Source organism: Centroberyx gerrardi, chromosome 7, assembly GCF_048128805.1.
Source record: "Centroberyx gerrardi isolate f3 chromosome 7, fCenGer3.hap1.cur.20231027, whole genome shotgun sequence".
Lineage (NCBI taxonomy): Eukaryota > Metazoa > Chordata > Actinopteri > Beryciformes > Berycidae > Centroberyx > Centroberyx gerrardi.
In genome coordinates this window covers 23,640,545-23,695,343 of record NC_136003.1, presented here as the reverse complement: position 1 = coordinate 23,695,343, position 54,799 = coordinate 23,640,545, and the positions used below count along the sequence as shown (strand labels likewise).

Here is a 54,799-nt window from a genome sequence, read left to right as displayed (position 1 = left end):
GGAACCGTGAAACCAGATCAGAGGAGGAAACGTGTCCAAGGAGGAGACTATGACTCCATTTACAGTACAGAAGTTCTTGCCATGGATATGTGATGATTCTGCATACTGGAGTGAGGCCAAAGGCAGAAAAAAAAAAAAAGTCCTGAAAAAAAATATGAAAAAGAATGCTGGAATTTCAGTGGCTCACCCCACTCTTTTCTATAATCTACTTGAATCCACTGCGCTTGGTTTCTCTTCGCGTCTCGCATGTGATGGCGCTTGAATTGTATTCTTCGTCGTCCTCCTCCTCTTCCTCACTGGGAGCTGCGGGCGGAGAGGTCCTTAGGCGGAGCCTTGCTGCCACACTCCTTGTAGCTGTTGAGGCCGGAGCTCTCAAGGCTTCGACCGCTGGGCTTCCGACCCAGGGAGGAGAGGGTGAGGGAGCTCAGGGGGGTCGGGGGGGAGGGGGACGGGGAGGGAGTCGGGGTGGTGGAGGTGGGAGAAGTCGAAGAGGAGGAGGAGGAGGAGGAGGAGGTAGCAGCGGTAGTGGTGGAGGAGGAGCGGCCGCTGGGCAGGGGCAGGGAGGAGGCCCGCTGCTCGCGAAGCAGGCGGTGATGCCGGAAGGTGGAGGAGAGGAGCAGGGCCTCGGCGCTCAGGCTGGAGGCTGACAGGCTCGCCAGCAGGGCCTTCGCCTGGCTGGAGGAGGCCGTCAGGGAGGACAGCGCCCCCTCCTGGGGATACTTCCTCAGGCCAGGGGCGAACGGCGCCGAACCGGAGGGCACCCGGCCTGAGAAATTGCCAGCTCTGGTGCCAGAGAGGTATGGCTCAATACTGCCACTGGTGCTGTTGGTCCCCAAGGCCTTCAGGTACAGCAGGGTCCCAGGACAGACGAGGGGCAGGAAGAGGGGAGGGGGGGAGGGGAGGAACGTGAAGAGATGAGAGGTGTTCAGGGGATAAAGGGAGAATGATAGAAGAGAGTACAGTCTTATAGTTGGTAGTGGTAGTGGCTGGGGACTGTCCCCTGCAGCACCTTCCCATTCACTTAGCAGAACACACACACGCATGCACGCACGCATGCACACACTCGCACGCACACACACACACACACACACCTGCACACATACACCCGCACACATACACCCACACACACATACACACAGAGTGGGGAGCAGTGTAGACTTTGCAGTGTGAGTAATAGTTGGAGAAGTGAAGGTCCAAGAACAAGACCCTCAGAGGGACAGAACGGGGGCTGATTTATTAAGTAAGGGGGCGGATGGATGCGTGCAGCTCTGTAGTCGGGTGGTGCTGAATAGGAGGAGAAAGAGGTTGAGGAGGTCAGGCAAGGACAGGTCTCTCACTGCCGCAGGGTCACAGAGGCGCAGGTGGATGGGCAGGCCGGGAGGCGCAGGGTGGCACAGGTTCACACAGGGTGACAGGGTGGGTGAGGTTGCGCCGCAGGAACGAGTGTTGGGAGAAACAAGTAGGGTGGAGGGGTGAGAGGTGTGGGGGTGAGGGAGGGGTGAAATGAGAACAAGAGACAAACACAGGAGACCGTTATTCAGGTCGATATCAGCATGTGTGATGCTAGCCATGAGACAGACTGCCATCTACACATGATGACCAAACCACTGATAAACACACCTTCTGTAATATGGCAACAGTAAAAGTGAAAATGCAAATTACACTGTTGTTGTCCACTCTATTTTGACACTTGTTTTAATGATTGTCACTCATTAAAAAATGCAAAATATCCCGATGGACAGCATCACACCTTCGGCCTCTCCGTGTGATGCTGGAGTGAGTCAGTAGATGGCACTGTTCTAGCAGTGTGAGACTTCTGGATAACACATTCACAACGTGTATTTGTCTCTCTTTCATGGCTGGAGACAGGGTGAAGGCAGCTGAGAGACCCAGTAACGTGTATGGGCAGGAGACAGACAGTGCAAAACGCTCCGGAGTGATGACAGGGCGAGACAAGAGTGAGAATCTGTTATGTTGTGACCACATTTTTGTCACAATCACGTGTGACTCTGCCATGGTCAGGAATGATATAACCCTCTCAAGTCACATAGTTATTGAAGGAACCAAGCCTGGATAAGTAAATACAAGATATGTAAATACTGAAAAATCCCAAATACACCTCCAAATCTAATCCAAATAAAACAAATTTTCAATATACACAAGAATTGAAGAGTTTACACCTTGTGAAAGCTGTCAATCGCAGTTTTATAAATAGGCAACAGGAGTAAAGTTTTTGCTGTGGCACTGCAAGTTTTTAAAGGCATTTGTGAGGGGATTACAGGATTTAGCTCTGTATGGTAGGACAGCAGGTGTGTGCTGGTCGACTCTGGGCTGCTGGGAGGCTTTAACCTGCTCTGTTGCGGTTCCAGTGCCTGTGCTGCCAACCGTCCCCAGAGAGCGGGGCTGTTCCTTCTGCTTGAGGAAGTCCTCTCAAGCCTGGCCGACACATTTATTCTGGTCTGTTAGTGCGGCAAAGCAGCCTCCCTTCATCTCACGGACTCAGAGCCGCCTGCCAAAAGACAGCCTCGTGGGATAGGTCTTCACAACCCCAACCCCCACCTCATGCCCAGCACCTTTAACTGGCCTGTTTTACAGCCAGAAGTAATAAGAGGCCAAATGGGAAATGGAAATAGAGTTTTACGGCATGAAAGTGATTCACATTGTCATGCTCTCCTTGATCTGTGCCAAAGCAAACGGAGAGAAATTGTGGCTTTGAACTGTCTGTTCTTATCCAGCACATTGATTTGAAGGATCCTCATGCCTGGAATGCTCTAACGTCTCTGAGTAAAGCTTAGCTAACAGCCAGCCCAAGCACAATGGCGCAGAGCATCATCTAAAGAAAGGACCAGTTTATCTTAACACCCACAATCAACACACACACAGATAACATCATATAGCTGGACCCGGCCAGCAGCCCCAGGCTTGGTGCAAAACATTAACATGAATGTGACATCTTTGCACCTGTGATTTAAGTCTCTTCAGAAGACATCGTTTGGCCAGAGGAAAACAAGAGACAAAAAGAAGGAGAATGATCTAAAACACCAACAGGAGCTGGCAAGAGGGTCAAGAGTATGGGGGTCACGTTTAGGGGTTATTTTCCAGGAAGAGGGTTAGAGAAGAGACAACTTTACCTTCAGCTGTGGCCCAAGCAGAGAGGTCACCCATGGAGGGCATGTCTGATTGTCAGAACAACAACATCAGTCAAGAGTGGAATGAATGGGTGTGAGTTGGAGGGTGAACTGAAGGGTGCAGGGTATCAGTACAGTTCTGATGTGTGGGTCCTGGGAATTTAGATGCTATGCTGGATGGCACAATCCCCATGAATATATAGTTCAAAATACGGGTTACTGGTTAGTTTTTAGTCGTGAAAAAGTAGCAGAATGCATCACATTATTTTTTTAAGTCGTTATAATTAGGACTTCTCTTCGGATTGATCACAAGCCCCGTGTCAGTGATGGGTTAAACAACACAGGGTGGGATGAACATTGAGTAGGCAAAAGTCCTTAATTGGCTCTTAAAGGCTGTATGCAAATCAGCCAACCGCCTTTATAATTTGATGAGATGAGATGCAGATAATCAGCGTGTTTTTGAGAACGGCACAGTCCATGCTCAGCTGTTTCATTATGCTGAACTTAAAACGATTTAGTAGACAGATTTTTCTCCATCCTGTCTGTACACTGAAAATGTCAGGATGTTTCCTAAGTTTGACTGAGTACACATCAGATAATCCTGCCCACAATGTTCTTCACATGAGTGCTGTCAAAATTAACAACTTGTGGGAAACAACAACTCAATGCTAAATCGTCAGCACTTGGGCTTCACTATGGTTTGAATAGTATGTTGAAATTATCGTGTTGATATTTTCCACAAATGTCATGCTATGTTGCATTGCATTGCAGGCCAGTTTGCTTTATCAGAGATTTGAAATAAAACATACACACAAAACCACCCCAAAAAGCATCTAATACATTTAGAGCATCTAATATATATTAATACATGCGTCCATTTGGTCACTGAGAAATGGAACATACTGAGACTGATGTGACCGCACTGGCCCTGCTCAGCTGCAGATCTATATAGAGGTCCCGTCCCCACTGTGGTTCCAGGAAATGTTGTTACAGGTTATTTTTAGCGTATAGATTTCATAAACGCTAGTCTCAACCGCTTCCATACATTCGATTGGTTTACAAATCTACAAGTAGACCCAGGATGAAACCATTTAGAGTGCAATTTGCGCTCGGCAGTTTGTTTATTTAGGACAGTTTTGGAGGTATTTAATGTGATTTCCCTAAAGAGACCAGGGGTAAGGTCAATTATCAATAGTTTCATAAGTAGCATTTTTAGGAAATGCTTTGAATGATGTTTTTAAGGCTTCATTTATATTCACTTAACTTGATTTTGACACTCAGCAGAAAGAGCTGGAGCATCAAAATGTGTGCAGTTGAGAAATCTGCTTTCCAGAACAGATTCCCCGTGCCTGTTTATGGGCGACTGACACCTCCCCCAGCTCCCCACTAATCGACTACTTGACCTCTCACCCCCTAATTCACAATGCTGCAAGATTAGGTTAAGAGGAACTGTGAAGATCGACACAGTTGATTGTTAATTATCTTTGTTCAGCTCAACTGACTCTTTAATGGTTCTTAATTTCTTTTCGTTATTTGTTATTTGCAGTTGAGGTATGTTGCCATCCTAAATGGCTTGGCACCAACTGCCCATGCTGACAGTTTGTTTTGAATATCTTCTGTCCTTCTGAGGAAAGCGCTTTCACATATACTACTTCTTTTTTACGATAATTGTTTGGAACAGTTTGTGGATAAAGCGAGCGTGCTGCGTCTGAGTGTCATACTGAAATAATGGGATTAATTTTGCTTTCATTAGACAAGCAAGGGAAGCCACTCAGCTTCCACAGCACGAGGAATGAGAGTGAGGGTGAGCGACAGAGAGAGAGCGAGAAGGAGAAAGAAGGCAGAGGGCGTAAATTGGATGGTACAGAGAGCGGAAGAAGGAAAGAGAAATAAAGAGGAGGAAAAGTGGAAGACTAAATGGGGGGAAAGAGGGAGACAGGGAGAGTTGAAGAAATGTCCTCTTCATATTGAATAATCAGTGATTGCAAGTGACTCAACGGGCCCCTTATTAGGCGCCACTGAAGAGATTCCTCCCAATCTTCTCTCACTCTGAGGCGACCTAAGCTTCATTACTCTTCCCGTCTCTCCAGTCTCTCCCTCCCTCGCTCACTCATTCACTTCTCGGCAATCTTCAGAACTGAATTTGTCTCTGAACTCCCTGTCAAATTCTTCGGGGGCTACGGAGGTTTAGGTGCACTTCAGTGCTCCTGTTATTTTTCAAATTACAATGACATCAAGCTTTTTTTTTTTTCTCCCCCCGTGCCCATGCACAGGGTGAGAATAAAAAAACAGAACTTCTCTCTTGGCTTTACTGGACTGACATGCTTCAACAGTTCAATTTCCTAGCCTCCTGAGGCCATCTAGCATCCCTGAGTTGAGTCCCTACAAGTCCCTTCTCCAAAACACTGCAATGTTTGCCAATAAAAGCCCAAAAAAGAAATAGAATCAATAATCAGGGGACTCTATTACATCTCCTGGTAATACAATTTGTGAAAGTATGGGAAAAAAACAACAGCAACTGCCACTCCATGTCAGACAATGCATATTGTTCCTTGAATAGAAAGAGGCTTTAGCAGGGAGTCTTGAAGGTTCATAGAATTAAATTTAAAGACGTTTTAAGACCTTTTTAATGCCAGTTACAATGAAATATAAGACCAATTTCAGAACTGAAACAAAAATGAAGATTTATGAAGATCTGGGCTTACGCAGGTCTGCATGACTAGGCTGATTTCTTACTGAAAAACAAATACCAAAAAAACCTCAACATTTTTAAAGACCAATAAAATTGAATTTAAGACTTAAAATGCTACATTCAACACTATTCAAAACTTTTTAAGCCTTTGGGTTTAGCTAATATAATTTAAGACATCTGAAGACTTTTTTCCAGACCTGCAGACACTCTGTTTGGATAATTGTACCGCTAATCCTACACCGCCTAGGCTGTTTAAAGTAAAACTATCGACAGAATACGACACCGGAGTGTTGCAGTTTTACCCTGGGGATCTTCTGAGTGGGGTGTGATGGGGAGGTGAAGAAGTGCTGTGGGTGGGGGTAAAGAGAGGGCTGGGTGCGGGTGATGAGTGACGAGTGGCGGTAGTGATGATAAAGATAATACCTGCTGCTGGCCCTGGCTCTTCAGGAAGTCCTCCCTTTTGCCGCTCTTACTCTTGTCTGTGCTGTTCTGCTGCAGGTGCTTCAGTCTGGAGGCGGCCGAGGAGTGGAGAACCTTTCCCACGCTGGAAGTATTCCCTCCCTGGGAGAGGAGAAGAAAGAGGGAAGACGGAGGTGCGGATAGACGGGTCGATGGGGAGAGAGGAGGGAGAGGCGGAAAAGAGCGGAGCGGATGGGGAGAGAGAGGGAAAGAAGAGAGAGGAGAGCAAGTGTGAATCGCACCATGGACATGTCATACATTTCATTTCTCCTCTTCAGTGGCTCTAGTATATAAATCAGACAGACATCAACTCAATACAGACTCTGATTCCAGCAAGCGAGTCTGTCCCCTGAGACCAATGAGGTTTTTAAGACCAGCGCTCGTTGCTGATATTCTGCACTATCCACTCCGCAGAGTTTCACCATCTATCAGTAGAGATGACAAAGAGGAGAATATAGAAATGCAACATCAAAACTGACGTTGCGTAGCCTAGCTTCACGGCGGGATCCACGAGGCAGTGCGCTTAATGATCTTTCCTGTTGGGCGCCTCTGTCGAGTGCCTCTAATACGCACAAAAACAAACACGCATTCACTCATGTTTCCATCCGACTGTGCCTCTTTTGCACGCAGGGACATTAGCTGCGAGGAGAAGTGATAAAACATAAACTGTAATAGCCTCAAATAGCCAGTCTTTCATTGATATGCTAATGTGCAATGTGGAAAACAGCCTGGGAAGTGTTCTGGCCTGTGCATCCTCCAGCACTGACTCCCCAGCCCCCGATGTGAAGGGGAGTTTTGAAATATAGACATAAAATATACAGTATACTTGACGCTTGATGAATAAATCCTCATCCTAGCCTAATGATTGGAACTAAACTGTAATGGGGCTCCAAAGTAGATCATTTGTCAGCGTGAATTTGGTCAGTAAATTATGCAAACTTAGGACAAGGGTAGGAAATAGGATCATATTTGGAGTGATGAACGTGGTTGAAGTCGGAGTGATGAAATAATGTGTGAAGACTCTGTAATCCCCCTGCTTTGCCCACGGGAAATGCTCCCTGGCTCTACATCAGAGTGCTGAAACTCACCATGACAGTGTGACTGTCAAGTACCGCAGCCCTGCCCTGAGTGGGAGGCTACACGCAGAGCAACATGCAACACTTTCCTTTTCATTGTAAGCTGTCAAGACACTTCACTGAAATTGTTGTTGACGCAGGAACGTAAGAAGTCTTTTGATAATCGCTAATCTTTGTTGCGTTTTATGCGCGCTTTGAGGTATCATTACCCGAGGTCAGCTGGAGGTGAGCTGAAAAAATAAATAAATCTGGCTACTTGCAATGTCTGGTAATACAGTTCATTACATGATCCTTGGATAATAACAAGGGGTATATTAAAAGTAATATTTCACTTTGGTGAGGTGGTTTTCAATAATCCTGTCCTCATGGGAGTTCCTGAGCAGTCAACTACCAATACTGGGTCCCATATCAGTCATGATATTGCTTGCTAACTTTTGTTTTCCTCATAGCGGTCTGACAATCCTACCTCTAAGACGTAGACCAAGTTAATTGGATTGACTCGAATGATATTTCTCTCTGGCGTTCTGGGATCACGATTTCACCAGGTAATTTAACGAGTATGCAATTATGATGTGACACTAGGCAAGTGTATTAAAAAATGAAAATGTTACACCAGAGTGGAATATCGCCGTAAGTCTCTTTCAAATACAGATCGACATTGTAGTCAGTTTTCAATGAAAAGGCAAATGATTTCAAGGAGGAAAAAGTGCAGAACACAGACAAGAAGGCAAAAAACCTGATAAAGTTGAGGAGTAAAGAGAAGAGAAAGAAAAGGTGAAGAAATTAGAGCGTTTGTATTATGTATTTTTTTATTATCTGTTTATTGTAACAAGGAGTGAAATTGACCAGATTTACAGAGAGAAGACAGATGCCAGGGCAGGTCGATGAAAAGACAATTAACAACACTGGGCCCAGCAGGAGAGCAGCTCCAGCACTAATCACAGAACAGATAAGTAGGGACGGAGTCTGTTGTCTGTCCCCTTCAATACAGTTTAATAGGTGCTACACAGTTTCAATTTGAAATACAATTAGATGCCAATTCATCAGGGAGCAGACATCAGAACATTACGCTCGCTTGAAAGTGAAATTCCAACATTGAGTCACCCAGAGAAGAGGTAAAGAAAGAAAATAAGAGCATGCCCTTTGAGAATAGGAATCTACACAGCGGGTGGAAGTAATGAACCTGGATCGATGGAGGGATGAAAGAGGACGGCTTGGGTGGGACTGGTGGCTTCTTGGTCTCTGAGGCCGGAGCGCTAGTCATCTGTACAGGTGTGCTTTTGGAGGTTTCCTCAGAGAAGATGTCCTCTGTGGCGGGATGGCCACCGATCTCCATCAGGGTGTTCTCCAGCTCGCGGATGGTCTCCTCAAGGCTGTCCAGCCTCCTGTAGGTGCTTCTCCGGATATCCTCTCCCCTCTTCCAGGAGCTAGCTGGCCCATTGGGTTCAGGAACAGCGTCTACTTTGCGGTGCTGGACCTCAGGAATAATCTCAAATTCAGTGTTGCACTGAAGTGTTAATGTCCTGTCCCCCGTCTCTATTCCTCTCCTCAGAGCCTCCACCAGAAAGCCCTGCTGGCCGGGGTGGAGAGAGATCCTGGGCCCCCCGGGGCTGGAGCTGCTGGTGGAGGATCCTACCCTGGGTTTGGGCACCGGCTTGGACTCCAGAAGTGAGTGCAGCAGCCTGTAGGCCTCTGTGACTGTCACTTCCTCCCTGAAGAGCACCAGGAGAGGCCGGTCGCTCAGCTGCACCTCAGAGGGTTCCTCAGTCTGCGGTGGGATGATCAGAGTCTGCAGAACCTCTCCTCCCATCCTGCTGAGCTCCTGGGCCTCCATGGGAGACACCACCCTCACCTCCAGCTCAGTCAACACCAGGGCCAGCTCCTCCCTCCACTGCGTGTCCTCCTCAAAACACCGCTGGACCCTTAGCTCCCGCTGAGGAGGGCTTCTCCGGGACAGTCTAACCGGATCCCTCTCCTTGGAGACTTGACTCTGGGAGACCGTGGGATGACCGGTCCGATCTTGTGTTGGGTTCTCTTCTGTGGGGTCCTTTGCTAAATCTCTGACAGGATCCTCTGAGGGAGCGGGTGAAGCTGGCAAACACTCAGTCAACACGATGTGGGGGACGGGAGGGAGAGACGCACGCCTGCCCTGTAACACGAGGAGAGGGCTTGAAATTTAAATTCAAACACATTCAATTGGTCATAGCTTTGACACACTCCAACAACAGCCTGTGTGAGACTGATTACTGCATAAAGAGATAAACAAGCACCACTGAGAAATACAATAAGATTTAGTGATGTTTTCAGCATGTACTGTATCAATATTGACTTTAACGTCAATTACGTAGCACTGTGTAAAAGTGTGTCGGCCTCTTACCGTTGCATGTGATGCCAGAGTGCTGGCTGTGTGGCCCGCTCTGCGCTGCTCCCTCTCAAGGCCAGAGCAGTCGAGTAAAGCACAGCTGGACAACTGATTGATACAGTGTGTAAGGTTTCAATAGCTGGTCACACATGCTAACACACACACACACATCACTGCACTATCAACTGCAAACCCACTGCAGACAAACACTCACACAGAATTTTCTTCATGTGTTTGTGAAGGATTGATGCATATGAACAAAGGAACTCAAAATAATCTGAGTGAGTTTGTGTTCAAAGTGTAACACCTGTGTGCGAAGGATGGTTGGGAGAAAGGTTTTAGTTGTGTTATCTGAGGCAAAAGTGTTCATGTTCATGTTGTGTGTGTGAAAATGATGACAATAGTAACAGCGCTATCACATAATTACATTGTCATATGGTTGCACAACTCCATCTCCAAACCAGTCTAAACAACAAAGTAATGATGCGGTTGTTACGATGGTAATAACAGCAGTATGTGAAAATGAGACCTTGTTTTTTTTTTTCGAATTTCATGGTGTGTTTTATATCTTTTTGGTTGGGAGTCCATAAACACAGCATGCATGCACATCAACAACAACGAAGAGAGACGTTGGTGAGCAATAATGTCTGCAGAAGGGAGACACTCTGTTGTTTGTACTGTGGAGTGTGCTGTGGGTTATTTTCAGGGTGAGGAGAGGAGTGTGTGTGTCAACGTGGCTGGAGGCCAAGGAGCGGGTGGTGGCAGGTGTGCTGTAGAGGGGTGTTAAGGAGAAGCGGGACAGTGGCCTGAGAGGGCAGCAATCCACAGCAGGCTGGGTCAGCCAGCGTGTTACCTTGGTGCCTGGGGCCTCAGAGGGCCACAGGGCCAGGCTGCAGGGGGGCGCGCTGCTCCTGCTGCGAGGGCTACCAGGCAGGGAAAGGGGAGGGGGCAGAGCGAGCCTGAGAGGGGCTCTCTCAAACAGCTGGGGAGGGACAAGGGGGGTTCAAAAACAGGATCACAGTGATGGAATAATCAGAATTGGGTTGAACAAACTGAGAGACAGCCAAACTGTGTTTTGGATGACTCTGTTTTCCATCAAATTTCAGGCAGGCCATCTCAAATGCAGCCCAAGCAGCCATCAGGGTCCATCTGTCTGGCCGTGATCTGTGAGCGCTGGGTGATGATGTGTGTGACTGAGCTGTGTGTGATCTCTGGGCTCTCCCAGTGCCAGGGGCAGGGGGACATATGGCACCTGCTGCTTGAACATGTGGTAACGATGGTGAGCATAACTCTGTGCGTGTGTGTATGTGTGTGTGTGTGCGTGCTTGCAAAAGCCAGCCAGTGGCAGGTTGTGAAGATACCATAAATAATAAAAATGATGCAGTTTTCCCACTCGCTGAACACCTGCCTTGGAAGGATATAATCAACATAATGCACAACCCTTGTTTGAGTTTGTAGTTTGTCGTACCTCCAGTTCGGCAGCAATTTTCTCCTCCTCTCCTTCCTCCTTGTCCCCAGAGGCCAGGGTGGGGGGTGTAGATGCAGGACGAGGGTTTTCAGACACGGCCCTCCTCAGCTTCACATGAGGCTTCTGGCCCTCTGTCTCTTCAGACTCAGACTTCTACAAGTGTAAACACAGAGATGAGGGTTATTTAAGAAAGATGGTATATGGTAGCAGAGAAAATGTATCGTGCTACATACGAGAAAATGTATGGTCACCTTTATACTCTTGCCGGGGATGAGGGTCTCTCCGCTGCGGGTGGTCAAGCCTGGAGATGATGGGAAACTGCGTCGAGGTGGCGGAGGAGGAGGAGACTTGGAGGGCTTCTCGGTGCGATACCGGGCCACCGTCAGCTCATCTGGAAAAGGAAGTAAATTGGGTCATTTGAACAAAGGAGTAATAATTAAGCATTAAGCTTTACAGTGATTTTAGAACAGCTAAGAGGCGTTGTTAGGCACAACGTGAAGCGGAGTGTTCATAACCCACTTAGCTGATCGAAAATCTCTGTAAAAAACTGCGGTGAGTCACTCATTGCTTTTATAAAACTGTAGTAGAAAGACTACAAATGTTACAAACAAAACAAACAAAACATGCAAAATTTTGATGATTTGCATGTTTTAAATTAAGTTAAAGGATTGCATGTTCTTGGGTTAAGACAAACTCAAACATGGTGGTCAAGCTGAAAACAAGGCAGTTTTTCTGAAAAACTGATATTTTGGAGATGTGAGGTTTTCACCCGACATGTCTCAGCCAATCAGAAATGAGGACCAGAACTATCCGTTTTATAATACAATGATAAAACATGTGGACTGAAGCAGTGAACTCTTGGTCTTACCGGAGCCACGCCTGGATCCAGTCTCTTTCCCAGACAGCTTGTGCTGGGGTTTGTTGGGGCGGTGCTCCGGGGTCCCCGCTCCGCTCTGGGGGTTCTGGGAGGACGGTGTGTTGGACGAGGGCTTGATCTGCTTGGCAGCGAAGTCCAGGTCTGGGATAGCCTTCATTAGCTCGGCCTGGGTCTCCTCCAGCAGCCGGTTGATGTCCTGGGCGCTGTACTGGGTCAGACTGGCCCGCTTCTCCTCCCAGTCCCGCTCTGCGGCCTGGAGAGAGGAGAGACGGGTCTAGACACTTTATAAACACACGGTCACTGTAATGGTATAGCGATGTGGTATTGTATGTACATTATATGTACGTTGTCATGTGATTCGTTACATGGGAATGGTGCCGTACGAAAGGTTTTAGACCATGTAGGGGGTGTAAAGAGAGTTAAATGTTTCTTACCAGTCGGACCTCCACTGACGACGCTTTGTCAGCGGCGGCGCGGCGCTCCAGCTCCTCCAGGGCTCTGCCCTTGTGGGGAACAGGAGGGTGATTGTCCCTGTGAGCACCAGAGGGGTTCCCATGGCCGTGGCTGTGGCTGTGGCTGTGGCTGTGACTGTGGCTGTGGCTGTGGCTGTGACTGTGGCTGTGGCTGGAGTGGGGGCTCCAGTTGGACAGGCTGTTGCCTCCACCCAGGTCGTTGATGGTGAGCGGAGGGCTGGTGGGGATCTCAAAGTCCGAAGTCTTTCGGAAGTCCTCGCCGTGCTTGGCTGAAAGATTAGAGAAGTCCTCTTGCTTCTTCCACATGCCCTCATTCGCTTGTCTGATAACACACAGAGAAGCAAGTCATTAATCACTTTGTTTCCATCCAGCTGTCACGCGAAAAGCAAAAACAAAAATGTAAATTAGATGCACTTCCATCAGCTGGGTTGAAGCGAATAAACATGCTTGCTGAATGTTAGAAAACTCAGAGAGCATAAACCTCCGCCAACGCTGAACAATTCTCCAACTTGCTGTTACACCAAAAGACATCATTTAAATCACTTAAATTAGTTAAATTAATTTCTTGGCCCTGCAAACATTCCCTTAGAATTTGGAATCAAGTCTCTATCTCCGTTAGTTTCATAGTTATGACTAAAAAATGCTTAACGTCTAATGGTGTAATCAGTTGTTCCTTGGCCCAAGGCCTATCTGTCCACCAAATTTTATGGAAATCTATTCATAAGTTTTTGAGATATGCTGCTGACAATCAAACAAACAAACAGGCAAAAACATGACCTCCTTGGTGGAGGTAAAAATGGAAAGTCTTCAAGAATTGATTATAATTGGGCAAGTTGTTATTGTTCTTCCATGTCAGCAAATGTTCACCATATTTCACGTCCGAAGATAAAAACAAACAAATGCACTTGGCTATAATCTAATGCAACAACTAAGCATACAACCATGATGTGTGTCTTAAACATGGGAGCAACAGCGCATTTCTGGACGTGGTGGAATGATATTTTACAACCTTTGGCTGCAAATGTCACTATGTCATTATTTACTGGACAAATGTATTTCCATCATTATTCATCATATTATTAAAAAACGTTTCCACTTGACAGCAAGTGAAAGTTTAAGCAAGTGATTTTGGGATTCCGGATATGTTATTAAAATTTGCTGCTTTCAACACATCATAATTCACAGATACTTGGAGGGCAATGCAGGCACTGATGCACTGTTGCTCTGGTCCATACTTGCGCATGGTGGCGAGGGTGTCGGTGATGGTCTTGCAGCGTTTCAATAGGGCATCAAGCCTGTGCGGCTCTTCTTTCAGGAACTTGACGGCCTCCACCTCCACCCTGAGCACCACCCGCATCTTACTCTGCAGGCCGGGGAACTGATCTGGAGGAGAGAGGAGAGGGTGACGCAGGAAGCCAACCACGGCACCCAAACACGACATTTCAAAGTATTTTTTGAAGTACTGTAAATGACTTGGTCAGGCGGTTCATGAGACATTGAGTTTTTGAGCAATTTGAAACTGATTAAATGTTTAACAAACTGGCTGCAAGTGACTGACAGATAATCAGTGGGGGGGGGTGCGCGTGTATATGTTTGTGCCTATGCATACTGTACACGTGTGAGTGAGTGTGACTCACTTTTCAGCTCGGTGAGTGTTTCTCCCAGCTTCCTCAGAACGGTGGCCTTCTCCTCCAGCTCCTGCACCGTCACCAGCTTGTGGTTGACAGACGACTCCTTCTGGATCTCCTCCACCGACTTCTCCAGGTCACTGAGATGGAACAGACAGAAGGCTAAACACCACAGATTCCTGTGCTACACTACAGATTTTACTGAATATTTCTCTGAGAATTATGCACTCAGACAAAAAAAAGATTGTCTCTCAATCAACTGGCAGCTAGATCATTAAATTGTGAATTCTAGACAGTTGTTAAGAGAACAAAAATCTTGCAAAGATTTCCTGTCAAGGATCTGCAGGATCAAGGATATTTCAATGTTACATGCAGTAGAAAGTGGGACTTCAAAATCAGTGCATGACACATCCACAGGAACTAAAACAGTACAGTAAATTTATACAAAGGCTAGTTTGCTCAAACCCTAATGTGGTGTGTGTGTGTGTGTGTGTGTGTGTGTGTGTGCGTGTGCATGCGACACACACAAACGCGCATACACACACACACAGAATGAGCAAGACCTCCAAATGAAAGACAAACTAAATGTCAAATAAATCTGCCTCAAGTCGTGCTGAATCAAAGTTCTATGAATAATTAACTGAAATAAAATGGCTATTAGCAACGGCGAATAACAGACATCGATTAGGAGAGATCATCTAACAAGCCAACCAATTAAGCCTACAATAAAAATGCCACTCAAATGTAGTTCAATTTCGCAAGTACTGCCACAGTGAACATTTCCACTTATGAAACTGAGGCAAGTTATCTAATCATTAAATCTCCAGGTAACTCTCTGTTTTTGCAGTCACTTCAATTAGTTGCTGGACCATCTCATACTTCAGATCTTAATAAGCATCTTGTTCTATGCCGGGCCTAATTACAATTATAATCTCAGTCTATCACTGCATCGGCCGGCGAGTCAGCTAATTATAAAACGGATATACATTGTGAGTCACGTTTGAAGCAGTTGTAAAATACCTGATAAACACACACCTTTAACCGCATAACTGTCAGTTTAAATATCAATACACTGACCAAAAAATCATCACTCACACTGGTGCAGATGAAGAACTGTACTGCTTGGCGGAAGAATCAGATTTAATTATTATTGATTAAAAATGAAAAAAGCCACTCAGACCCTACTGCTTAAATAAATCAGTCACTCAAAGTCTTGCACTGTTACTGACTGGAGCTGCTGGATGATGAGCTCCTCCTCGTTGAGGTACTTGAGTCTCTCCTCCTCCACCAGGAGGCGCTGTCTCTGCAGAGGATCCTCCTGCTTCCTCAGGGCGTCGGCCACGCGCACGTTCAGCTCCGCTTCCGTCCGCTTCAGCAGGGTTCGCACCGAGTCCTGGTTCTGGAGCTGCACACACACACACACACACACACACACACACACACACACACACACACACACACACACACACACACACACAAACACACAGAATGTTACAGATAACATACGTACATTGCCCTTAGTTCGGCAAGGCATGTTGCACAACAGAACTCGCAGACTGTTTGGAAATGAAGTGTATCAGCGTTAGCCTCACTGGCCTCAGGAGAATAGCTTGTTGAAGTCACGGATTCTCCGCTATCGCTGCCATCGCAGCATAACAACAGGACACTGAGGAGAGGAATTACAGCTGCCTCAGGCTTTTCAAAACAGACATCACTGATTCACAGCAATTGTACACTTTGCTCTGCCTCGTCCTTGAAAGGGCGGGCTGTGAACCTCTTCTGTATTACTGAACAACCTTCTCCGCCTCGTTACGTGAGGACAGCGTTCTGGCCCTGTCCTTGACTGGTTACATGTATTCCAGTGATTGTTTGCGTGTGTTAGCCTTCATCCCAATTGCTCTGTCCTTGAAAGCGCCGCGTTGTGATGCAGCAAGCAGTTTACTGTCTGAGCTGCTGGTCTGTGGTGTGTGTGTGTGTGTGTGTGTGTGTGTTTGTGTGTGTATGTTTGCATGTGCACATAATATTGCCCCTCACACACAAAGCCATCAGGATCCCAGGCTCCACCGCCCAGAGGAGAATGCTGAACGCTGCTGTTCTCCTGACCATGACAGAAGCACTAAGCGTGAACCCAATCCCCTGCCAGTATTATGAATGGAATATTTTACAGGCCTGATGCATGTAATGCAAGCTCCCTGAGATGAAAGCACCTGGTAAGCAAGAAAGATTAATAATTGATCAGCCTTATGTTCCAGGAAATGAAACAAGACAACAATACCAGTAACATTAAAAATTAGCTAGTATTTGCCCCCATACTGTACATCTGCTACCTTAAAATGCCATTAATAGCGATGCAGGTGCAGCAGTCCAAACACAGGAATCATGCTCTCTCTTTTTTTTATTTTTATAGCTCTCAGCATTGTGCTCTCTCTCGCTCTCTCTCTCTCTCTCTCTCCTAGTTGTCTGTCTCTCCTGCACCCTCCCTCTGCATAATACATGAGGCACATGTATAATTTAAACTGCTGGCCATCTCCATGGGCAACAGTGTGGGTCAGAGGGTAGGGGTCACGCTTGGGTACACAGACAGGTAAACAGCAATTGGTCCTCTCTAAGCACAGCGCAGCACAGGTTATTCGGCTCTCCATCTCGCTCCATTGCCAATTCAAGAAGCCCTATAGACTACTGCAGTTTTCCCTCCGTCTAGTCTTTACTGTTACAGAACAAATAAATGCGCTGCATACCTATCCTTCTCTCTCTCTCTCTCTCTCTCTCTCTCTGTCTCTCTCCCTGCAAATTACTTGAATCCTCTCCTCTGCCACTGAAAGCATTTAACTCATCATCCCCTCCTAACTCCTCCTCCAGTAACCATGGTAGCGCACGAAGCAGAGATAAACGGAAACAAGGGATGACTTCATTTCTTTGTACCTCTTTTCTTGTAGTATTTTATCTGATTCTGTGTCCATCTTCACGCAGACATTCTGTATCTTCCGAGAACGTCACCTAACGTCATCTGAACCACAACTTTTATCTTTCTCACAGTATCTTTCATTATTAATCCTCAAAAGATACAATGGCCCCAATGTGTCACGCAATACAGCTAGTTTTATGAACCTGTAGGTATCAATGCCGGTACAGTATTGAAGTGAAGATCAAATAAACATCAAAGCCAACTCTTTCGCACATGATATGTTGAATTATGTACACTGTACATCATAAAAATGTTACAACATAGCTAATTATTGCATGCAAAGGAAAAGGAAATCTTTCTGGAGCCTCTTTTTTGGGGCAATTTGGGGCACACACACTGTACATAATGTTGTGTGACATACTTTTTATCATTCCTTTCACTCTCCCTTATACTGTCCAATTAATGCTACAAATATGCCACAAAGAACGCTTCTCAACAAGTCATTTGGTCCAGTCTTGAAATCTTGTTTTCCTGAAAACAAGTGAAAAGGTCAGACAGTGCGGTGAGATAATTTCACTTGTTTCCAATGCTGCTTGAATGCTGTCTTGAAATAATCACTCCACTAGTATCAACATTATGTCACCTGATTGAAGAAAACCATGAAACAAGTTGGAAATTAATGAATTCATCTCACCCCATACATTTGCATATTAATGAGGAGAAACAGACTTTCTTGAAACTACTATAACTCCTTAATGCTTTAAGATACAGAGTTTATATTAACACCATCCATGTGTTATGTAGAGACAAACATACTGACATAGAAATATTTGCAAATTAATGCATTAATTCGTTTAATTAATAACCTAATTAGCATAACTTATGTTTCATATATGATGGTGATTATTGCGGGACATTAGGTAGCTCCAGTGCCTTTTGTTTCACTTATTTTAAGAAACATAAGATAAATTACATCAGAAGGACATTTTTTGCAGCAATAGTGTCTGACTGTGTGCGTGCAGGAATCTCACCTGCGTCTTGCGCAGCTGGGCCAGCTGTTTGCGCAGGTCGGTGGCATTTTGCTGCAGGTCGTGCAGGTGGAGCTGCATCTGCAACCGGCTGACGCTGTTCGGCTGGCCCGGGTTAGAAGGCGGCGGCGGCATCAGAGCTAGAGGTGCCGATGGTGTAAGAGCTGCCAATCACAGAGCAGGACACGGGGGTCACCAGGAGGTCAGCGGGAAACAAATGGGTTACTGTGGCCTGGTGAGATTTCTGCAGTCAGCCAGCCTGACGTACAGTACAAACAGTAACACACGTACACTGCAGCGTATAGTGGTGTGCACGCCCATAGAAACACATATACACACAAAACCTGGGCACACACACACACACACACGGAGAGCAACGCATAAAGTGTATAATTGCAAAAATCCATATTCACAAACCTTTAACAGCCCCATGGGAGTATAAACGTGAGCTCATGCTATTAGTAATCCACAGAGGATTGCAATCAGTCTTTTCAGTAGTGTGGCATACACACAGGGGGATAACCATGCTCTTATCTCAACATGGGGGTTTGTGATTATGGCCATTAACTCCCCAGACAACCTCCCAACACACACGTACCCACACACACGTACCCACACACACACACAACACACACACACACACACACACACACACACAGGAGTGCCCAGTCTATGACAGAACATCTTTCTGAAATTCACGAATGCACAACCAAGCAGAAATTCAAAAAGTTGAGACAGGACCAGAGACAGGACAAGAGCGGGCCTGTTCTCGGGGGAACCAACCAGGGGGGAAACAGGAGGACCGACACCGCCAGCTACCCAGCAACACCACACACCCATACAGAGGGCAGGGAGCCATAAGAGATGTCTGATAGGAGAAATGAAAGGGCGATAGAGTAGGAGATAGAAACTACCTTTCCGCTTCAGCCGTCCAGCTGGAATATAGAAAGAGTGAGCCGGTTACCGAGAAATGAATGAGAGAGAGAGAGAGAGAGAGAGAGGGGGAGAGGGAAATCTTCAAACTTCATATTTACAGAATGAGGACCCTGGAAAGCATTTTTTATTGACTACAGCAGAGAAAATGACTCAATTGATGGCTTAGTGTTTTGGCAGTGTTTCAATTTGTGAGGAAGCTTCAAAGGCATCTGTGCCCTTGCACTCGCTCTGTGAAGGTCTGGCTGCAGAAAAGACGAGGATGTGCCAGAAATGCACTTTAGAAATGATGGAAAAGGCAGAGGAAACAGGGAAGAAACAGGGATGAGTGGGGTGAAAGAAATAAAGGAAACAATTGTGACTGAGATAAAGAGAGAGAGAGAGAGAGAGAGAAATAGATGGAGGAGATGTAAAGGTTTGAAAAAGGATATATCACTTTTAATGAAATTTTTCACCTGAACTCTGAATTGAACCAACCAGGTGCATAAACATGGCAGCCTCCTGGATTGATGTCATTTTGTCCTACAGACTCCTCCCATAATGAAATCAACTGCTCTAAATCCAGGAGGCTGCCATCATTATGCTCCAGGTCCAGGTCCAGGTTACCCGTGGCTGAATTTAAGCGCACAGTTAGTATAGTTAGAGTTTTTTTAATAGCACAGGGACAGAATGGCAGTAGTGTTAGTAGCTAGTACACTACTGAACAGCGGTTCGGTACCCATGGTTACAATTACGCTGCTGTACTCACTTCCAGTGGCGGAGCCGTCGCTGTTGGATTCGGTCTTGTCGCTGGAAGAGAAAGGTAATGGCCGTGAGAACTCCGTCCCTTGGTCCGGAGGGCAGCCCGCCATCATGCAGAGACGCAGCAGGCCGCATCTGAGGATCAACGGCCACAGGGCAAGGCAATTACAGTGCTAATGCTAACAGCTCTACTACTGGACACTAACAGACTGGTAACATATTGCTGGCTTGCAACTGACCCCGCGCTGGGTCAATATAGTTCCTACACTGTAATGGGTTATGTCTACCCCACACAGCTGGGTTGTGTGAACGGATCTTCTCTGTGGCTAAAGGAACAAGTGAAACCATGTTAAAAATAAGAGGAATTGTTCCTTGACTGAAATATGGTATTACATCAGAAATATTTGAATCATGTCTCTAGCACTTGCCCCATAGGTTTCCATGTATCTTAATTGCCATTTAGCCTTATTATTTGTACTATGAGTTTGGAGTTTGATCATATTTATTGGAACGCTTATACTTCATATGTTGAAATTAAACAATCTTGTTGCTTGTTGCTGTTGCTGGATTGATCTCACTACAGCACCTCAATGAAGAAATATTGACAAAAGTAATTGCAAAACATTTTAGATTTCAACATTTAATTGATTTGTACTGCTTCAGCTGTTTGTATATTTTGATAATTGAAATTATTGGATTTGTTATGCAGGAAATGAAAAATATGTACACAGATAACAGTAACCCGGCAAAATAATTAAAAGCAAAGCCACCTCTGGGACAAAATAACCATGCTTTTTGGATATAACAGGTAACCTAACATCAGTCACACAACCCAACTGCGCTGGGTGGCTGGGTCATTTTAACATCACAACACCAGCAGTATTTCAGTGTGTACTGTTCACTGATCATTAGAGTTATCTACTCTTTATGGGCCCCTGTGGTGTTAATGTGAATGAAGTGCCATGATAATAATGTCCCATGCAAATGAGTAACTCGAAATTTACTGTATAGCTATCTTACAGATCTCAGTGTATCAATGTATAGATCAATAGTGCTGTGCCCTGCAGCTAATGTTTAGAGCTCTGTGCTTGCGCTGCGCTCACACAAACTAATGTACCACTTCACTGCCACGGAGCTGATAATGGTTCTGATAATAGCCTGCTACTGTTCCTGTCGATAATGCTGCCTGTGTGTCTCGGCTGCAGCTGTGAGTTTTGGGGGGTTGATGGGGTATAATGGAGAGTCTTACGTGCTGTCGCTGTCTGGCGCTCTTGTCAGTACACTCTGGACCAGGCCAGTCAGGCTGGCTATCTGCTTCTCCATGGCCTCCATACGCTCCAGACGATGATCCCTATAAAAGTGCACATCATGGCTAGGTCACACAATATTCCCCATAAGTCCCCATGAAATGAACTCCCATTGCTTTTGCTTCCTGGAAAACAGAGTATCTTTCACATTGACCTCATGATGCACTAGCAGGCGTAAATATAAATTTCTAACCAATAAAACCATCAGATTTTCTAACAATCCCGCTCCTCTGCAACCCTCCCATCAAATAAAACTGCCTTTCTCTCCCTGACTCATATCCTCACTGCATTATGTCCCGCCCCCAACATCTTGTTTCAATGCATCAAATCAAGGAAGTAAAGATGTCATTTCATGGGGTCTTTAACACACTAATGCAGAGATGCATGAACACACAGGAAGATGCTTGGAACTTGCAAAAAGAACAATAACAATTTTCCTGCTGTGTAAAAACACAGTACATAGTGCTATAGTGTAATTAGTGCAGCATTTTTACACAGTACAAGATGATATTTTAATAAAACTCATCACACAGACTCACACTGACCTGCTAGTGTCCGCGTCCTGTCCAGACATTGAGGAGCCAAAACCAGGCGTGGCCCTGCCCCCCTCTCCAGGCCCGGCCGTCAGACACAGAGGCTCTGAACTGGAGCTGGGCCTGGACTTTGGGCTCTCCACAAACACCGAGGAGGAGGCCGAGTCCTTGCGGAAGGACTGCCTGACAGGGGAGGCTCTGCTGGGTGAGCTGGAGTACGAGTCCCTGTCCCTCAGCTGCATGTCAGGGATCTTCTGCGGGGAAGAGGGCGGCATGCGGAAACCCATGCCCAGCGTGGCTGAGGAGTATGTGTCGGAGTAGAGCGAACCCCCAGGCTTGTAGAGGGAGTCCTCGAGGTCCCCCTGAAGAGCGGCAGCTGAGTAGGTGCTGAGGGAGCGCACGGAGCCGCGGCGGTACAGGCCACTGGAAACAGGGAAGCTGAACGGGTCTCCGATGGCAGCTAACGACTGGGTGGAGGCGATGCTGAGGCGGCCCTCGTGCATCAGGCTGTAGGGATCCGCGTATAGCCCCTCGTTCTTCATCAGCACCATGTTTTTCCCAGACACCTCTTCGTCGGGCTTGACGTCGCGGCGCTCCAGGATGGCACTGGGAGAGGGCGACAGGCCGGCGTTGGGGCCGTGGCCGGCCGAGGGGTGGTGGGGGTGCTGCGGCTGCTGGTGCTGGGGATGGGACCCCGGCCCGGCGAAGGATGGAGGGCGGCCCCCGCTGTAGGAGAGCCGCGAGCGGGACGGAGAGCCAGAGGGCGGGGAGGCCGAGGAGGAGGGCAGGGTGTTGAGGCGGCGAGTGGGGGAGGAGTCGCGGGAGGAGTACACCATCTCCCTCTGAAATGAACAAGCAGGGATGAGAGTTACCATGGAGACCTGCGGATGGGAGCGCTGTGTTCCCCATGTGTCAGGCTGACAAGAGGATGACAGAGATCTTACTGACACTGGACAGCCTGTCACAGTCTGCAGATGCCAATACCAGAGGAAGAATTTCTCCAAAGACCAATTAATTGCCCGCTGGCACAATTTAGTCTCTAAAAATCTTCTTGTCTCTTTTTTTTTAACAAGACCATGTCAGAAATGACAGAATGACAGAACATGTTCAACATGTAAATCATTCATTAATTATTTGCCACTGATTATCTTTGGCCACTAGAAGAAAAAGATTAAATTGGGAAAGATTTAAAAAAAAAACCACATGTCCAGCTCCAGCTCTGTTGTCTTCTATTCCTTTTCTTCTTCTCTCTTCAGCTAGACATAAAGCCTTTGGCTTAACATTGGATTACTATGAGCTAGTATTCAGGACAACCTCTATCTCAACATATCCATATCTTCTCCTTTGTAGAGCGGTGACAGAATGCAGGAGACAAAGCTACTCCTTATTCATAGGGAGGACATCTAAGTAATATCTGTGTCCTTCATATTTGACTTAGCTTTTGTTTCCTCCATTTGCCTTTCTTTGTGAAGACTGGTACAATCTTTTAATTGTGCCTTTGCTGGTATTTCAACCCATATCTGCCTCTATTTTCCTTCTCTGCATTTACTCCAATTGTAATTTTTCTCATCTCTGCAGCTGTCCAAAGCCAAACTGGCTGCCTTTCCTTCTCGCAACTACTCTTACTCCTTAAGTCATCCCTAGTCTTTCTTCTCCTCATTTGTTTTTCAGCATCCTAGCTAACCTTGTCATGCAGCACAATGTGATAGACGGGGCATACTGGAGCATGACAAAGGAATTTGTACTGTCAGCCATTATACCCAGAGACAAATTCACATACAGTACGTGCACAGTATTCTCGCAGATATATGCAGTGGCCCTGGTTTATACACACGGACAAAACTTGAGCAAGCAAACAACAAAAGCAAAAACCGCAGCTTAAACCTCAAGTTCCTCCACTAGAAAGCTACAGAGGACACACATCATGCACAGAGGCACATGAATGTCAAGATGCTTGTTAACATGCAGTGCAGCCTGCGTTCAGTCTCCAGCTCAGCCAGGAGCAGAGAGGAGACGGACTGTGCAATTCACACTTACTGTGGAAGGCCAAAGCTGACAGGTAACTTTGATGTGTCCTGCTTTTGCCCCATCTAAGTGCTGCTTGAAATCAGGCCTGTGTGATTTCCTGCTATCACAACTGTGTTTGTTTGGGGTTGTTTTAAAATCTACCTTTGCTTCAACAGTTTGAGGGTGTTGGTCAGCTTTCTCTCTCTGCCACTTTCTTCTTTTCTTTCCTCTCTCTCTCTCTCTCTCTCTCTCTCTCTCTCTCTCTCTCTCTCTCTCTCTCTCTCTCTCTCTCTCTCTCTCTCTCACATAGACTCCTTTTTCACTACCTATTTGCATGGTTAATGGCAGGGGCATTCTCAGTGTTGGTCAGCTCTCTCTCTGCCACTTTTTTCTTTTTTGTCTCTCTCTCTCTCTCACACACACACACAAACATATACACACACACACACACACACACACACACACACACTCCTTTTTCACTACCTATTTGCATGGTTAATGGCAGGGGCACTCTCAGTGTAGTGTGAATAATGCAGATGGTAAGCAGTGTTTTGTGTAATAAAAAAAAAAAACCCAACAACTTCAGGCTTCCTTGATCTCCACTAAAGCAGAAATAGCTTAGGATGTTAAAATATGCTCATTTCACAGAGGAACATTGTTCTCTGGTGTCTGCACAGCAACAGATGGCCTACTTGAAGATAAGAAAATACATTTCCAGGAGGAATACCTGTTAAATTACTAACCCACATACACCGCAACAGCCTGTCAAAGTTACTGTTGAAATCTAAAAATCGCTATTACACTGTCAAAGGAGCACACTATTTCACTCCGTTTAGAAGAACAGAATAATAGCGTAAACCACTGAAGTATAGGTTGTAAGGATCAGACTTAACAGAAGATCAGTAAGCATTATTCTTCCAAAATATCTGCCCTCCCTACCTCCCCATCCCCCCTCTGCTCACCCTCAGGTCTCCGTTAGCCAGGTGCGCGGCGGCGGGGTACGAGGCGTAGATGGGCTCTTTGCGGTAAATCTTGATGATGCTGCGGTCCTGGATGTCCCGCACGTCCTCCAGCTCGTAGAAGACGTTGCGCGCCTCGTCCTTGATCAAGATGGCCGTGTTGGGCGACTTGAGCATGCCTGCCGTCAGCTTCTGGGGGAACATGTGCACGATGAGCGCGTGCAGCGTGTCCAGGCTGCTCAGCTCGTGGGTGATGTGCACCCGTCGCGTCTCATCCCCGTACTGCAGGAACAGCACGCCTGCAAGAAGGTGGTGGGAGAGAGGGGGTAGTAGAAGAAGTCAGAAGAAGATGGCCACAGAGGATGGAGACTCCCACGGCGCATTTGTGTGTGAATTGTGACCAAACAGTTCTACCTTTTAATACTTAAGATCCAAATAAAGATTTTTTTTCCCCCTCAGATGTTGGCATGCATTGCCAAAGACAGCAGTGGAATGTAGTTCTTTCTGAATGTGAGAGGAGGATTGTGGGAGTTGCGTGAAAATTAACAGCTAAGGTGTAAAGATTCATAGTCATGGTTACATTTTCACTATAATAGAACTTTCATTTCTTATTAACTATTAATTAGAAATAAGAAATTAAAAAGAAATTGCTCAATAAAGAGCAGACTTGATCTGTAGAAAATTACTTTTTCAAGCGCTATAACCCATGATGAACAGCGCACAGGAATAGAGATGTAAAGTGTCTGATGCCTGACTGACTGACCTGAAATTGCATCTTGATACACCGTGGGAAAAATTAACAAACAAACAAACAAACAAACAAACAAACAAACAAAAAAAAACAAGGAAAGACCAGTGATTAAAAGTCGGGCAGAATGAGTGAGATATTGCAGGGAGAGAGGTGGAGAGGGAAGAAAACAAAGGGAGAAGTTAGTATAAAGACATGCAGTGGAAAGATTGGCAGTTCCACTGTTCTAGCTCTGCCTAAACTCCCTATTCAAAAGAGGCCTCATCAGTCACTGCCACTTCTGTTTTACAGCCACTTTTTATCCCAGCGTGCCTGGCATAACCCCACACCTTGGTGTTTATGAGTCTGGACCAGCCTCACACTAATCCTCTTTCCACTCCCAAGGCCTTTTAGTACTAAACTTGCCCTCAACTCGGCTGTTTACTCTCGCAGTCCCATACCAAACCTATCCCCAGTCCTGTATGCTAACAAAACACTTCAATACACAAACAGTTCCCACAATAACCTCCTAATCTAAATCTTATCCCTTAATATTCCCATTCTAAACATGTGCCAACGATGTGTCTGCTTGAGTAAGCCTGCACAGTATCTTAGATAGTTAAGATGTGATAGAGATGTTTGCCGATGCATTATGGCTGAATATTGTGTCCACACTGGTGAAACATTAACTTGTTATTAATTCTCTAACCGTGAAAGACAATTTGCGTTATCTTGGGACTGGCTGCTGTGACTTGTTAATGTGTAAAGGCACAAAACCACATTTCATCAGACCTTGAATAAGACCACAGTTTTTTTTCCCTCAAGAACAAACTCTTGGAGCAATTAGACTACACTAAAGGTGAGAATATCATATTTTCTCCCATTCCGGTACTTCTCTAAGCACAGTGTTTCATTTCAACAAGTAATGGAAGCAAATAAGACAGCTGCAAATCTTGCTTGAGTCCAACCAGCAGGTTGTGTTAAAGCCTGCCTGCAGTACATCAAATTAAGCGTTGTTTCCAGTGTGTCGATGTATAGGTTGGTCTTAACCTGGTGATCGCAGCTTGTTCTGGCTGGCAGAGCGGGACAGCGGGAGGCTCTGGCGAAATCGGTTCATCCGGTTGAACCCTAGGGGGATGTCAGCTTCTGACATGGTCTCCAAGGATTCAGCGGAGGCAAACGAGAGCTTGGCGGCCTGGTCAGCGAGCCCAGACTGGGTAGACTGGGAGTGCCGTGGACTGCGGCTCTGGAGGAGAAGTAGACACATGGAGACACACAGTTATTCATTGAGAGGTAAGAGAGGCAGGGAGAATGGATTGGACGGGGTCGATGGAGTAAGACAGAGTGGAAGAGACAGTGAACACACAATGAGACACCGCACAATGAAACCACGTAACAAGATTAACGAGACCTTCACAATGGTTTAGCTACCACTGATTCACTAGCAATTACTAGCGTCACAGTATCTGACATCAGTTGAATGCTGCAAAAGAAAAACCCAAGTTCGGTTGTACTCAAATAGCACAGCACCTCAGGGCATCAGTCTTCCTGAATAACCTGAGGTGGGTAGGGGAAAAAAATGTAGCCGGAGTCTGTATTTCAGCTTAGCATAAGTTGTGTCATGTTTGCTTGACTTTGCACACCTCCCACATGCCCTCATCCAAACTCTTGTCCCTGTGCTGTTCCGAACTTTAAATGAGTGCTTGTGGGATGGGAGGAGAAGCTCATGCAAATCCCGGGCTGTCACTGTGGGCTTATCCTGCTGGCCTGTGCCCAGGCATCTCTTCCTGAATGACTGTTGCTGCAGCTGGGGCTGAGCTCAGTGAACTGACTCCCCGATCCCCCACCACTGCAGCGTCTCCTCCAGCTCAGAGACTGCTGTAATGAGCTCCCAGAATGCTGTCTGATGACTGTTTGGATGGCAGAGGCAGACACATCCGTAGCCACAGTGCAGTGGCTGTGCCCATCTCCTCCTCCTTGCACCAAGTACAACACAACCTTTTTTTTCCCTTTTTCTCTCTCCTTCTCTGCCATAGTCAGATTTCAGCATGTGTTTACTGTGGCTGTCATTAATGCAGTATTTAGTTAATGTTAGACAGAAGCCACACAGAGGGCCATCACTGTGCTCATCAACTCTCAGCGGTGAGCTGTTCGGTTTTCTTCATAAACAAACACATGATGCTGCTACAAAACACACTCATACATCCAGAGACATTTACGATTTTGTTAATTAAGCAATAAGCCCATAGGCCATGCTTTACAGTGAACAGTAGCTAAACTTCATAGTTGCTAAGCAACACATAAGTAGCAGTATCAGTGGAGATTCACGGTTAGCGCATTAATATTTAAATTAACTGTTATGCGGTCACAGGTGTGCAACAGCTTCGAACACGTCTCAGCCAATCAGAACTGAGGATCGGAACTATCTGTTTTACAATGCACATTTTTTCTGTCGCTAATACCATACATAATTCAGTCACACACACACGCACACCCACAGAATCACAGAATGATAGTGGTGGTGTCCACTGATAGTGGTGGCAGACAGTGTCTGAGCACGCAGGGAGACGGTGATGCTGACAGATAACCCCCTCTGTGCTCTCTAATGGGGTCATTTATCTAAGCTGTGACCACACTGAACAACAACACAGCCAATAGCACCACAGAGGGGCACACAGCAACAGCCACACCACAGCCAAGTGACACATACTGCAGTATGTCATATCCTGGCCAGCTCGAGTGGGACAGGCGAAGCATTAGGGGGTAGATACGCTGAGGACATACATACTAGGTAAAAGCAAAGCCTGCAGTTTGACTCAGTGTAGGAATGCAGTAGCAGTCTGCATGAGATGAATGGGAGTGACTGAAAAGGCCATCATGTCTAAAACACGTCAACGGGTTGCTTTTTTTCCCTGAGAGTAACTGTCCTTTTTTCTGCGCTGCTGTGAAAGAAGTAGAGAGCAATTTTTTGGTTTAGAAATCATGAGTCATTTTACTGGTGCATTTGAGAATATTATTTCAAGGCTAGTTACCCTGGTTGGAGCTTTTTGAGAAAAGGAAAGGGAATTGAGAATACCGTGCTGCATAACTGAGCTCTGCTCACAATGTCTGCACAGTCTGTCGGGGTTGTCGGCAGCCTGGAGGTTGGTGAAGCGCTTTTGTGATTGGAAACACACCAGTTCAAATCCCAGGACCCGGCTGAGAAAATCAAGGTGGGGGAAGTGAATGAGCAATGCTCTCTTCACTCTCAACAACTACTATCAATATGCCGTTGAACAAGACAATGAACCCCTGACTTATGAATGTGTGTAACCTTACTTAGGCTGTTGCATAATGACAGCATGGTTGAATAAAAGTAAAATAAAAACAAAACCTGAAAGCTCAAACCCAACATTGAATTCCATGTTCTTGCTTATGCCATGTATGCCAAGATTGTGTAAAGTGATATGAAAACTGAAGACATCTTTCTGTAATCATTTTGCCGTGTAAGTATAATAAGTGAATACACCATCTGGTCATGATGCAGTGTGCTAGGCATGGCGGTGTTAGACATGGCGGTGCTGACAGTCTCTCCTTTGAGAAAAACTGGTTCCACCTCCTTCGCTTTTCTCTGCAGCCCCCGCCTGCCCCACCCGCCCCCCACAACCCTCCCCCACCTCAATCTTTTCTTCTGGAGCCATCAATCCAGACTTTCTCAACAGCCCTCAATTACTGTGAGAACTCTACACTGTTATAAGGACACGGCGGAAGAGCGGAACAAGGGGGGAACAAGATGATCTTACAAGGAACAGGAACAACTCGAAAGGAAAGCGGGACACAGCAGCCTCAAACACACCTTAGGCTACAAACTGCATTAAACCCTACGCAACCTCCCACTATGTCTTTTCTTGTTTCGTGTACTCGCACACACACTTACACACAGGGCAGCTCTGTATTAAGGTCAGGGTAAAATAGCAGCCCTGGTGTATGGCATTCTCGCTTTCTTCCTCTATTTGGGAGAGGACATCACCATCAAACTCCACCCGACACTTCAATGTTACCTTGCTTAGTCGGCAAACCTACAGTATATACAGTACGTACCTCACAGTATACGCAGAATAAAAATAGCAGACTTTATTTGGCACTTACTTCAACAAAATGTCAACTTTTAAAATTGATTTGCACTGCTCGCTGCCACCCCCCGCAGTATATTTCAGTGGAAGAAGATGGAAAGGAATAACAGGACAATTTGTTTTAAAAGTTGACATATTATTGAAACACTGTAAGCGATGCTTGGTGGATCAAGCATATGCCAAACTTACCGGTGAACATTTTAGAAAAGGGCTCAAGTCACGTTCTGTGAGGTATGTACAGTATGTTTGCCAAGAAGCAAGGCACATTTAAGCTGCCAGTTTTCAGTTTGAAACACAAAGAGAAAAAGAGAGAACGACATGAATCAAGCTGCTGTAAAAGTACTCCAGCGAGTCAGTAACTGTCTCGGTTTGAGTTTAGGAGTAAAGATAAAGGTTACAGCCCTAAAGTCCACTAGTGGTTGATCACATGATGGCTGCTGCTCGGCTCTCCTTTTCCCTCCTCTCCCCTAGTGCAATCATGCTGCTGTTGTTGTTCTTCTGGGCTTGAGTGAGAGAATATTTGTTAGTGAAAGAAATTTCAAAGATAGCTTGATGCGTGTGAAATGAGAATGGAGTGCTTCGCTCTAGGGTACTACTTGAGAGACAGGTGTTAAGTGGTTAATATTACAATCCTCACACCTCTTCCGTATCTCTCGGCGCTCACCTTCCACTCTCCCTTTCTTCAGCTTTTCTTTTCATTTCTCCTCCTAAAGATTTTTTTCCCTTCCTCATAGCCTCGTCTCTGTCTTTGCCTCCAGTATTCCTCGCCTTGCTTTCTATCCACTGTCACTCACATGTCTTATTTCCACCGCTCTCAAAACTGGCTTCTGATTCCTGCTGAGCCACTTTGTGTGAACACATCTGTTTTTGCCTCAGTCTCAGGTGGCAGTGGCCAAAGCGCTGCCCAGGTGTCTTGCTTCTGTTGTTGCTGTCAGCGTTTGAGCAGCTTTATTCTCAGTGCCTCTCTCTAGCCAGCTCGGCTGCCTTTTCACCAAAAAGACATAGTGCACACAAGCTCTCCCTCTCAGAAAATGGAGAGGGGAAAATAGCTCCCCGAATCAATCCGTCTCTCACATCCGTTTGTCTCTCATTTGCTCTTCCCCTCTATCATTATTTCTCTCCATCCTTCAAACTCTCAGGCCAATCTTCTGCCTCGTCCCACAACCCCCCCCCCCCCCCCACCCCCACCCCCCAAACCCCCTTGAGCCCTGTCTCTTTATAATACTGGGAGTCATCAATGCATGGAAAAAATTGCTCTGCCAAATTGCTGTGGATTGTTCGCTGATGCGATCGGCTTGCTCAGAGGGAGAGTGAGGAAAATGGCGTGCTCCTGGGGAGGGGGGATGATGGCTGAGATCGCTGGTAGTGGTCGTCCTTTCTGATGGATGGGAGAAAACGGCAGACCAACAAAAAACAGAAGCCCCAAAGCATGGCAGGTACCTACACTTCACATCTACGTTTCTACCACATATTCTCATCTTTCATTTAACTGTGCACAGTTCCTTCTCCAATATCTGTAATTGTAGTCAGTAAGATTATAAAGCGATATCCGTTACCATACGGTTGTAAGTATATGCAACAACTTAATCAAATCGGTAAAATAGATATTTTCTCACAAGTGAAAAAAATGAGAGTAGCACATTTCCTGATGGTGGGTTCATTAGTGTTTAATGTCAGCAGGCAGGGGAACCAAGGAAAACAGTTACCTTCAGATTAGAGCTGGTTGGAAGAGGGAGTGAGAACGAGTTTTGATGAAGCTTTCATGTGAAATGAAGAAAACTGGGCAACTGCATCTCACAGTACCACTTGGATTGGAGGATGAAGTGTCAACATAAAGTGTGTCAACACAGTGTGTGTAATGAAAGCAAATAGCTGACTGGTTACCGTAGATCTGTTGCCATTCAAGAAGACTGTTTGGTTGTTTCATTCTACGTTTTGTTACCTCTACAGCGCCTTGTGCAGCCAATAAATAAATTCAGACTCCCACTCTCACTGCTGTCATTAAGCCACCTCGCTTAATTAATTTTTTCGGTTGCTGCACAGCCACATAAACTGACAGATAGCAACTTACTATACTAGGCAGTGCAATGCACCACAATCAAAAACATGTGTTTTTCAGGTCTAGAAAGTTATTGCCTTGAAAGAGACCAGCAGCATGATCAGTTTTTTCGGATCAAATGAAGCTTTAAACATCAAACGAATGCATAACGTGCATGTTATGCATTTGTTTGATGTTTAAAGTTTCATTTTCCATATTCACATTACAGCAAGGTGTTGGTACCCGACTGAGAGTCCTACATAATTTCAAAGTAAAGTGTTGCAAGACCGAGGTATGTGTCGCGCGCAAGTGCCAAACCTAACATCATTTTTTGGAGGTTTAATAGATGTATGCAGGTGAAGAGGCTCCAAGTTCTATTTCATTTCACTCTTATTTGATGGTAATGTAATTACGGGGCTATGGGATAAATTGCTTAGCCTACCACATGGGTCAGGGAATACGGCTATTGATGTTCAGTGACATTTCCACCCCATCTAAATGATATTGCGAGCTGGGATTCAGGCAAGACTACACCACAGATAAGCTCCACACACATTCACAGACATCTGGAAGTTAAATAGATAGCACATCTCCCAGCCTGCCTCCATGAAGTATACCATAGTAGTATATCTACCAAAGAAGTCATACACAAATTTGTTAAGCATGCCAGCTAAATACGCTAAACACAATTTAAATTCAGCACAAATGATATGTACTCTCAATATATCTTGATGCTGGCCTGCTCCAATATAAACAACCCATATTTCCTCTCCATACAACTTGTGAATAATACACATTCAGCAGCCTGGCCATGACTCAAGCCTCTGTGCTAATGTCAAAGCATTATTTCAGTAATGCCTCAGCGACACATCTGAAATGTCTTCTTAATGTCTCAGTCAGTCTGAGTAATACTTCAGCAAGGTCACATGGCTGCTAGCCATTAGTGCTAGCTGACTGAGGTATCATAAATCCCGAGAGAATCGTCTCCTGCAGATTAAATGGAGCTTGAGCAGTTTAAGCTGTCGCGCCCCCCACCCCCACCCACCCCCCCCTCCGCCCACACACCCCTCAGGACCCCAGAGATGCCAACTGAGCTGGGTGCCAACGGTGCAGCGGGCAGAAGGCTGCAGGAGCCAGGGGAATCAGGGAGATAGGCTGATGATGCCCGAGGAGTGCGAAGTGATAGACAGGAGCGCACTCACACACACACACACACACACACATACACACACACAATGGACAGGAGGATGACAAACACACAGAGACACTTTGACATGCAGCACTGACCTTAAAGCTCCAGTAGTTGGGCTGTTGCTGTGGAGTTAGGTGAAGGACAAAAGAAGGAAGGGAGAGAAGCAGAAAGAGAAAAGTTAGACATTCACCTCTCCACTAATGGCAAATCAACTTCACTGACAAAAAATAAAAAATGGTGACAGGTGGGGCAGTGGGACAGATGGGAAAAAGAAGACTAGGAGAGGAGATAGAGGCCGACCGTGGGCCCGTGACACAAAATCAAATGCTTTTCCATGTATGAAGAACCACATCATTTTCCATTTCCACAAGTCGAAGTGAGAAAATATGAACATGCCCTCAGCATTATAAGCTACAATACCCGAATGGTTTTGGTGTAATGTGCTCCTTTTCTGACAAGCTCTTCATGAAACCCATTAATACTTGTGAGGGCTTCTTCAAATGTGACAATCTGAACTATAATCATTATGTTTGATTGGTGTTAATGCAGGGGGCGGCTGTGTTTTGCAGGCGTCAGGTTGCAGCGTACCTGAAACGAGATCGAGCTGTTTGGCTGTAACTTATGAGAGGAGGAAATGAAAAGAGTGAAATTGAGTTAAACAGCAGCCCACTCTGTTGTTCCGACGTTGGCCTGTCTCCCAGACTTCTCCGTCACGGCCAGACGGACTCCGCATCTCCTCCTCCTCTCTCTCTCTCTGCTGTCTCTCTCGCTCTCGATCCACCTGCCGCTCTCTTTTCATCTGCAATTCGGCACCTCACCTGCTTATTTTCTCCACACCGCGCTGTATCTCTGCTCTATCGGTTTGCCCTCCCCTCTGCTCTGCCACGAATGAAAAGGTGCTCACATGTTGGTTGAGGCCTCAGGAAGTGAGCTTTCCATTAAAACATAATTACCCCACAGTCAAAACCGGGCCAAGTCACCGATGGCCCAGAAATACCTCAAAATGACATGGAAATTAAAAAAAGATTGGATAGAGTTCATGAATTTTAATTCTAATCCAAACTCTTATTCTAGTTCTTATTCTTATCTGCAGGCAATTTTCAGTCCATTCACCCTCCCTTCTGCAGAAACCACATTACTCTCCTGGCACAAGGATAAAAAAAAAAAAAAAGGTGACAGGCAAGTTTTGATTTATGATAGTTGCTGCTTTTTCATTATCGGCCTTCTATTTTAATATCGCCTCAACAAAGGCCTAGATTATTTCTGTAAACATTGGCATCAGAGAGAACATTTTCAACTGATTATTACCTTATTGTTATCTAATCTTTCACTTAATGTTCCCTCATTTGGCCCTGATGCCATTTTTTTTCACATGGTGCTTCTCTATCTCTTTCTCTCTCTCTCTCTCTCTCTTCCTCTCTCTATCTCCAGTATAAGTGGCTTGGTCTCAATAAAGCAGCACAGATAGACCCCTTATATAATTATACTAATCCAAGGAGCTGATGTTTCCTCTCCAGGAACAGACTGAGCCGTGACGAAGGGGCAGTGACGACACAGACATGCAGCAATGCCTGGACTAACTCAGCAGAAACAGTGAGAGATTTCATATAACAGGCAGTGGTACACTACACTAATATACTATACTACGTATTTGTCCGGCTAAAGCAATGTTTGGCCGATGAAGCAATGAGGCACGCACTCTGCAATCTTAATTGTTAGAAAAGAGAGCATATCACGGAGCGCCTAGCTTTGCTGGCGCTGTGACAAGTGGGACTCAAACTGATACGGAGAGCAAGCTCAACCCACGCTCCCTTCTTCCCATAGCGCTAGATTTTTTTTTTTTTTACCAACGTCAAAACGATTATTATTACAAGGCAGCTCTTTGATGTGACACGGAGAAGAATTCCCATCGCTTAGTTGCTCTTATTTCATTTGGATGTTTAAAAAAGTATGTTATATACTATACCGCAGCTCCCAATTCTGAAGGGGAGTGAGCAAAAAGCTTCTTGTCAGTCAGTCAGACTCGGGGGTGTGAGGCCATGTGTAAAGTAGGTCAGGTTAAGATAATACACGAGGTCTCTCCGTCTACCTGATCATGTGTCAATCATCCATTCAGTGTAGCCGGGGCTGTGGGTTCGCCCTTGACAGCCCCGAACTGACAGTGGCCCAGGGGCACCGTTGCCGCGTCATAAATAATTGCTGTTCCCTTGTTCAGACAACGTTAATGATTTTGTTTTCCCGCGAAGCAAAATGACTCTGAGGGCTGGCTTTAATGGTGCAGAAGTGATTTGTGGTCTTACGTGTCCGTCTGTGTGTGTGTTTTTCTGTTTGTCGCTTTAATGAGGCCTATTCACAGTTCTCAGGTAAAGTAAACACATTCTTCTCCCCGTGTTGTTTTAACTGTTGCTCCACTGACAGACGCAGATATACTGATTTGGACTTTGAGTTGTAAATACTGCACTGGGAGGCCAGGAGAGCGAATTGGAGAGGGCACTAACAGTGTAGTAACACAGTTAGGCATATACAACCCACTGATCTTGAAGTCAGCGTGAACAATCTACAGCGTATGAGTATATCATTTCCCCTTGACAATTCTACATCCTGGCCATAATCAATGCAATCAATGCATTCCTATAAGTGCTAGAAGCATTGATCTACATCCATATACAATACATTGCTTTATCCCTAGAAACCCACAGGTCTATCCGTCAGCCTAATCATTATCATGGTCACCCATTCAACCATGGAAACCAGATGGTACATGAAACTCCTGCTGAGGCTATAACTATTTAGCTGAAAGGGCGTCTTGTCATTTCTAACAAACCCTCCTGTTGAATTACATATGTGAATGAACCCCAGGGAGAGAGAGAGTTCCAGATGTGTTTCAGATTAGACTTGGGGCTGAAGGGCTAAATGCATTCCTGACTGCACGCCTACGGTGATGCCAAGTGCACACACCCATGTACATATATTTGCGCACATGCATGCGTACGTGCACCCCCCCCCCCCCCCCCCCCTGTGCAGGAGTTGGCCGCAGGGGCTCCGACAGAAGGACGGAGCCTCACAGAGTGGAGCGCTGCATTACCTGACCTGCATGTAAAGCAGGCTGCACTCTCCTCCTCCCGCACCCCTCCTCCATCCCCTTCTCATGCCGTCATCCCCTCCGCTTCCCCCCGCCCCTCTCCCCTCCCCAACCTCAATCACTCTTACTCTCTTCCCTCGATCCGTCTCAGGTCCAGTTTACGTCTCAGCGTTACCGCTATTTCTCTCTCTCTTAAACACCCACGCTAACCTGCATGGCAAATCAACACTCACACAGACAGACACACGCACACACACAGAGCCGGAAACGGTGTCACAGTATCGTACACTCAAGCCTTGTCTAGCCTGGGCTTCTGCCTGCTGAGCATATGCACACGGTCACCACAACAACCACAACCACAACAAACACACCAGGCGTGGAATCTAATCCCAGCTGGCACATCCTTAACTCTCACACACACACACACACCTCTCTAAAATCACCTCCAGCTTCCAGTCTCGTCTCACCTGCAGTGCACCTGTGCCTGTCCAGCACTCCAGTCATCCCAGGCTGTCCGTCAGGTGCAGCGAATCCTCATAGCGTTTTTGCCAGTCTCTCCCTCCCTCTGCTTCTCTACCTCTCCCTCCCTCTGTCCCTCTCTCTCCCTTACTCTCTCTCTCTCTCTTTCTCGCTCCCCAGTAGCACATGCGGCGGAAACTCTTTATTTAATTCATTACAACACCAGCCGATTAACTCCTTCGCAGATGGGTGGCTGGCTCCTGCTGGTGCTGGCTAATTGACTAGCGGGCTGCTTGACTGGCTGCTGTGCTCCTCCCCAGCTCCATCCCCCTCCTTCCCCGCTGTCCATGCTCGAGCCAAGCTGGCTGCACAGCAAGGAGATGACAAGGAATCCTCGGCTTTGCTGCTTCCTCCCCCGTGCAACGAAAATGCCCTGTCACTTTAGGATTTGTACTATTTCTCTGCCGCCTCTTTTTTTTTTGCCTTCTGACGTTCTTTCTCCCTCTTTTGTGTCTTCCTTGTTCCACAATTCCTCCTTCTCTACAGCCTGACCTTTGCAATGTGATATCCCCACTTGCCATATATGGGAGAGGTTGCCACGGCAACTATGGACTCCACCTGTCTTTCACCCGCCCTCCCCTTTTCTCTCTCTCTCCCTTTCATTCTCTCCTATCTCCCTTGATGTGCTTCTCTGTCGTGTGATTACATTGGATTTGCCCTTTTTACACGCACAGCAGCAGTGTTCACACAAACAAGAGGACGCGGAAGAGAGAGAGTGTGGAGTGTGTGAGTGTGTGTGTGTGTGTGAGAGAGAGAGAGAGAGAGAAGGATCACAAGGTTGTGAAATAGGTAAAAGGCAAAACAGAGTTGAAAATTGTGAAATAGCTGATGAAGCATAAACTAGATTGGAAGGGAGAAAGAGATTGATGGAGTGATGAAGAGAAAGGGAAAAACATTTTATCTCCAAGTGTTCCAAGGAACTGCATTGGCGCATGTTTGTGTGTGTGTGTGTGTGTGTGTGTGTGTGTGTGTGTGTGTGTGTGTGTGTGTGTGTGAGTGTGTGCTTTCCTTCATGCCTGAATGGCGCCAGCCTTGCCCCTCTATCTGACGGTCTGCAGGCACGGTGACTAAAGTGCCAGCAGAGAAAAGGGAGAGATGCTGGGGTGTGACAGTTTAATGAAGACCTCTAACAATCAGATACAAAGGCCACCTGACATCTTTCTCTCATGTATTCTCTCTCCCTCAATCATCTGAATGAGCACCATGCTTCATCTATACCACTTTCACCCTGGACCGTTATCTGACAAAGACCGAGAGATGTCTGTTGCCTGGCTATATATGACTCCACCCACACCATGCAGTGGAAAACAGAGTGTGTATGCAAAGCGCCCTTCTTTCTATCTATGACTTGCAGTGATGTCACTGTTCTGTTGACGTCGCCATATTGACCCCCAATTTGACTCCCAAAACAAATGTTCACAGTTAGTGAGAGAATACGCGTATTGTCGCTATTTTATGAAACAACACACTTTACTTACTGGGTAGTAATTAAAATGCCTGACGTATGTTGTGCCGTTGGTTTTAATAATCCGGTTGGGATGGAGGGGATGAAATTTCATTGTTTGCCCACTGATAAAGAGAGACGTGACACAGTAGGAACAATTTATAAACATAACATTATCTTACCCCGGTAATCAGGAACGACTTTTTCTCTTCAAGATTAAGTATTTTTGGATAGTTTCACCCACCCTGAAGTGAATTACCAAAATGCATCAGTACTTTTGTAAGCCTTAAGGGTTTCACTAGAATACGGAGACAGGTTGTGAATAAAGTAGCAGGTTTGTAAATATCATGAAATGACAGATCGGGGAGTTTAGCTGCAGACATGAGAGAGAGAGTGGTGTCAGCGATGTTGGTGGCAGAGTGTCTTATGAAATCAGGGGAGACGTTTGCTTGTTCATGGTCACTTGTTGCATAGTGTGTGGTTTTAATGGAGCGCTGTTTGCGAGTCAATATGGTGGTGTCAACAAAACACTGACCTCACTGCAAGTCATGGATATTGTTTTTGTCTTGATGCTGGCCAGGTCTCCACTGAAAGAGACTCTTAATCTCAGTGGAACTAATCTGTTCAAGTACAGGTTAAATTATGTGTAACATTTTAACATCAATAAATCATTACCACGTTCATTTTGAGACATTAGTATAATACTGTAAACAAACAAGACCATCAACAAGTAGATCGGCAGCCTCTACCGGCCTATACACTGCATTACTTTATGTGACACCGGGTCAGATTCTGCGATATTGCTTTATGGTACAAAGAGGAATTGCTTTATGGCACAAAACGGGAAGAGCACGCCGTTCTTCCAGAGCAAACAGAGCTAAAGCTTTCAGGGTTGCTAACAATGGTGGATGGTGGAACAGCTGAAAGGCTGATGGAGAATCCCCTCCAACATGTTTATCCTCTTCCATAAAGCAAAAGAGCAAAGAAGGGAGGAGGAGGAGGACAAGTGGCAACATACTCTTTGCAACAGGAGGCAAAAAGGTCTATAGGAATTGTGGTCTTAATTTTAGGAAACACTTGCACTAACAATAACATTGATTTGACATTGACAAAAATGTTAAAAAATGTTACATGTAGCACATTTTGCCAGTGCACACAATTCTGCTCAAGGATAAGAAATCGTCATGAGGCAGCGTGTCATGTACCTGTTCTCGTGCAGATCGCTCCGAGGTTCCCCTCATGCTGGCATGGGAGGGTGAGGGCGACGGCGGGTTGTGGTGGGGGCTGTGGTGCGGGTGCTGCAGCTGCTGCTGCTGCTGCTGGTACTTGCTCTTCAGGTGATCCATGAAGGCGTCCCTCTTGCGCTCCATGTCGGCCTTGTGCAAGTTGGTCAGGGCCTCCAGGCTCTGGGCGGCAATGACGGTGTGGCGGTGCTCCGACGTGTGCACCAGCCCCACGTTGGAGAAGCGCCGCGTGCCGTTCCCCAGCGTCCGGTACTCCCGCGGGTACTCCAGGTCATCCGTCGAGATCATGTGACCGCCACCGCGCTCGGGATCTGAGGAACGAGGATGGAGGGAGAATGAAGGGAAGGAAGGAGGAAGGGGTGGCGAGGTGGGGGTGGAAAGTGGGCAAGGAGGAGGTGAATCATCACCCACACGAGCGTGCAGACACAGACGTACAAATTCACGGCGGTGACATACATACAGCAGGCACACGTAGGTGGGAACAAACAGCGAAGGAGAGAGAGTGGAAAAAATAAGGCGAGGAGGGGACAGGAGAGAGAGAGTGGAAGAGAGAGCGAGAGAGAGAAAGAGTGATAGAGACAGAGAGAGAGAGAGAGAGAGAGAGAGAAAATGGGATGGAATGTTAGACTATTTGCCACCAGGACAGAGGCGAAAAAAAGTAGTTCCCTGTAGAATTATTGATCTCAAGTTCTGAGGGGAAGAAAAATGAGAAAAGTAAAACGCTTCTGCAAAAGATCAAGGGAAAAGACTCAAGCTGAATTTTGTCTTGTTGGATATTCCATTGCTATATGCCTGTTTGTCATCTAAAATGGCTTTCATCGTTTTCTGAGGAAGCACAGCGGAAAAAAACCAAAAAAACCCTGAAAAATCGAGGTGATTGAAAGTCAGGTGGGAACACGAACAAACACCTTCCTTCTCATTCCTGTCCTGGTTCTCTTATTCCCTCACCAACTCTTTTCCATCTATCTGAGCCTTCCTTCCATCCCTTGTCACCCTCCCCTGTGCTCTCTGCATATTCTTTCTGTCTCACGTCTGGAGGTTACTGATGCTGCGGACCAGCCTTAAGGAGGCGCATCACTCTGACAGCCCTTGGCCTTTTATCAGCCCTCTAACTGACACAGACAACACAGCCCAAGGAGGAGGGCACACAGGGAGGGAAGGGGGACAGCTGGGAGGAGACGGTATGGTTACACGAAAAATGTGTGACAAGAAAACGAATGAACTTAAAGCGTGAGAACACATTGGGGAGCCATTCGCCCATTGAGTTACCTTGCTTAGGAAAACAGGCCCCGGCGTTGGCTAGAAGAGAAACATGCCCAGGGTTAATTTGTGTGTTTGTGCACAGACATGTGCCGGCAAACACACCAGGACACCGTCACATGCCCACCAGAACAGAGCTATCATTAAATGATAACACTTTCTGTGAATCACTGTTGGTTAATGCATTATATATGCATTATAATGTATTCATAAAGGTTTATACATAGGGCAGTGGTTTGCTATGAATGCTAATAGTGTCTTACAATACATTATGGAATGGTAAAAGTGTATTTGAAAATGTTCAATGTGCTTTCAACAAAAAAATGGCTCATAGACAACAAAAATTGTTCATAGACAATGTTCCTTTAAATTGAAATAAAATCAGAATACCCATTAATCCCATTTGAACAAATGGCAAATTAACTCCCAGTTAACTTCAGACTTCAAGCAGGTAGAAAAATAATCAATTCAGATATGAGCAGTAAAAAAAAAAAAAAAACGGATTGAACTAAAAGCATAAAAAGTGCTGAGGCTTAATAGGGCTGAATGAAGTGGACCGTCTGTACATTAAAGGCTCATCAGCATCATTAGGATGAGCTGAGAGTGAATGAGCAGCAGAGGAAGGCTCCTCAGGGCAGGAGCAACAAATGGATTGTTAATGAACATAGAGGAAGACAGGAGGAAGCTGGCCAGATGGGAGCCCCAAAAGACCAGAGCTACAACGCACTCCGGTGAACAACCGATAACGCAGAGGAAGGCTGTTATAGGGGCAGAAGGTCTGTGATCATTCCAATGTAGCGGTAATGAAGCTGCATGTGTGTTGTGAACCCATCTCTCTCTCTCTCCATTCGTTCTCTGAGCGATATCGCACACAAGTGTGATTAGCCGTTTTAACACCCTGCCCTTACATGCACCATGTTATGAAGTGCTGATAGACTGACCGGGGGTGAGGCTAAATGGACTGACCTCCTGGCTAATAGCATTAGCATTGAGCAATCTGCTGCAGAACAAGGCCGTTGGACGTATTCATCTGGCCCCTCCTCAGCCTCCCAGATCTCCGGTTTACACTTCATTAGACTGGAGCTTATTGTGCATCAGCTAACAAGGACCTGACTCTAGGGCCCCATTACAATGCCTGGCCAATCTGGGCCTATGTACCATGGCCTATTATTATGACTGAGCATCCACAACAACAGTGAAAGGCTGAGTAGGCTATGCTGCCTCTAGACCCACACAATGCTAAAAAAATCACTGCATCAGCACAAAACTACCATTACTTTCACTTCAACATTCATAGATCTCAACCTAAAGTCCTAACAGAGTCCAAAATGGTAGTCAAGCTAATGGCTTGCTAGCAATTGGCAAAAGAACTGAATTCAATTGGCAAAAGAACTGAATTCAATTTTGCTATATCCTGCAACTCTCCGTAACACTAGTTTGGAGTGAAGCCTAAAAACTTTCCAAACTGCAGTTGGTGAATTTATATACTTTGCAAAGCTGTACACAAAGCACTCATCTTGAACACAGCAAGCTAAGGGTTGTGTGGGCAGGAGAATAAGAATAGAAAATGGGAACAGGTTATTCATCTTTACTTGTCATTCACAGCCAATATATTTCCACATGAGCTGGCAGACAATAACCCTGACAGCCAAAACAATCTGTGCTAGCCCACGCGCCGCCAGCACCATTTAAACCTACATAAAAGAGCCATGATGGGGCGAATTTCTGGTGAATACTTTATCATGAGAAAGCAATGTCTGTCAGCAAGTCTGGGTCTGCAGCGAGCCAAATTGCAACTACAAAGACGCAGAGCCCCCTGGAAAAGGTGCGGCATGTTGGTCAGCTAAATAATAGAGGACCTGAATGACAGCGGGAGCCTGCAATCAGAGCGGATAAGATCTCTGAGCCCAGCCAATGAGGCTTCGGCTGCACCACCAAGATAGAGGGCACATTCAAGAGCATTAACCCGCCTAAATAAAAAGGGTCCGCTGTGGTAGGCAGTGAGAGATAAGACAAGACAAATACAGGAGGCAGACAAATAACCTGTAGAGAAAAAGCTACTGCGCGCAAACAGAAAAAAAAAACACAACCTCTAGCATCCAATGCAGCCTGGTTAAATAGTCCCAACTCTCTTTGTATGACCATTTGGTCTTTGTCTGGCCTTATGTACAAGTAGACTGAGCTGTTGCAGAACATAACTGACTCTCTACACCTCCAAAACTAACACTCCTTCAGTCAGAGGAGGCTGGTCCATAGAGGGAAGATGATCCATATAGGGACAATAATCCTGAACATTTATTTTATGGGATTGTTCAGTATTACGTCCAGTAAACACAGCCATACACTTCTGGGCTGTACCATTTTACCTCACAATTCCCGAGCCCTGTCCTGCATTTTACCAAAGCCCTGTCCTCCTCAACTCTTTCGCTTTTTGAGTCACTGGGCTCCACTCCCTTCAGTATATATGTTATTTATGCTAAGTGAGATTCAATCTGTGACGCACGGCATTTTCCAGCCCACCCACGACAACTATCAACGCACACAATCATCTTGTTCTGCATCATCACAGCTGAATGCCAGGCAGGTCTCTTTTTTTTCAGCTATCTTTTGAGCTGTGCTTTCAACCTGGAGGACAAGGTCCTGATCATCATATGCATGGGCATAAGGCAAGGAGAAGGGGGAGGGGGGGAGGTGACAAGTAAAAGGGGGATGGCGTGTGCTGTACACTGCAGATGGATTTTTGGAAGAGGCAGGAAGAGGCAGCCTTATATTTTAGGGATATTAAATAAGAGGGTCAGAGTGGGTGGAGGGTGTCAGAGAGGCTTGATGTCTCCTGTCACTGTGAGCGAGAGGAAGGCTTGTGCTCTGTCGCAAGCTTCAAATATTGAGGAAGTATTCAGGGATAATAGGCATGTTTCTGACATGGGATCTCGGACATCATCGGAAAGCCTGCTGCCTCTGTTTCATTTCATTTATATTTACTTGTATTGTCCATTGTTCCCTTGCCTCAGTCCAATTAGATTATCATGTGGTAGGCTATAATGTTTCCCTGGTTATTGGAAACATCTATCCCTCTCATCTTTCAGTGTTGTCAAATCTTCCTTTTTGGTTCAATGAATGAAACATCAGTCTTGGAACTTCTTTCTGTTGCTTTTTTTTTTAAATCATGTTTTTAAATGGAGAAGGTGTTGCCCTGTCCCCAGAAGGCCTGTCTTTATGCAGATGGAGTGGGGAAGGCCAGGCAAGCTCTCCCCTCTGATACCTTCTCCCAGCACACAGGCTAATTTACTGCCAGCTTGGCAGAGCTCCTTGTGGGATGCCGGCTGTGACAGAACAGGGTGGATAGACCAGCTGAATACTAACCAGAGAGGAAGGAGGGAAGAGGCACAATCAAGTAGAAATAAGTGAAAACGGCAAACTGCAAATCCGGCACATCTATTAAGGCTACAGGCAACAGGAAATAAGCCAATCGGCCAGGCCTACAGCTGTTGGCAAGTGTTACTCTACGCTCCTGTGGGAACAGTTAAAACAAATAACCAGGAGGAGAGAAGGGGCACGGCAGAATTAAATATAACCTAAATCCACCAATCGGGCCTCTAAAAACACTGCAGGTCACAACACAAGAACCAACTGGGGGACCGCAGTTACACATATATTAAACCTTAAGTTGACAGCTATGGGCCATATTTCCTGCGGGCATATGGGGATAGTTAGAAAGCCTGTTAGGTTAACAAGCTGAACCAAGCTTGTGTGCTGGCTATTGACTCTCCGTGTTACCGCTGATACAAAGAGCTTCCCTGCTGCATAATTACTAATCCTCCAACAGGAACAAGTGCCTGGCCAGCGACTTTCGTCCTACAGGCTGCTAGAGCTGACACACAGACCTGTAAATTCACTGCTGCGGATGTATGAAGGCAGACATTTGCATTCAAGCAAATACAGTCTGTTATAGATAGCCAGTGCTTTCAACTCGAAACTTTTGTTTCCATCTCTCTTTTCTCGCTCGTTCACTTGTTGTGCTGCTTGTACTATCACTCTACTTATGACGATGAGGCCCTGGGTAAAAAGACACATAACCCAGCAGGCATGTGCACTCTACTTTTCTCTCTCCATTAAGGTAATCTTTGAGTGCTGCGAGGCACTGCTGTGCCAGGAGAGGAGAGTTAAAAGGGGTGAAATTGACGGCTGGGTAGAGAGAGCTGGCCATCAGCAGAAGGTCAGCCTGCATGTCTGTGCTGCTGGACTTGATAATAGGCTGAGAGAATCAGGAGGCTCCTGGCTGCCTCACCCAAACCTGACAGAGACAACTGCAATCTTTTGCTCCCCGCAAGGTGATGGAAACACCTCCTCTTTCATTAAAACAAGAACAATCTCATAAGACGCACCCCTCTTTTCACCTTCTCCTCTGCCTCAGTCTATCCATCATCTGCCTCTCTCCCACCCACCCACCCACCAACCCTCCCACCCCCAAAACTTTGTTTCCCAGGGTAACGCTGGGGAATTCTGTGGAGGCAGCCGAGTTAAAATTGCGTCAGTAGTGCGGATCCATCGAAGCACCTGTTAATACTTGACGGCCTGCGCTCAGACAATTAGAGCAAGTTACAGCCCCCCGGTGCCTTCCCTGGGGCCTGCTGCAGCTGGAAACAACAAATGTGTGTGTACCCAACTGGAGGATGAATGCAAGAGATGCTGTATAAGTGTATGTATACAGACAGAGAGAGAGAGAGAGAGAGAGAGAGAGAGAGAGAGAGAGAGAGAGAGAGAGAAGGAGGGAGGCAGTGAGCATAATGCATCTCCTTGTTTCACTTGTCATCCCGGTAACAGCCAGCTGTCTTTCTCGCTAATAACAGCAGTCCGACAGCGGGTGAGAAAGCCTCTTAATTACAGCCTGTTGCTGATCCAGGTCAGTCGGCCCACTACTGCCACTGGGTGTGAACAAGACACTCCAGCCACACCTCATTACATCAGCGCTGCTCAGTTTACCACACAGGGGAGGCGGATGCTACCTTCAATAAGATGCTAGATGGAGACAGACGGAGGTAATAAGAGTTTAAGAGATGGTAGAGGGGAAACAGGATGTTCGGGGAGCGATGGGGCTCCACGCCGGCCTGCATACAGAGAGAGTGTGGAGCACTACTTCAAAAGAGCCCCACCTCCTTTGACAGCAGGGCCTGGACCTCTGATCTCCACAGGGGGCGTCACTGAGTGGCAGTCGCAGATGGAGGGTGCCTCAGTGGAAGACCCGTGTGGTGCATGCATGGTGAGGATCGTAACGCGGTGTAAATCAACCACAACTCAGTTCACCCAACTTTTTCAACTGTTATGTTATAAAGTCATATTATACACTCCGGTAAGTAGCATCTGGCGGATCTAAGTTACTTGAAAAAAGGGTGTTTTCATGGAAATAAAGCATAGATTAACACCTAAGTGCTGATGTAGTGGTTGGTCTTATGGTGTTGTGGTGATGACCGCCTGCAGTTCAGGGTTTACCCACCTCTTCATTCACTGTGCGTGGTTCTAACCTTTGCTTCATATGCTGTGAACATTATGCGCACCTGAATTGCAATAGGGGCGTTAAGCGCTGAGAGCGAACGCCAGAGACGGTGGACTCTCCAGGGCTGAGTCATCATAATAACTTGAGAACGCTGCTGCTGACAGTACAAACCACGTATAGGGCATTGTAATAATATGCTTGGCCCACTGCCCTGTGCATCCAAAGCCAAGACACACACAAACACAAACACACACACACACACACACACACACACACACACACATACAGAGCTCGACATAGAAATGTGCAAACTACTCCAATATTTTTCTTTAAACTACCTGCAGAATCACATGCTAAATGACCATCCCATATTATTGGTAATAATTATCTCATACAATATTGATTAGAATATATTCTCTTTCTGCCTGGCCCCTTCCACAGGGAGGACAGAATACAGGGTGGGAACAAAACTGCACCCCTGGATCCAGTAGGGATTCAGCGTCAAGACATTTCAGCAGGGCGGGTCCTGGCCGACACAGAGGCTTCAATTCAGATCCTCCAGTTGAAGGGCTTTCTCACTATTCACTACACCCCCCCGCCTGTTGTCTGCAGTATTAACCACAGTGGGCCCCCTCTATGCGGACTGAAACAGAGCGTGGCTGAAAGAGTGGCGACAGGAGGGTAATTGTGTAGACTATACCTGGCTGGATAAATGAGAAGCTGCATTGATTTATCTCTACCTCATTTCACTCGGTGTTACTTAGACCCTGAAAGTGCCCCTATAAACCCAGAACTGTGGGTTGGTTACCTCTTCGTATCCGCACACACATTCACATTTGAGCACACAAAAACAACAATATGCATGCACAAAGAAAGATAGCAACCACATTATTATTTATCTGTACAGATCAAATTAATCCTGCTTCTGTCACACAGGCAGGTATTGCTCCAGTGTGTGTGTGTGTGTGTGTGTGTGTGTGTGTGTGTGTGTGTGTTTGTTGTGTGTGTCTCAGCAGGTGTGCATGCAAGAGAGAGAGAGAAAAAAAAGAAGAGACAGCGAGAGAAGAGAAAGAGCACACTGTGTGTTTTTAAGCTAATCTCAATGGATTCAGTGGAGCAGCACGACACAGTACACTGCTGAGCCAGTGAGCCAAGCGATGAAAGCGGCAACGAAACAAAGCATTAAAAGCCCAATTCGGAATTGGAGAATAGCGTCACCTGTGCTGCCACGGTCACCCCATCCAACCGGCTTTTCTTAAGTCTACTCACTTAAATGGATTCACTGAACTCTTGAGACCGTGGACTGACAGTGTGTGATGGATAAATACATTTAAGTACAATTTAAATTTGTTTTGACGATGCAAAATATTTTGGTAATACTTTATTTGGATCAGGTGACAAAAAGTAGAAGTGTCACTTCAGATTAACCCTAGATTAATACTATTATGAGTATCACTTGAAACTCAGTAGACTTTTTAGTGACACATTAGAGTAACTTTACTGGAAGTTAGGTATCAACATTGGACCATCCAAATAAAGTGCAATCAATGTTTTGTTTGCATTGCAACTGTATTTATTTGTAGGAGTTTGTTATGCTTGCATGCAAAAGTTGTTTTGTTGCAACATTTTAAGTAAGAATTATAGGACTGTGTTTTGAATTACAGTGGGATATGAAAATGGCAAGAGTGTGTTTTCTACTGGTAAGTCCTTCCACTTAAAGTTGGAAACTTTATGTATGTGCCAATAAATGATATTCTCAATAGCATTCTGCATTAGGGCTTTAAAGCTTAAAAATCGCTTTCCCAAACCCCAAAATATTAATTTATTCTGACCAAACAAAACACAAAAAACACCCGACAAGCAGCTGTTAATTATAATGAAATAATTACTGCGGATGAGCAAACAAGTTAATTTGGTTGCAGATGGAGAGAGTCAGAGAGAAAGAGAGAGAAAAAGAGAGAGAGAGAGAGAGGGGGGGGGGGGTGAAGTGAGAAGCAAACTAAGGATAGACTAGTCAGGCTTTCCTGAGGGGTTGAACGCAACTGTTTATCATGCAAACAGGCCAAGTCTGGTGGAGGCAGGTGGATAAAAACACCAGTCCAATCAGGAACTGCCAGCTGTACACTCTCACAATCAAAGATTATGCTGCTATTATCTCTCTCCCACATCGATGCATCTCTGCCTCAGATCACAGCATAACAACACATGGAGAAGCGCTCGGAAAGCACTGCCTCTTGAAAGGGGCGATGGTGCTATGAATAGACTTCGGTAGGCATTCCTGCCGATGTACTGCACCTCCTCGCCTGACAGATAGGGGGAGGCACAGTTAATAAGAACTGCCACCGCTGCTGGTGAGAAATGAGAGCACAAAAATACTGAGGTGGAGGTCACTGTTAATAGAGATGCCCCTGTGACGGCTGCCAAGGACTCCATACTAAATCACTCAGGTGTAATAGGTCATTACCTGTCCCATAGGCACTATATCATTCATTGTAGTGCACACGCACAAACACGCGCACACACACACACACACACACACACCACACACACACACTCATCCAGATGCCTGTTGGTGCATAGAACTTTTCAAAGCACCCAATAGCTGAAATATGACTAACGGAGTGAATTTTGGTCTAGTAGCTTAAGCAGCAAAGAAAATCTGAGGCCATAAACGGAGGATTTAAGGAGCCTTCTATATCTGCGCTGATACGAAAAGTGTCTGCATATTCATGAGATGAGCAGGGTTATTATGAGGGAGGGGGCAAAGCCAGAGGATGAAGGCAGCAGGGGAGCTATAAATCTTCTCGCAATTGTGCTTCTGCTGTCTGTGTGTGTGTGTATGTGTGTGTGTGTGTGTGTGCGGGCCTGTGCCTGAAATATATACTGTGGGTTCATTAAATTTGAGTTCACTCTGGACAGGCCAGGGTCTGTTTAAGGTCTGTTTCTCTCCTCCACGGCCCCAGAGGCCGATGTACTGACAGCATCAGGCTGATTACACAACAGCCTTCTGCTGGCACGCTGCCAAGGCCAGAGCCTGTCAATAGGAAACTAGAGGTGTCAAACCTTCCAGGTATGCATGTAGGAGAGTGAGAGCTGCAATGGCTTTTTAATGATATCGCAAGAACAACTTCCAACTTCTAAATCTCTTTAAATGCTACCTCGGGCAAAATCCTCTACCAAGTAAATAATGAGAAGAGTTGTGAAATAAAAGAGATCGTAACTTGAAGAATCAAGACTCGTGTAGAGAATGGAAGCGTTAAGTTTTGTCTCTCCAGTGGGAAAATGACTTGAGAACACTCAAAAGATTTCAACAGACAAAAATCATCTTATTCTGCTGCTGTGACAGGGTAGAGACACTGAGAGATTCAATTACTGGAGCATTGTGAGCTGTTAAACAATAACAAAGCAAATATTATCGATGTTTCAAGGTGGCGCAGTCAAAAAGCACATTCATTTTTAGTGACAGGGTTCTGAAGCTGAAACACTTTGTCCATCCTCCTCCATCCTCCTCCTCCAACAACTGTGAAAACTAAGCTTGTCCGGTCTGTCAGGTCAAACAAATGAATGCAGTATATCCCTTTAAGTTTACAGGCTGACTGCCAACATGGAAGAACTGACCCAATTTGGGCTTGTTTTTTCTCAGTAGACCTGATGAAAATTAGGCTACTGTTGCCCAAGTGGATTCAACCCACCATCCAGTCAGGTTCCACTGCCAAAGTCACACACACGGCACTGAAGTAGAAGTGGACGTTAATTGAAAATGACATGTACTTTATTTATTTTTTTGATCTAATTAAACACTTAAGCAGCAAAATAATGCCCTTAACGAGATTATTATTATTATAATATCATTTGACTGGAGTGAAAGCCGAAACCCGATTTGCACTGCTAAGATTGGGAGCCTGAGGTTTCCTAATGATCGTGTAATGATGTGTAATTTGCACTAAATCTTGTCATCGCTGCTAGTTAAATAAAGGGGATCTCAGTTGCTGGGTGAGCAGCACTGTTTAGGCTACTTCTCTTACGGGGCAGGATTATTGAGCGGGCTCTGACATGTAGTTCGTTGACTCCCCTCCCTGCAGACCTGCTGCCAAGCCCGCTGCAGCATTAGCGCGTTGCCATTCTCATTCCAGACAGAGCCAACAGGCTAACTTAACAAGCGCTCTCCCACTGGAACACATCTGTTGTCAGATTAGCCGGGCTCTAGCCATGGGTTATCAATCAAAATGCTGAATTACATTACACAGTAAAATTCATCACTTACATCAGCTGATTAAATGATTTACCAGAACAGATGCAGGCGAGAGTGATGGAGAGGCGCTGAAAGACAAGGGGAATGTAAAAGAGAGGACAAATTCTGCTCCGCGAGCCAAACTGCAGCAACTGCGTGAACAGTGAAATTGAGAAAAATCACTTCAAAGTTTATCTCCTGCTGTGAAAAAAGTATTCTTGGCACAGCAGTGGACCATATTAATTAGTAGCATTATCATTTAAGGGATTTACAGCATTTATGGGTGTAATTTTTACTCGATATTTAAATCAAAGCACTAGTCATGACCTTTGACCTTTAAAACGGCCAAAAGCAGTTACTAATATGTGTGTTTGTATTGCACTGGAGCAGACCAACGGGCATGTAGAGAGGCTTTCGATGGAGGCAGGTGTGAGGCAGGGAGCTGTCTGTTGGTGACAGGTGTGATGGGGAGGCCGGGCTGCGGAGGTAGCGGGGCACATGGTGATTAGCACTTCAAACTACGCAACACCAGCTGAGGCCATGGGAGAGAGGTGAGAGACGAGGACCTCAGGGAGAGCGGGGAAGATGAAATTGACGAGAACAAATCGGGATGATAGTTTGGTGGAGACGGAACAGAGCCGGGGAAGATGAATGAGTCGAAATCGTCGGGATAAGCCGACGCTGTTAGAAGCAAAACATTACGTTTACATCTCTGCTTTAGCGTAGTTGTCCTCATCGCTGCGATACAGGAGTTTTTTTTATCCCCTCCGAGGAGAAGTTGGGTTCACAAGATTAGTCTCTCCTCCGCTACCTGGAGGGGGAGGACAAGGACAGTCGCAGAAGTGCTGATTTCCCTCTAATCAGGAGAATAACAGCAGCAATTTTCCTCTTCGACGGGAATTACCTTGACGGTTTAATTGGAATGCTGGCTGCCAGAACTTTTTTTAATTAAAAGAGCGGGTGGCAAAAAAAAAAATCACTTCGAAGAAAATGAAAAAGAAATAAAAAGGATCAATCAAAACAGGCAGTCAGTCATTAGGAGAGACGAGCATGACAGCGGTTGTCACTGAACATCGGTCGCCTTGGCAACAGGTCAACTGTTATACAAAGCTGTCTGCAGTCAGCTTCCTCTCAGTCGCTAGTCGTGGGCACGCACACACACACACACACACTGTAGAACATGCATACAGTTGAAGGTTGCACAGGCATGATGGTGAGACACGCAGCTAGTGACAGATGTGGCTCAGGCAGGGCAGGAGAGATTACAAGTTGTCGACTCAACATGCCACCGCTCTGTGTTATGATGCACATAGTCAAGTGTCACTCTACAAAATGCTCTCTGTCAACCGGCATCGGGGGGGGGGAAGGAGATGGAGAGTCTGGGACCGGAGGTACAGAGGAGAGGCTGTGAGATTTACAGAAACACAACTAAATCCTCCTCTTGCTTCTTCAAATCATAAAAACTGTAACATTTTATTTTGTGTTAACAAAAAACAACTCTAGTCCAACAGAAATCCAAATAAACCATTGAATTTGCTTGCTACACATGTTGAAACAATATCAAAATAAGAGCACAAAGACACTTTGTGTATTTGAAGTAATGTGAAAGGCGTGACGCGGATAAGAGATGAAATCCGACGTCTAGTATTGTAACCTGTTAAGGAGTATTTTTGCCGGCTTGTCACGCCTGTTGTCATCCCAGTAAGAGGGGGGTTGCTGAGCGGCACACAGCAGTCCCTAGTGGGGTGTTGCTGTAATTGCTTGTTCCACCAGTCCCCAGAGGATACCACAAAATGGGCTGCAGCAGAGCTTGGTAAAAGCCTGCAAAACAGCAACCCCACCCCCTGCCTTACATCTCCCATCATCCTCTCCTCCCTCCCTGCCTACTTCCCTCCCTGCCTGTCTCTGACACTCTTACGCGTGAGCAAAAGATGTTCAACCACTCTGGGAGAGGAAGAGTGCAAGTTCAAGAAAACTCAAAACTAGCTGGAAGGCAAAACTTTGGCAATTTACTTCTTTCTATTCAATATGTAGGCTTATGTTATGCTGCATGTCAATCACTGCAAATACAGTCTATTTTTTTGTTACTGCACAAAAATCACTATCATTATCATCACTATCATTACCATCAGTATTCTCTGGATCATTATACACATTGTGAAAATATGGTTTGTCAAAAGAATTCATAATGATTTAATTCTTGCATTCTTGCACTTTTTCAGCCATCTGGCTTAATGTTTGGTAGGGTTGCATAATACAGGCAAAATTTCTTCTATCTTATGAATGTTCCTGAATATTGTGATTGTACTGCGGATTGTGATAGATATGGACACTGCAATATCTACACTTCTACATTTCTTCCTCAGTAGTTGAAAAAAACAGCAAAATGCGTTTGCTCTCTTTCAATACAATAAAACATTTGAAGTGCTCTGGGGCTGTGAGGATCCACAGAGCAGCAGAATAGCTTGTTTAGAGGCAACACATTTTTCCTCTGATAAAAAAAATTTGCAACCTCTAGCAGCTAGTATTACTTTTTTTTTTCGATTTCATATCCTGCATTTTCTGCAATATGCACCATTTCTCCACGTCCTTTTGTTTGTAAAATGTCTTTATGTATTAGGCTATTGTAATGCCTTGACCCACTATTTGTTTCGTTTGCACATCCTGCCCATCCATCACTTCTCCCTCCGTCACCTTTGTGTGTGTGTGTGTGTATCATTATGTCCTTGTATCCACTACATTAGTCCAGACGCTAATGGGCATGCAGTAATGTACGCCACACCATAGTGTGTGTGTGTGTGTGTGTATGCAGTTTTTTTTTCCTTTCATTGATCACAGGGCCATTGATCTTGGCACACAGGCATAAAGGGTATTAGCTCATTCTTCGGCTGCTTGGAGCGCCGCAGCTACGTCCTTCTCCTCCTTCCTCTTTCCCTCTCTCTCTCTCTCTCTCTCTCTCTTCCTTCCTTCCGCTAGTATCGCATGAGTTGCGGGCGTCTCACTGGGGTTGCTGTGTAGAAGGAGGAAGGGGCGGGGCAGGCTTACAGATGGATGCGTGGGTTTCTGCGGTGATGTACCGTAGGTGAGCGGGGAAGAGCAGCCAGTTGGCGCAAAGAGGAGTGATGACGAGTTAGATGTTAACAAGCTGTCACTGCCAACACAACACAGCACCCACCGCAACAACAACAACAGTGATGACAACCCCCTGACAAGCCTGGTATTATAAACAACAACCATTGTTCCACCCAGAGAGGATAGGTACAAACCACAGGGCACTAAGTTAATTTAAAATGAATGCGTCTAGGTGGAAAATGAAACCTGTATCTTTTCCAAAAGAGGGCAAGGAAGGCTCTGCTGTAAATTATGAGCGGTTTTACTTGGTGAAAGTTAGCAATAGCGCAGCGAAGTTCACCGTCACCCTTCCAGACTAGCCTCGATCTATCAGCTCACTCCCAAATGGCTGAAAATGCAGTGGGAGAAGTGACCGCTACACAGAAGCTTACTGCAGCAGGCCACGGATTAGAGAATGCTGCATCAAAACTTTCCTCCTTAAAACTGCAGCGGCCGCAATCAATCACGCCGGTTAAAATGTATTCAAGTTAAAATGTATTCTGTGACAATTTAGTTACTTTAGTCTGTTTGTGACTTTAGTGGTGTTGTCAGGAAATCTAATTCACTGGGGTTGTGTTCAGCGAAGCAGTAAACACACATGCTTTCCCTTTCCCCACTCGCTCTCTCTCTCTCTCTCACACACACACACACACTCCCACCCTAAAGCATAGCCCAACCGGCCTAGTCTTTTTTATAATGTATCTCTCACATAAAATATTCTAATCTTGGAGACTTCCAAATTCCATATATATCCATCTTTCTTATCCTCAGAATACATATGACCGAACGCCATGACCCCAGGTTGATACAGGAAACCCATCAGAAACATCAGAATATCAGTTTGAGCAAAATGCAAATAATCTATTGACACTTTTTATGTAACCATTTTAAACCTCTGAATGCTAAGATCAAGAATCTCTCACACAATGTGCATGTTTTTTTCATTTTGAGTCACATATTGTATGAAGCTGAATGGCGTCGGGCTTTGAGGCAGTCATGCTAATATTTCCAAGTCGCCCATTATTACGAACACTGTGCAACATTTACCCAAGTAAAAGTGACATTTCTGATGACTCCGAAGGGCAATCTGATTGGATGTGTTCCCTCTCAGCCTTCAGGGAGCCACGCTGCCAATCACACCCACGGGAAAGCTGCCTCTCTGGGGAGGACACACATGCGTAGACTGTATGCCATCACGCTTTTGGAGCTAAATACTTTTGGGGCCTAGCTCTTTAACGAGTGAGGGTGGTACCTCTCATTTTCCTACTATTTGAAATGGAAAAAGAGGCATCAAGAGCTTCTCCATTTTGTTCCTCCCCTTTCGTCTTGACTCCCGCTGGCCGACTGAAGCTGTAATCCCGACAATCGTGAGCGTTCTGCCCCAGAGCCCCAGAGCACTTGGCAGAGCAGCCCACGGCTAATCCAGCAAGCAGTAGCGCTGACTCACAACTAGCTGAGAGACAGAGCGAGATGGAGACAGATAGAGAGAGAGACAGCTAGAAAGAGAGAGAGGCTATTAAAAAACGGAGGACGGAAAGCATGGAGGTGGATGAAAATTAGAGAGCAACAGACCAAAACCGGAATACAGAGGTTGGCAGAAAGAGGTTGGTGGAGAGGAAACAAATTGATAGTTTAAGTGCTGAAAACCAGGTGAAAAGGGGAGGTGGAGGAGGAGCAGGGAGAAGTGGGCCAGGAGGAGGCTTGGTCGGGGGGGGGGGGGGGAAATAAGAGTCCCTAAAAAGCAGAAGGAGCAGGCATTGGGGCCAGAG

The 54,799-nt window shown here is 45.8% G+C and overlaps 1 protein-coding gene across 1 annotated transcript; it reads right to left on the bottom strand.

The window, feature by feature from the left end:
• Positions 1-293: 293 nt before the first annotated feature.
• On the bottom strand, positions 294-39,237 carry srcin1a (SRC kinase signaling inhibitor 1a). Its single transcript, XM_071925727.2, has 20 exons — positions 38,896-39,237; positions 32,741-32,767; positions 26,354-26,549; positions 24,580-24,875; positions 21,623-22,452; positions 21,020-21,121; positions 19,778-19,905; positions 19,008-19,031; positions 18,100-18,260; positions 15,393-15,568; positions 14,173-14,303; positions 13,771-13,918; positions 12,497-12,857; positions 12,054-12,315; positions 11,437-11,576; positions 11,186-11,338; positions 8,539-9,504; positions 6,244-6,381; positions 522-839; positions 294-392 (listed from the first exon to the last, which is right to left on the bottom strand). Exons 1-20 carry the CDS (start codon positions 39,220-39,222, stop codon positions 294-296), a joined length of 4,983 nt encoding a protein of 1,660 aa, XP_071781828.2. The 5' UTR covers positions 39,223-39,237.
• Between the last annotated feature and the right edge of the window lie 15,562 nt (positions 39,238-54,799).

Coding starts and splice junctions, on each gene's coding strand:
- srcin1a (XM_071925727.2), bottom strand. CDS start 39,222: ATGATCTCGACGGATGACCTGGAGTACCCGCGGGAGTACCGGACGCTG. Junction 26,550..32,740: donor CCAACTACTGGAGCTTTAAG/GTCAGTGCTGCA, acceptor CTTCTCCTCCAG/AGCCGCAGTCCACGGCACTC. Junction 12,858..13,770: donor ACCCTCGCCACCATGCGCAA/GTATGGACCAGA, acceptor GTGTGTTATCAG/ACAAGCGAATGAGGGCATGT.